This window comes from Carassius auratus, linkage group LG30F, assembly GCF_003368295.1.
Source record: "Carassius auratus strain Wakin linkage group LG30F, ASM336829v1, whole genome shotgun sequence".
Lineage (NCBI taxonomy): Eukaryota > Metazoa > Chordata > Actinopteri > Cypriniformes > Cyprinidae > Carassius > Carassius auratus.
The window spans coordinates 2,414,790-2,470,218 of NC_039294.1; the positions used below are offsets into that span (position 1 = coordinate 2,414,790).

Sequence of the window (55,429 nt, forward strand, 5' to 3'; positions counted from 1 at the left end):
TCCAGTCTGTCATGAAGAAACTGAACAAACTGAGACAGACTCAGTCCAGAAGAACTGTGGCACTGCCTCCAAGACACTTCAAGAAACCTTGTGCATAGTTTTTAGAATTTAGTCTATCTCAGTTTCATTCGTTTTTTCCTGTTTCTTCAAGTAATTCCAGACAGACTAAATGATGGTGAAATCGGTTGTCACAATTCTTCAGAATTTAGTCTGTCTCAGTTTCGTTCGTTTTTTCCTGTTTCTTCAAGTAATTCCAGACAGATTGGATGATGGTGAAATCAGATCTCTGTGTGGGACTCTGGCTGCTGTTAGACTCCTTGTGCAAACAAAAAATCTGACTGGATTAATACAATTAACAACAAAGCAAAATATTGAAATTACTGGCTTATAAACATTTTTGTTGGTGAAAATACTAATAGCACAGTACTGTGTGTGTGTATATATATATATATATATATATATATATATATATATATATATATATATATATATATATAATTTTAAACAGCTATTCAGATTTGTGGATTTGCTATGGTGTTCAGCAACAGCACCAAATACTTAAATATTTAGACTTAATAGGCAATTTTTTTTGTAATCTGGACTACTACATTCCCTAGATATTATTTAAAAGTATTTAATTCTTTATTGTTCATTCACACTTTGTATTAGGGCTTCATTAAGTTAACATTAGTTAATTCATTAGTTAACATAAACTGCCAATGAAAAATTCTTCTGAACATTCATTCATCTTAATTATTCCAATATTTAATAACGCATTGCTAAAAGTGTTGGAACTGTGTTATTTAGTGAGGTAACATGAACTAAGACTTGTATTTTTTGACAAAGATGAATAACTTCGTAATCAAATGTAGCTTTTGTTCATTGTGAATGTTAATGCATATTAACATTAATATAAATCTTATAGTTATTTTGCACTATAAATACTGTATTATGAACACTAAATATCAATACCCTGATAATATTGTGATCAAAGCATTAGCAATTAATCACAACAGGACAAATTTATAAAATTTATAAAACTAGTCCGATTACATTTTTTCCATCGAAATTGTGTCCCAGGGGAAAATCGCTTTCACATGCGGACTAAAAACCAAACCAAGGAAACAGTGTAAAATTAACCCAGAGACTTCTTAGCACAATAGTGAACAAAATTTTTATTTGTTAATACAAGGAAACCAACCAGCATTTTAACCTCTTACTAGAACCAAACTGACCAACGTTCAAACATCTTTTGAAAAAAAATAATAATAATAATTGCCCTACAATTTGGTCTTATGTGAAGCATTATACACATAATGTTATTTTCTTCAAAGCTGCTTGGAAACAATGAATAAATGAATGAATCAATGAGGAATTTATATAGTGCTTTATTACTTATTTATTACACATCATTACTTTTGCCTAACATTCAGGTTAAGTGATTTAAACAAACATCTAACGACGGTTCACTGCCACATTTGTGCAATCACCTCCCACAGTTCTTCAGGTCATGTGATCTTAACTTTAAAAGTGCAGGACTGTTGTTCTGGGAGTCAGACTGACTGATTATCTCTCCTCTTCTCTTCTCTGATCATCAGCACACTGCAGTAATGTCAATCCCTGGAGGCTGGAGCCACATTAAACTGTTCGATCCAGAGGTGAAAAAGATTTGTTTAGAGGTATGAGACAAGTTCACTCCTAAATTAAAAACACTGTCCGTTACTAGTGAGCTGATTTGTAGGTTTTGGTGCTGTAATATTGTTTGCACAAAACTGATTATTTGTTTGTTTGGGGTTTGTTTTGTTTTAGTTCAGTTTACATTTTTTATGTCCTTGTAGCACGATATGATGATATATGCAAGTGCCTATTTATGCAATAAATTCAGATTTAGTAACATACAGATCAATAATTGCTCTTGATTATTCCTTTATTAAAAACTCTTAACTAATCAAAAGTGATGTACAATATTCAAAATACTGCATTTATTAATAGTTCATGCTTACGAAATGTAGTTAACTACTAATTGTTAAAAAATGATTCTTATTGTGAGCATAATAATAATGTTTCTCTCTTTCTTCAGCTGAGGCCAGAGATGGAGAAGAAGATTGGAACTGATTTTAAGATTTTCATTCCTGTGGTCTATTCTTATCAGGTTGTGGCAGGAACAAATTACATGTTCAAGGTAAATTAAGGTTTTATTTCATTTGTAGTTTTATATGGAACTTGCATGCCACCTAATATCAACTGGTCAACTGTGTGTCCTAAGCAGGTGTGATGATGTTGCAAATAATGAATCCGTCCTCACTGAAAGTTAAAATGCATCAAGTCAAGCTTCATACATTTGCATGAGATAAAACTTTTCTTAACATTGTAGCATTTCTGGACATGTCCAAATGTAGTCAAACTTGTAAAGTGTTTGTCTACATTAAACCCTAGTTATTTTTCTCTCTCTGTCAGGTGCTGGTTAATGCAGATGGGGATGGAGTGTGTTTTCACGCGTTGATATTTCAGCCTCTTCCCTGTACTGGAAATAAACCGAATATGACTGAATTCCAGTACCCCAAATCCGTTGATGACCCGCTGATTCCTCTTGAACACTTACAGAAATAGTCTTGATTTAATAACAGACACATGCAATGAACTGCCATACTGTATAGAGGAACAACTGAAACCATTTCATTCCTCAATATTAAACTCCATAATCAAATCCTCCAGAGTCAATGTGTTTACTGAACAACATCAAACTCACTCAAATGTTGAATGCTGAAATAACTAAAAACAAATATAAAGTTATCAGGTTTTAAGATTTTTATTGACTTGAATACGTTTTTGTAATAACTCAAAACTGAAATATATCATACAAAAGCTAAATTTGTATTTATTTATTTATTTATTTATTAGGGATAATGCAGTATAATATTGCTACAATTTCAAGCAGCTGATGTTCCACATACAGGCTTCTAGCCAAAGACTAATTTGCAGTCCCAGTCCCTGGTTAGGCTTCTTTATACAAAACAATATTTAACAATTAAGCAATAATTATACCAAAAAACTTAACAACAATTAAAATATAACAATAATACAAGAAAGTTGAAACTGTGTACGATCATCAGTGTTGATAAACCTTTTTCTTTCTTTATTTACAGTTTGTAAAATTTGTTTAAAATATGTTCTGAAACTGAAAATGTAGATTTCGCAAATTTAGTTTTTTTACTTTGTTATGAATTTGTATATAATTTCTGGAGCAGGATTAAATAATTTATAGCTCATTTAAAAACCATTTTAATAAGAGACACATTTGTAAAATTTTCAAAACTAATCAAACTATATTTTTGATTATTGCAATGATACAATCTGATTGGTTTCTGGTTCAGAATGTTCAGTGTTTGTTAATATAAAGATTAAAGTTTTGATAGTCAGTTGAGAAACCTGATTCCAGACAATCACACAGTAAGACAGGTGTGAAAAGACCATTGCATGCTTGTGTTTATGTATATATATATATATATATATATATATATATATATATATATATATATGTATATATAAACAGTCTAATCATATAAAAACAATTCAAGTTTGTTCTGATTGTTCTACACAGTCTCTTGTACATGCACATCCAATTTTAAATGAGAATCTAAAATAACCTAAATATTGAAAATTATTCACTGTCTTGATTTTTGATTGATCTTAATCATAAAAACATTCCTTTCTTCTTACTGAAAACATGTTAGATGAGATGATTTTTGAAAAATTCAAGGACAAACAGTTATTTTGCAGCCACTGTGAAACATCAGTCATTTCATTTGTTCATTATTGTTCATTATTGTCTCCTGATTCGGAAATATGCAGTTTTCGCCTTTCTAAAAATGATTACTTTTCTTTAAAATATCCTTAACATAAATCATGACTCCCCCTCCTCTTCATGACGGTCTATCCTTTCTGGAACAACTATAACCAGAATATTGTTATAGTGACACACAATCAGGTTTCACTCAATGCTAAAAAAAAAAAAAAAAAAAAGCTAATTTGAATTCATTAGCAGATGCTCAATTTGACTCTTTTTCGATATAATACTTCAGATATGATATTGTTTAGTGTTTGTTTTTCTTCGAAATGGTTTCTTGTACATCAGCGTGACAATTTTTTATACCACGTTTACAAAAGGATAAAACACATATTTTCTGTTTAGCCCATCTCACAAGTACGGGAAATACTTCTTTTGAATTGTGAGATGATGAACATAATCTTTAAAATCCTGAACATTCACAAAACCTCTCAAAAACATACCCACATAAACGTGTGTAATATGTTAATATGTAATAATATTTTGATTAAACCCATTAGTCCCACTTTATATTGTGTCTTTTAACTACTATGTACTTATGACAAAAACAGTGATTTTCAGGTACAATGTACTTCTCATGTCCAAGTTGAATTGCAAAACAGTTTAGTTGCTGCTGAGGGAGAAATGACAGGTTTCGTGTGATGGGTACAGGTTTAAATTGATTTTACGTTTGCCAGTTCCCGCCTCCTTCTTCCCCAAACTATGAACTTTGTTGCACTGAACAAAAAAAGAACACGCAAATAATTCAGAAGGCAAGTTGAAGAAGATTATGTAATATAATGTATGTATTATGTTATATAATTATTGTTATTATTATTATTATTATTATTGTTTAGGCCTATGTGTAATTTCTTAAAATAACAGACTTTTTATTTTCAAGTTCTGTACAGTTTACAGCTTATTTGCACATGCCTTTAGCCAATATAAACATTTTGGGAAAAATAATTGTTCTTGGATAATAATAATTACTGTCCCATTAAAATCTTAAAATCATTAAAGAAATGTATTGCATATATACAGGTGCATCTCAATAAATTATAATATTGTGGAAAAGTTCATTTATTTCAACTCAAATTGTGAAACTCGTGTATTAAATAAATTCCATGCACACAGACTGAAGTAGTTGAAGTCTTTGGTTATTTTAATTGTGATGATTTTGGCTCACATTTAACAAAAACCCAGAAATCTCAACAAATTAGAATATGGTGACATGCCAATCAGCTAATCAACTCAAAACACCTGCAAAGGTTTCCTGAGCCTTCAAAATATCTCTCAGTTTGGTTCACTAGGCTACACAATCATGGGGAAGACTGCTGATCTGACAGTTGTCCAGAAGACGATCATTGACACCCTTCACAAGGAGAGTAAGCCACAAACATTCATTGCCAAAGAAGCTGGCTAAAAAGATTTTGAGTGATTTTTCACCCCCCAGCTCTTAATGCATCTTGTTTCCTTCTGGAGCATCAGTGAATGTTTGAATCTTTTTAAATAGTTGTGTTTGAGTCCCTCAAATGTCCTCAGTGTGATAAGATGTATCTCTAAATCATACAGTCACTGCTGGAAAGGGTTCAAATATGCAAAAATGCTGGAAAACTGACGAACCTTAAAGATTTTTCTGAAGAAAAGTTCTCAGTTTAACTGTTCAGAACAAACAAGGGACTCATAGACAACCATCAGAAAACAGAAAGACAGTCGAGGATCATCAAGTGACCACACACAGAACTAAGAACCAAGGGTTCCCAAACTTTTGAGGGGGTTATTTTAATAATTTCAGCTATTTTTAGGGCCCGAGCCAATGGGCGCAGGGCCCTATTGTTCCCCTAAGGATTATTCTTATTATTTTTATTTTTTTTTTAACCTTCCGGGGGTTTTTGGGGGCCTTAACATACTCAAAAACTCTTGAAAATTGGCATACACATTGGAACCTGCGGCCATCAGGTCGCCGCAGAGACTGGAACCCGGGCGTGGCACAAGGGCTCTACAGCGCCCCCTGGAACACCGTCAGAAAATCCTGAACCATAGCTTACACATACTTGCATGTATTTATATGAAACTCAGTACACTTATAGATCTCATTGAGCCGAACAACTTTCACCCTCTATGTCATAGGCTCCACCCAACAGGAAGTCAGCTATTCAGGGCTGTTTAAAAGAAGCATGCTCTGGAATTTGAAATACTCCTCTGAGGTTTTCCACCCGTTCGCCACAAAACTTGGTGAACATGATCTCAAGACATTGAGGATGAAAAATTGCGAGGGGATTTTTGATATCTCGAACGGTTCGCCCGTGGTGAGGCGTTGAAATTAGGGCACAAAATTTGAAACAGGAAGTGCCTAATAACATCCACATACATTTCCTGAGTTTCATCAAACTTCATCGGTTTGTTCATTGTAATATGTTGCTCGCATATATGTAACTATAAGGTGTCAAAGTTACAGCGCCACCAACTGGCAGCAGGAAGTGTGTCATTTTTTCAAATGCTTTGAATTCAGCATCTTATTTTTACTCTATTTGCTTCAAACTTCATCAGAATAATGACAAAACACGGCAGATGAAAATCTGTTGTGGGTATACTGATATCTAATATAGTGTTGCCATGGCAACGTGTCAAACTTGAATATTCTGTTATGGTGATTTTGAGGCAGACAGCAAGCTCAGATTTACATGAAACTCAGAACACATATCAGTATTAATGATATCTAGACAATGGCAAAAGCTTTTAAAAGGGCGTGAAGGAGGCACTCTATAGCGCCACCTTTTGTCAAAAATGGGGGGGTTAGTTTTAGCTACAGACACCAAACTTGGTACATAAATTGTTCTTATTAAGATGGACAATTTTCTAATTCACAGTCATCAGCTACGACAAACAGGAAGTCAGCTATTTTGATTTGTATTTTTATTTTTGGGCAAATTCGGGTGTGAATTAATGCATACTCCTCACAGGGGACGTGCACTATACACACCAAACTTTGTCTACATTTTGAAAAAACATTGAGGAACTTAAATTGCAGATGGATTTTGGATAGCTTGAACGGTTTTGCCGTGGGGATTTTTTGAAATAATATTAAAAAGGGAAACATTATTTGTCTTGTATTTTTAAATTGCAGCTTCCAAACATTTCAAAACCATTTTTTATTTAGAGAACATGCGATTCTGAAGAAATATGCATAGTTGCATGACTTTACAACACTGTATGATTAAAAGAAAATTATAAAACTGCCAGACATCTGATCTCACTCTGAGGCATTCTCTCTGTGTGAGGGAAGGGAGGGGGAGGGGGTGGGGTGCTTGAGGGCCTGCCTGACAGAGAGCGAGAGAGAGAGAGAGAGAGAGAGAGTTAACAACTCTTTAATCAACAGAAAAAAATCTGTAATTGTGTGTTGTTGATTTTTTTTCATCATTACAGCTTAAGAAATCTCTCTATCATTTTATATCATTTTTAGGGACGAAAAAACCTAGTACAATTTGTAGGGCTCAGACAAAATGATTTTATATAATTAGGTTAAGAATTATGTTAATTGCAAAATAAAAAAAAGATTTTAAAAATACATACAGGATGACTTGTATATATTTTTTTATTCTGATAATAATTTTAAACTTATTTGATACTGACCTATGACAGATATTCTGTGACATGACATGACCAGAATTTACACAATCTTGCTGATTTAACAGTAAAACAGTTCAGCTCACAGATAAAGACTAAGCTGTAATGCAGGCAAACATATTTTACAAATGCTTATAGATCAATAAAATTGTTAAAAATGCTTTTTCACAAAGTGCATAATAATAAGGCACGTTGATATTCGGATGACATTTTTTTACAAGCACATTTACCAATTTCAAATCACATCAATCTTAATAAATACTATAGATCTGGTATTTCATGATTTATGAGGGATATATATAATTGTCCTCGAAGGCTGGAAGTGAAATACTCATATTCAGGAGTGCTGAATTTTTAGGCATGTCTTCTTGTCATGCATTGGTTATAGAGCTCATTGTAGCAATGCTTCAGGTGTTGAAATAGATTTGTTATACATAATACAGGTTCACTGTTTGCAGAGTGTATACAGTATGTGTATGTGGTGCAGACGCAGCAGCTAGAACATGTTATTGTAACGCAAAAACATTAAAATAATGCGCGAGCATGAATCTCTCCAGTTACATGCACATTTCCTTTACTTTGTCAAAAAACGCGTCCTCTGATACATACTGCTTTTGCTCGGAGAGCGTGCGCGCACTTAAAACCCGTTTCCTCTGCTCAAACTGTGTCCTGTGCACTCACAACTCTCTCTATGCTCATGCGCTAGATATTCATTCTTTTCACACCTTTCTACTTCTAACCTTTTCTGTTCACATCTTTTACCATGTGCAGTGTGAATGCTCTGATCCATTAACATGGGCTCTGAAAAAAATATGCATTACAGATAGAGCTTGTGAACCTGGCCTTGCATAGGTATATGCACAGTCTGTCCTGTTCTCCTGCTCCATTTAGGAACGCTTCATTCGGACTGGTTCAGATAGCAACACCAAACTTGCAGTGTGTAATACCTATCATGGCCACCACCAGATGGAGCTATAGGATTACTTTTAAATAATTGTTTTAGAAACGTCTATAAAGCATTTAAATCATTTATAAAAATCTTTCAAAGTAACATAATATGTATTTTAAGAAGCTAATGTATTTTACTGGTAATATAGTAATATAGTAAAAATGGTTATAGATCATGAAAATTGTTTTGCAACAATTTATAATAAGCTCTCTTTGGTTTACATTAGTTAATGCATTAACTAACATGAACTAACAACGAACAATCAATTTTTCAGATCATTTATTAATCTTTTTTTATGTTAATTATTCTTATCATTAAAAATATTATTATGTTATTTCACAGTACATAAACTAATCTTAAAATAAAAATGTAATTAAAAAAATTATTATTAATAATGTATTAAAATATTTTAACTAAGCTTTAATTAACATTTATATAAACACTTATATTGAAAGAGACTGAAATGGAAGTAATTTTTACTTTTAAAAACCGCTTGTAAGACACAGTTAACAAATGCAGTGAGCAGATGACAGGACAGAACAACAAAGATATATAGTGCCCCATATTGGCAACAGGAAGTGTCATATTTTACGCTGCAACAAACTACTCCTAGAAATTTTTTGACATTAATGTATTTTTTTGTGGTCAGTCTATGTTTTTTTAAGTTATTGTTAAAGGTCGTGTCCATGGCGCCATGACAAAATTGATGTCTCACCATAGGAAGAGAAGTTGTTGTAACTCAGGCATAAAATATTCGATCATCCCCAAACTTCAACTGTTCGATAAGAGTCTTGGCCTGAACACATTTGAAGGAAACTATTCCATTATAATGATAGTGCCACCTGCTGGCAAAAGGAAGATTGGCACATATAAATGACTTTGACATATTCCGCTTATAATTACGACTTTAAATGCATATTTCTTGCCATTCGCCTTTTTTACTAAAGCCGCTTGCTGGCGGTGAGCCCGGGGGTGAGGGCCCGATCATCGCTGCTTGCAGCTTTAATTTATTTTATTTTTTTTTTGTCTTATGGACTAAATGTTAATATATTTCATGTACAATATCTTACTCAGGACAGTACTAAATAAAATATAACATGCATTTAGTATGATCTCTTATTTTTTGAAAATTACTCGCATTTTCACAGATTCTGCAAAGGGTGCCCAAACTTTCGAGCCCCACTGTATTTGTCAAAATATGGGGTATATTAATATTTTTTATATGCATTCACATATGTCACATTTGAAGAAATATATATTTAAAATATTTTTTGCCAGAAAAAATGCAAAAGTCCTATTTTTGTATTGTTTTAAAAGAGCATTTTATGGTAAAATGGACTGCATTTATATAGCGCTTTCAACAGACCACATGGCCATCCAAAGCGCTTTACAATTTGCCATTTTATCATGCTCCTGTGTTTAGGTTCAGTCAGTCATTTCAGTTCAACGGCAATGAATATTTTATTAAAATGCCTTATTTTTCAGAAATGTTCAGTGTATATGGCCAAAACATTATTTGGTAAAAGATTTATGACAATATTTTAGAAAACCTTCACACTGATCAGAAAGTGCATCACTGTGGCTTTGAATGAACCGAATCTTTGACACAAACACTCCATCTAGTGATCCGCATATACAAAAACTAAACATCATAATATATTTCTTCATTCTTTGGTGTATCTAAAAAATAAAATCCTAAAAGATATCCCTGCATTACCATGAATGTGTTTGCCAGATACTTGCATTGCATTGCAGGTGAACATTAGATCGCTAGGAATTAAACACTGATTTTCTGTCGTTCTCTTCTTTGAGCTACAGGAATGTAGATATCACATATATTTAGAGAGCATTGCCCAGCTCTGTTTAGTTGAGTTTGCAACATTATTCATATGTTTTGTTTGGTTGTTTTTTATTCAGCTTGCCAGCTTGCCTCGGTATTGGATCACACTTTGTGGTTCCACTCTCATATTCTACAGATCCAAACCCTTACCAAAAAGTAGTATACTTTTTATTATAGTTTATAGTTTATTTTACTAAGTATACTTAAGTAAAGTTCAAGTATATTTTTAAAAATACTTTATGTAGAAAGTATAGAAATGTCATTGTTCTAGTTGTAAGTGTACTGTTTCAATCCTCCTTGTTACTAAATTGGCTTTAAGTATACTTAAATTATAACAGTAGCAAACTAGTTTGCCTCTATGTTTGTAGTTTGTACTGCAATTATACTAAAAGTGAACTTATATGTATACTGATAGTTTACTAATTAAATACTTTGTCTTTGTACACAAAAAAACCCTGGCTATGCATTCTGGACTAGACTAATCGAGACTTGTCATGGCACTTGTATAATGTTGTTGTTCTCTTGTTGGTCTGATTGCTTCTATTGTTCTCATTTGTAAGTTGCTTTGGATAAAAGCATCTGCTAAATGATTAAATGTAAAACTGTTTAAAAATGTTTTAAATAAATGAAAAATTAAGAAATAAAGTATCATTTGATATGAAAATATCATTTTATGGAATCTCAATCTGTGTAACACATAGTACAAGTCTTCGCCGTGTAAGAAAGTGTGTGTTGTGGGCTGGATGGTGGTGCTGCCAGATGATCCGGCTCAACCCAACATCTTTCAGCTCAACCATCCTGACAAAGGTGAGTCTGCTGTTGAATAGTGCTTTTATAATGACAGTCTTGACCAAATTACTCATGTAGTCATTGTTAATGATGAATTATGTTTTCTTGTATGTATAACTCAAGCAGAATGTCTGTGTTTCTCAGGGAATGTTTACAAGTTTCAGACAAGCGATCGGTTCACTGCGATCATGTGGCACAGACACCTGGAGGAGGCGAGTCGGAGAAGAAGACCTCAGGTATCAACAGGCACTGGTTCATTATTGCATATTACATATTATATACGTATTATTACATATGTTAATACAATTAAACTGTGCTTTAAATGTACTTGAAAATGAAGTCACAAGCTTTAAATTATTTTTTTAAGCTTTAAATATTTGCTGCCCCTCATGTTGTTTGAATTTTTACAAGTTTTATTTATTTTCAAAGGAATACAAAATGAAACACGAAAGTATCGACGTGTAACTTTTTCCATAAAAACAGTAGATAAACCCCCCAAAATCTATTCAAAATCAATTTAAAAACAATAAAAGTACTGTCATCCAAATCATGACTTCAGAATACAGTTTTGCATATACTTGTTCTAATATTTTTCATGATTAATTGCATGAAAACGTTTTTGTTTACATAATGTGTGTGTATATTTATTATGTATAGATGATGTGAAGTCAGGCTCTGAAGCAGGCAGTCAGCTCAGGACAGCGACGTAGGGATGCAATGAGCGAACCAAACCGGAAAGAAGAGTGAAGACCAGGAAGCACATGAACAGCCGGAACATCAGACACACTGAAACAATCTGACAACACGGCTGGGTGAGAAACAGGTTTAAATAGTCCCGGTGATAAGTGCAGCAGGTGGCTCCCAGGAGGACCTACCTGTTGATTGTAATCATCAATAAGGGAGTTGTCTAGTATGTCCCTAGCAGGAACCCAACATCTCTCCTCCAGACCATAACCCTTGCAGTCCACGAAGTACTGAAATCCACGTCCCCTTCGTCTCAAATCCAGAATACGTATGTAATTATCTATGAAGATTCGGGAGGAGCGCGTCAGATACTTAGCCTAATCATCACAGGTGGACCACAATCAAGTAATCAATCCCACAGTATAAATATCGCTGACTTACCTCTATCCATTGACGGTTTATCAGCATGCTGGTTCGCTTCGTCAGTCACCTTATCACAGACCCAATTTTCGTACCAACGAAGAGCGCTAAACAGGGGATTTATAAGACCTGTTGCTTTTGCCGGACCCAAGATCATTTCTACCCAGCCAAACACGGCCGTGAGCAGCATTAAGCGTCATCGCAACAGCTGCTATCCTCGCCAAGCCACACATCGTGGCCAATAGACCGTGCAACTCCGAGCTCGTCTTGCTCGATACACGATCGTGCCGCCCGAGACCGAGCTCTCGTAGAGCGCTGGATTGCAGCAGAAAGAATCCAACCACGGCTCAGTGTTTCACCACGGCGTTCCGGCCGAGTGGCAGTGTGAGGCCGCTTCCTCTAGCGGCGCAGACTAATACATTTCCAGGCGAAGACGCTAAAAAACAGGTTCTTCTTTTTCTTCATTGGATTTTTACGGCAGTTCGCATTCAAAGTGTTGCATCTAAAAGCAGTTTTGCGGCTAAAGTTTTGTTAAACTACGTCTTGTTGTAGTTCTGTCTTCTTCCAGTAGCGTTTTATGGCGGTTTTGGCAAACCAACGTAAAGGTGCATTACCGCCACCCGCTGATCCGGGGTGTGGATCCCGCATAGATTTGGACTACAGATCCACCGTTCCGTCGGATGATGATGCCACTTTTAACCACGAAGCCAAAGGCATTAGGTTAGATTATCGTAATGCCTTGTTCTCAGGCTTTCCAGCTAAATCGTTGAGCAAGCTTCAGTATTCTGCCGCACGCTTGTACTTCTCCTCGCGAACACATTACCGGTTCTTTCACAATTACACGGGCTTCCCGTAAACGTGAGAATTGATTTTAAAATTTCTATCTTAACATACTAGGCACTTCATGGGACTGCACCTGAGCATCTTTGTGAACTCATCAGTCCTTATATTCCATCACGCTCTCTTCGCTCTACTAACTCTTTCACTTCACCAGCCATAATGTGAGCTAAAGACCATGGGGCAAAGAGCCTTTTCACATGAAGCCCCTAAGCTATGGAATGTACTTCTTCTGCACGTCAGATATGCACCTATGTTGGGTCACAAGTCACATTTATTCAAGACTGTCTGTCTTTAATGAATTGTTGTATTGCTTTTGGCATTCTTATTATTATTTATTATTATTGTTACATTCGCCTTACCGCGCACGTTTAAACCTCGCCGAAATGATACAGACATAAGTTAAAAAAAAATAAAAAAAATAAAAAAAAAATAACTTAAGTCTCTGGATAAAAGCGCCTGCTAAATGCTTAATTTAATTTTAAAATTTTAATTTCCATGCAAGTCTCCTGGTAGGACCAAATCATTTAGGGACCTATTTTACCATTCACTGGCGTGATCACTCAAAATTAATCTAAAACGCATCTGCCCTCGTGTTTAGATGCAGGATAGCAAGTGTGAGTAAAATTACCATCGCCTTTTAAGGACCGTAATACGAAAAAACCGGAAAGTAAATCTCTTTAGAAACCACTTGGAAGCGAATAGCACATAACTGCTGTTAACCCATTTGCTGCAAGCATCGCCAACGCCCCCAGTCTACGTTTCATTTTTACAGCACGTTAAACATCACTCTCTTACTTGATCTGGATAAACCGCGCATCAATTGAAGTCCAAAGACTTTGGCTTTTATATTTGACCAATATTTCGATAAAACATAATTCCAGTGATTAATTTTCCATCATGTCAGGAAAACTATTCCTATTCCTGAACGGTAAACGTCAAAGTGTTAGCTCATGGACAAATGTTGATCATGGATCTAGTCAGAAAGAATCATGAACAGAAACATCTTTATTTTGGGTATATAATTTCTGCCTCCATGCCAAAAATGGGGGGTGTCTGGTAAGGGGTTAACGTTACTGCTATAATCATGTCTTTCGGTACAACGCCTTAAAAAGACTAAACATGCTCAATCGTTTCCAAAAGCCTCTGTTTCCACAGTCCATAATACAACGTGAAAACAGCGTTCCAAACGTATCCGCTCGGGAGTCCGTCTAAAGAGCCCGGAGGCCAAATGAGAGGAAAGATGCTTTTCCAACAGGAACATAATAAGGTGGACAAGGCCTGAGGAATTGTCAAATCAGGCAACAAATTGCTAAGCTGGTAACACAGTAGGCTACCCATCCATTTTTAGCTTGCCCCATCAAATATTACTAACACTTTTTACTCTTCCCACAGCCAACATCTACAGCAGCCGAAGCAAGTAGCCTTTTATGTACCTCCTCACTGCCGCAGCAGTGTCTGCTCCCGCAGAAGCCTTTCCTGTACCTCCCCACCGCCACTGCAGTGTCTGCTCCCGCAGGAGCCTTTCCTGCATCTCCCCACCGCCGCTGCAGTGTCTGCTCCCGCAGGAGCCTTTCCTGTATCTCCCCACCGCCGCTGCAGTGTCTGCTCCCGCAGGAGCCTTTCCTGTACCTCCCCACCGCCACTGCAGTGTCTGCTCCCGCAGGAGCCTTTCCTGTATCTCCCCACCACCGCTGCAGTGTCTGCTCCCGCAGGAGCCTTTCCCGTATCTCCCCACTGCCGCTGCAGTGTCTGCTCCCACAGGAGCCTTTCCCATATCTCCCCACTGCCGCAACAGTATCTGCTCCCGCAGGAGCCTTTCCCGTTCTCCCCACTGCCGCAGCAGTGTCTGCCCCCGCAGGAGCCTTTCCTATACCTCCTCACTGCCGCGCAGTGTCTGCCCCCGCAGGAGCCTTCCTACACCTCCTCACTGCCGCGCAGTATCTGCTCCCGCAGGAGCCTTTCCTATACCTCCTCACTGCCGCGCAGTGTCTGCTCCCGCAGGAGCCTTTCCTACACCTCCTCACTGCCACGCAGTGTCTGCTCCCGCAGGAGCCTTTCCTATACCTCCACACTGCCGTAGCAGCCCCACTGCTGTAGCAGCGTCTGCTCCCGCAGGAGCCTTCCCTACACCTAAATATATATATAAAAAAAAAATAAATAAATAAATAAATAAATAAAAATAAATAAATAAATACCACACATCACCTCTGCCTAAAGGCATGCAATGCATCCGAGCTTGCGGTGATAGCATCATGTATCGACAATAGCCAAGACGATATTAGGCCCATTTTCCAACCAACGTTTTTATAATAATCATTAGGCGGCCTACCTTAAATCCGCTATCAAACTGCTCCGTTATCCCATCTCAGCACTGCATTTCCCGCTCGCCCGTGCTCTCAAAGGATGATGTGAGCCCGTAGGTTTAAAAAAAAAAAAAAAAAAAAAAAAAAAAAAATTCACTGGACAAGCGAGATGACCGTAGTGCCGACTACATGACCTAGCAGTATTTAAATATAGTACTTATACTTAATACCAGTGTATCAGTACGTCCGAAAGTATATATTTTTTGATTATTGGTGATTCCATAGGCTCTTTTCGTGCACCTGCATGGTCAAAATGGTAAATAGTAAGCTCAGAAAGTATAAAGAATCTTTCTCTTACTCCACCCATGCACGATTACATCGTCGATATGTACCATCGATCTCACGTGCTGACAATGACCACATTGCCGATACATGGCACCTATTTGGGGTACACTGGCACAGGAAATCCAATTTTTTTTTTTTTTTTTTTTTTTGCACTCTTAATTTCGGATACTATGACTGCACCAAGATTTTTTCGGACTCATTATCGGAAGCAGCTAATTGGATTTGCTAAACAATTATTCAAGTAAGCCTCACAGCGTCTACCCTCGTAGACAAATAAATCTTTAGTATCAAACTCCCTGCCAGGCCCTGCAAGAGGGCTCCCGGTTGAACCAACCTTTGCCTTCTCCATTCAACTATCAGCAAAGCTTACTCGTTTGACATCGCAAGTATTACAATCCTGCCAGATGCTTTCCCACTTAATCAATCTTGGACTTTCCATCCGACCACCAGCGAAGCTTACCCGATTAAAATAGGCCGATTAACTAAAAAAAAAAAAAGAAAAAAAAAAAAAAAAAACGACATTTACCTATCGAACACCAATGAGTACATTGCAGCCCAAACAAATTTTCCCTTCGATGGCAAGATGTACCCATCCAATACCGCAAGTTACGCTTTCGCCGAACACTAACGAGCTCTTCGCAGATAAAACAATCTCAATTTTCCCTCCGATGGCTGGAGAGACTACCCATCTGGTGTCGCAATTTTAATAAATATAATAAATAAAAATAAAAATAAATATAGAAAATAAATAAATAAATGATAAATAAAAAGACACCGGATGCTGGCCATAGCCTCCCGACCAGATAACCTTACCTTTTTCAATCCTATGGCCGGCAAGGCTTCTCTCTTCGATGCCAAGAGCTTGAGCTCCCATCGGATGCTGACGAGAGCCTCCTGGCCAGACAACCTCACCTTTTCCATTCTGCGGCCAGCAAGGCTTACCCGTTCGTTGCCAGGAGCTCACACTCCCTTCGGACGTAGGTGAAAGCCCCCGGCTACCTGCTTTTCCATTTCTGTCTTTCGTACGGAGAAGTTTACCCGCCCAACGCATGGAGTCAAGGCTCCCATTGAACGTAGGCGAGAGCTTCCCGGCTAGACAACCTTACCTTTTCCGTCCTTTGGCCAGCGAGGCTTAACCGTTCTATCCGGGAGCTAAGCTCCTGTCGGACGAAGGTAAGAGCCTCCCGGCCGGACAACCTTTTCCGTCCTTCAGCCAGAGAGGTTTACCCGTTCGATTCCTGGAGCTAAGCTCCTATCGGACGTCGGTCCGAGCCTCCTGGCTAGACAACCTGACCTTTTCCACCCTTGGCCAGCGAGGCTTACCCGTCCGATGTGAGTGCTCCCATCGGACGCCGGCGACAGCCTCCTGGCCAGCCAACCACGACCCTACCGTGTGTTTCAGGTTACTAACCTACAAGCAAGCTGCTTAAATGCTGCAAGTACCTAACACACAATAAACTCTCCTTCCTTCCTATGGTCACCAAGGCTAAACCGTCTCTTGCCAGGAGTAGCAAACTCCCTTAAACGCCGACGACAGCCTAACGACCACGCAAACTTACCTTTTCCAACCTACGGCCTGCGAGGCTCACCCAGTTTGTCCCCGCCGGACGCTGGCAAGAGCCTCCTGGCCACCTATCGTTACCTTTTCTGTCCGCCATCCGGAGAGGCTTACCCGTTCGATGCGCGTGCTCCCTTCGGACGCCGGCGAGAGCCTCCCGGTTAGACAACCTTACCTTTTCCTTTTCTATGGTCAGCGAGGCTTACCCGTTCGATGTGTGTGCTCCCTTCGGACGCTGGCGAGAGCCTCCTGGTCAGACTTGCTTTACGTTTCCACCCTACGGTCGGCGAGGCTTACCCGTTCGATGTGTGTGCTCCCTTCGAACGTCGGCAACAGTCTCTCGGCCACACAACTTACCTTTCCATTTGACGGTAGGCGAGGCTTAACCGTCCGACGCCACGAGTCTCGTCCTCTCGCCAAATCCTGCAAAAAAAAAAAAAAAAAAAAGCTACCCTCAGCTACTCTCACATCTTTTAACCCCGTCTGGCGAGGCTTACCCGTTCGATGTTCTGAGTTTGAGGCCCCATCGGATGCTGCGAGAGTCCTCCCAGTCGGGTTTTCCTTTCCAACCCTCCCCGTCCGCCGAGGCTTACCCGTCTGTCGCGTGCGCTCCCTTCAGACGTCTGGCGAGAGTCTCCCGGACGGGCCTATGCTTGCCAGCCGCAAGTGAATCTCATCCAGCCGATGCCGTGAGTCGGGATCTCCCTTCGGATGTTGCCAGAGTCCTCCTTGTCGGCTGGCCCAAAAGCTTTTTATCTGCCTAACCGAGAGGACCCAGACGTCCGTCATCCTGAGTCTCAATCTCCTGTCGGAGGCTTCATGGGCCCTCTCGGTCAGCGTTAGGCCCTTCACCCACTGAATAGCAGGGGCTATCAGCCAGTAGGGCCCGTACGCCGACACCGTGACCTATTCCGGTCGAGGCAACTCGGGTCCTCCCGGTCGGGCACCACAACCACGCCGCTCCTCCTCATCGGCCGGCAGGGCTCACCGATCCAACGCCAAAAAACTCCAGTTGAGCATCGGCCCGAGCCCTACCGACCGGGCGCCAACAACCACGTAGTTCACTAGCTGCAGCTGGTAGGGCCTACTCTCTCAACGCCCAAGTCGCTCCCTCCGGAGTACGTAGGCCCTTCCAGCCTGCCAACGAGATAACTTCTCAGAAACCAAATCAGCCCCCGCCAGTACTCTGCTTTTTGGGGGGCATTCTTTAAACTGGCGGCTGTCCTCCTGTACATTTGCCTTTTTGGGGGGTACTCTAGCTTCGGGCAATTCCCGAGCTCGGAGCCCTTCCCCGGACAGCACGCCAAATACGCATACCATACCTCAGCTAATTATATGTAAACGTGAACTAGTGAAATGTAATTATCTATGAAGATTCGGGAGGAGCGCGTCAGATACTTAGCCTAATCATCACAGGTGGACCACAATCAAGTAATCAATCCCACAGTATAAATATCGCTGACTTACCTCTATCCATTGACGATTTATCAGCATCCCTCCTCCACCCCATCTCCTCACTCCAAGTTCACTTTACAATATACGGGGAAGGGGGGTACTTTAGCTTCGGGCAATTCCCGAGCTCGGAGCCCTTCCCCGGACAGAACGCCAAATACGCATACCATACCTCAGCTAATTATATGTAAGCATGAACTAGTGAATTGACTGTATAAGTAGGCTCCCCATCTACGAGACGCAGCAGGGGGGAATCAGGACAGGCGGGTTAATATGGGAGTGAAAAACAGGTTTCAATTTGGAGACATGGAATGCAGGGTGAACCCTCCTGTATGCGGGAGGTTTGAGGCGGACAGTCACTGGACTAATGATTTTGGTGACAGTGAACGGACCAATAAATTTGGGAGCCAGTTTATTACTCACAGAACGCAGAGGAATGTTCTTGGATGAAAGCCACACTTTTTGACCCACGACGGAGGGGACCATGACCTCAGACTACAGACTGGAAAAAGGAAGGGTTCTTAGAGACCAAACATCGCAACACTCTCTCAAGATGGCCCGCTCAGTTTGGCCATTGCTCTGGGGATGGAAACCCGAGGACAGATTAACCATAGCCCCCAGTAATTTACAAAATTCCCACCAAAATTTGGATACAAATTGGGGCCCCCTGTTGGAGACCACGTCCATCGGAAGGCCATGTAAACGAAAGACGTGATCTATGACAGCCACCGCTGTCTCATTGGCAGAAGGTAATTTGGGCAAGGGAATGAATTGAACCATTTTTTGAGAACCTGTCCTCCACGGTCAAAACGACTGTCTTGCCCTGGGAGGGCAGGAGGGCGGAAATAAAATCTAGAGCGATGTGTAACCAGGGTCTCAAAGGAACAGACAGCGGCTGGAGTAACCCATCTGGGGAGCGATTGGAAGTCTTACTCATGGCACAAACCGAACACGCCAAAACAAACTCATACCAGGCCAGAGAGAAGAAGAAAATATAAGTATGTCATCCAGGTAGACATAAATGAACTGATCTACCATGTCTCTCAACACGTCATTGACTAGTGCTTGGAAGACAGCAGGGGAGTTGGACAGCCCGAAAGACATGACCAAATATTCATAATAGCCCCGGGAGGTATTAAATGCTGTCTTCCATTCATCCCCCTTCCTTATGCAGACCAAATGATAAGCATTACGTAAGTCCAGCTTTTGTAAAAATTGATGCTCCCTGCAGCCTCTCGAAGGCTGAAGACATCAACGGCAAAGGATAGGTATTCTTCACCGTGATGCTGTTCAGCCCTTGTTAATCAATGCAAGGTCGCAGAGATCCTCCCTTCTTACCCACAAAAAAGAACCCCTTGGGAGAAAAGGCGGTGGGGTGGGCGCAGCGGGCAATCTTAGCTGCTGAATTTGGGTAGTGAGCTCGGACACCTGCGTCACTAGAGCTTGTACTGCCTGAGCGGTGGTGGAGACTAGGGGTGTCAACAATAATCGATTCGGCAATGCATCGCGATGCGGGGCATGAACGATTCAGCATCGATGCGGCAAAGTGCCATAATCGATTATGTCACTGTTTATTTTCTGGCGGACAAAAAAGTTGTGAAGTTTAAATACTTCCGGTTCCGGGAGAATAACAACAACAACAAGCAAGATGGCTGAGGCGGAGGGAGATGACCGTGATAGACGGATAATAAAAAACGTGCCCAAAGCTTGGAAAGCGGACAACTGGGCACATTTCGGATTTTATGAAGTGAATGGGAAACTAGACACGTCTTACGCGGTGTGTAAAATTTGCCACACTAAAATTAAGCACGTTGGCAATACAACTAACTTCACGAACCATGTTGATCATTGGTATCCTGATCAACATTGCCACACAACTTCCAGAGAACAAAGAGGATCACACGATCGGTGGCATGTTTTATAGCGAAGGATCTACGACCCTATTCTGTGGTAGAAAATGTGGGGTTTTGCCACATGCTTGAAACAATTGAGCCCCGGTATAAGCTACCGATTGTATGCAGCTGATGTGATGGTAGGATCAGGGGGCAGGCATATATAATTGTCATTGTCATATAGATGCTAAGCTGCTGTTTTGTTGAGAATAGTTTGCACTTTACTTAACTACTTGAAAAAAGTTTCACAGTAATAAGTGGTTACTGTGTGTTGTTGCACTGAATATTTTTATTCCTGGGTGGTTGTTGTTAAAATAGTGTTACTTATTATTTTAATATTTGCACAGGACTTCAGGAAGTGCCCTGTCTTAGAGCTGCTATTTTACTATGTGTAAAAAAAAAGAAAAAAATTGATTGTTTTCATTTTCAGGTATGAAAATGCCATATCCAATACCCTGTACCATTTAATTTGATTTAATTACATTTTATTTAATTACATTTTATTTTATTTTATTACATTTTATTTTATTTAACTTTTATGTCAAAGATACAGGAGACACATTGCAGCCAATAAAATCTGTTGTTTAATATCTGCTTGTATTGCCTCATGACTGATGAAAAATTTGCCTTGTGTGCAGTAGAATTTTGATGCATCGCAATGCATCGTAGTATCGAATTGAATCGAATCGTTACCTGATGAATCGTAATCGAATCGAATCGTGAGGGCAGTGCCAATGCACACCCCTAGTGGAGACCTGTTCCTCCATCAATGGTCAGATTGTTCAGTTACGTCTGGTTGCAGAAAGAAAGGCAGATAATCCAAAAGCCATAGCAATGAAGAGTGAACACCAGAAAGCACATGCACAGCCGGAACACCAGACACACTGAAACAATCTGACAACACGGCTGGGTGAGAAACAAGTTTAAATAGTCCCGGTGTTGAGTGCAGCAGGTGGCAGTGATCAGGGTGATAGGTAATCAGTAACCACACCTCCAACACAACCGCACAGATAGGTGAGAAAGTGAATTCATGAACCGTGACAATGTGTGTAGTTATACTAGGGATGCACCGAATCCAGGACTCGGATTTGGCCTGTTTTTCTGTTTTGGGCGAACCTTAGTTTTTTTTTTCACCGAACCCAAGGCTTGCACTACGCTGGTCGACGTCATGCGCCCGTTGATTACGTGAAGGTGTTTCTATGAGGAGGAACAAGGCCCGACAGTTTGCTCTAAACTAAACTGTTCGGGAATCTTGAGCGGCTGAGACGATTTGTACCGTAGCAATACAGAGCCAGCCAGTCACATCTGGTGCTGACGTGTGAGCCTTTGATTCCTCTTAGAGAGGATCCTCTTCACTGGTGGAAGACAAACCCGGAGCAATTTCCACTGCAGGCAAAAATGGCAAAAATCTACCTCTGTGCCCAGTGAAAGACTTTTCAGTACTGCTGGGGACAGGCTTACACCTGTTAATGCAGAGCGTCCTTTTTTGTTGTTGTTTTTTTTAATGAAACTCTCATTTCATGTGAAAGATTAGAGGTTTTACGTTAATTTAATTATGATGCAGGAGATGTGTGTGATCTTCCGTAATATTTTTCGTAATATTTGGCTACTGTTCTAATCGTAGCCTATCCTACTGTTAAAAAAACAAAAAAACTAAACAGCCTACTATCCATGTTTATTGAGTTAATGTTCAAAAACATTAATATCAGTTAAGTCACCAAACATATTCTGATTTTTAAAAAGAAAAGAAACACTTCTCTTTGCATTGCTGCACTTTTATTGAAAGGTTTTGGTTGTTTACTTGGGTCAGTGATGCGGGGGTCAGTGTATTAATAACCCGCACCCGACCGACGTTTTCAACTAACCTGGCCGCAACTCAGGCCGCAAAAAAATACAAATAAAATATTGTACCCTGACCCGCATTTTTAAAAAGCAGTAAATGCTCATCGTAGCGCCATTGGGCCATAGGACGTATGCAAAACTAACAAGGCAAAAAAAAAAAAAAAAAAAAAAAAAAAAAAACCGTAATTTATTATAATTTTGTCAAGTCTAGCTATGTCTATTTGTATGTCTCTGCAAGGTCAGCAGACATTGAGGCTCAGGTTTGTTCCGATCAGAGCTCATGAGCGGAAAGTGCATTTCTGAATATCCCAATCTGCTCGCTCATTCCGTGGGGTCCTGTTGGTTCGAAAATATGCAAGGAGTCATTTAATTGTTTAGTAATAAACTGGTGTTTTCTGTGTTGCTGCAAAGATGTAATTGATGATGGAGACTCGCCATGAACGCCAGAGAGAAATGCACATTTCATAGGTATGGATTAGATCATCAAAGAGTAGCCCTTTTATTTTGGTTTGAATATTTTTGTTTAAAAGAAGACATTTCAAGATTTCTGTAATATATAGCCTATATTTCTCAAATCTGTGAGGCACACGCTGAGTTTAGTTCACATGCAATACAAGTGATCGTGCCAGCATACATTGTCTGCTAGGCTATATATTTGCTTCTTATTTATTAAATACGGGCAACTGATTGATAAAATATTAATCAAAATTAAGATACAATTTATACAAAACGAAAATCTTTTAAAAAGAGTTTTCTATAAAACAAAACTTAAAGTCGTCAAAATCATGTTTTACCAAAAACAGCAACGTTGCTTGCTCCCCATGCAGTCTTCTTTGCCGCCTCCATCTCTACGTGCAGACTGAGCTCGTGCGTCATCTTCATACCAGTTATTCAGCCAATAAAGTGTAGGCTTATGCATTTCAAAAATGTGTCTAGTACTAGGACCCGACTGACCGCGACCCGAATATCATTAATATTTTTTAATGATTCGTAACCGCGGGCGACCGCAGGCACCTGCTCGTTTTGGATCAACCCGCGCATCACTGACTTGGGTATAAGCTTGGTAAAAGTTTTTCTCACTTGTCATCCTTGCATAATGTTGCCTATTCTTTTTCTTTTTTTCTTTTTTTTTACAATTAAAATAAAATGACATGAAAAATACATTGCTGTGGACATTGTTTACTTCTTTAATGTGTTTTACTGTGTTAATGGAATATGCGAGTAGGATTCGGTATTCGGTTTCGGATTCGCCGAATCTTAAACAGTGGATTCGGTATTCGCCCGAACCCCAAAAATCTGGATTCTGTGCATCCCTAATTTATACATACATAATAAATATACACAGTACACATATATGTAAACAATTTTTTTATTTTAGATGTAATGAATCCCAGTCTTACATAAAAATAAAAAGTAAATGTTTGAAACAACATGAAGGTGAGTAAATAATGATTTGCTCTGGACATGGAGCTCAGGTAAGTATCAGTTTTGTGTAACCGTTAAAGACCTGTTATTATTATTATTATTATTATGTTTTTCAAAAACCAGTTGTCAAAATTTTTAATGCTGGAGACATTTAAAGTTGCTCGCTTGCTTAAAGCTGAACATGTTTCAAGAATTTCTAAAAGGCTATTCATGATGTAAGAAATCATCACTTTTCAATGGGGTGACAAGTGTACATAATTTCATTTACTGAAGGAATATTTAACAAAATGTGATACTTCTACTATGATGCATTCACACTTGATGTTGCATGAAAAAAGTTTTTTTTTTAAATCATTTAGTGAACGAAAAAATTTACATTTAAGGTTTGCAGAAAACAATTCCCTGTACAAAATGCATCCAACATGTCACATGTGAAGTTTTGTTGAAAAACTCCGATTATAGACTTGTCCTTTTAAATAATACAACATACCTTGAATGCAGAACCTCTAGGGACCTCTAGTGGTACAGTTCCACATAACGCATAAATTCAATCAACACATGTAAGCAAATTATTGCATACCCTGGCCTGGACACAACATCTCCTGTTACCCAAAATAATTATTCTACTTTTAGAAACAATATCTTACTATAACATAGTTACCAAGAAAAACGTGTTTTGGAAGAACTTTTTTTTTTGTGTAATATAGTTTAATAAAAAATAAACATATTAAAACAACTCTAAAAACAAGTTTTTTTTCCTACTCCTCCCATCAGTCTTGTTACTAAAAAGGTTTTCATTAAATTCATTACTTTTTCTTTCTCACACAAATACTACACTCAATATTATCTCTTTTACAGCTTGTGTGTTAGAAAGTTCTAGATCTTTATTATTAATATTATTATCATTATTATTATACAGTCATCTATGTATATTATACTTGGACCTCTTTTTTTCATTTCTCATTTATGCTAGTATTACTGTTTCATTATTTGTTTATTTAATTATTTATCTATTTATTTAGAGCCTCTGCTCTCTTCTATTATTGTTTTCTCATTTCTCATAACTCATCTGTCTAGCTGTTTGTATCTTGTCTACTTCATGCTCTTGGTGACATTTTTATCCTTCTTTATGATCCTTCAGTCTTCTTTCTATGTTCTATAGCCTGTTTCGCAGAGGGTGGAACCATCAGAAAGTATCTTTGAGACTTGACTTAAGCAAAACAAATGATTACCATGCTAGTATTAATAGTGCTGAGGATTCCTTTTTCAATTGGTAGAACAGCAAAATGATTGAGTCTCTTCTGGCCCATTGTTCACCTAATTCATGTAAGTAGACGACACAATTCACTAAATGACCGCTCACAGCTGGAACTGCTGACAGGAATAGTAAGCGTTGTTTGAAAAATTATATATAACTATATTATGCTTAGTTTAAGATAGTCCTACTTTAATACATTAAAATAAACAAAACTTTACACACACACACACACACACACACTGTACCAATGTCCAATTCTAACTGATCCTGTTGGAGCTCATCTTTAATGCCATCTATGCCACTGCTGCCACTGCTATCTGGAAAGTGTGAAATAAAGTTAATAATCCCTGGAAAAGACACTGGACCTCACTTCTGACTCATCATTTGTTAGCCTACTTTTATCAGCTGTTAATTTCTAAAGTTATTATCTGTATAATAACATTTAATATTCAACTTTTTTAATTATTGAGAATAAAGGAACAAAACAGTGCTGGTTCTATATTTAAAGAACAGAACATAGCAGTTTGACATTAAAATATTAGTTGTACTATGGCATAATCTGATTTGTGCATCAGTCAAGGTAAGCAGAAAAAGATGCACCGGATCTTTGGTTTTCATCCAAAATATCTTAAATTGTGTTCTGAAGATGAACGGAGCTTTACAGGTTTACAACGACATGGGGGTAAGTGATTAATGACAAAGTTTTCATTTTGGGGTGGAGTATCCCTTTAATTACTACAGCAAATTTAAAGTCATTATTAGTCGAAGTATAATTTACAAAATATAATAATTAGTGGTGTTTAATTGAGAAATTAATAATTGTTTGTGAATAAATATAGGCCTAATTGAATACCACTGCTTCATTTGTTAACTATTCAGTTTGTAATTGTAAATTGTAAATGAATCAGTTGAGTCAAATATGTAATAACTTACTGATGCATAATATAGACGATTATTTATCACCACCTATGGACCTAGGTTAACAGAAATAGACATAGCTTTATTGACATGATTGCCAGTTATTATTTATAGTATTTACAAAACATTTATGGTACGTTATTTAAATTACTGGGCAAAGAGATGTATAAAGGAACAGTACAGATATAACAATAGTTTACAATATATATCAGTATACAAATATATTGCAATAGTTTTAATATAATAAACCATCAGAGAATGGATTTAAAAGATGGATTGGATGTAGGGGTGTACGATATTGACAAAATATCTCTATTTTCATAGATTTTATCAATAACGATAATTAGACAATATTTTGCTGAGTGTCTTATTGTGCTGATACCTCAAGGAACCTTGGTAACCTATCCTACAGAAAAGCATTAAAAACTTCTAGATCTGATTACAAACATAACCACAGGTATTTATTCAATACAATGGCTAAATTAATGAAAAATAAAGCATCAACAAGTGTTGACATTTCCCAAAATCACAGCAGTAATGGCTTTATGAACTACTTTTAGGGGGGAAGTTGTGGCCTAATGGTTAGAGGGTTGGACTCCCAATCGAAGGGTTGTGGGTTCTAGTCTCGGGCCGGACGGAATTGTAGATGGGGGTAGTGCATTAATAGCTCTCTCTCCACCTTCAATACCATGACTTAGGTGCCCTTGAGCAAGGCATCGAACCCCCAACTGCTCCCCGGGCTGCCTGTGTGTGTGTGTGTGTGTGTGTGTGTGTGTGTGTGTGTGTGTGTGTGTGTGTTCACTGCTCTGTGTGTGTGCATTTCGGATGGGTTAAATGCAGAGCACAAATTCTGAGTATGGGTCACCATACTTGGCTGAATGTCACTTCACTATTCACTACTTTACTTCTAAAATCGATACTATTAGAGATCAAATTGTAACCATGTAGCGTCAGCCACAGTATCGCATCAGACAGTGCACTATAGATCTCCTGAGAAACAGTTTCACTTATTCTTTATTATAGGAGAGTAAGAATTGTATAATTTTGTTAAATCACCTAAACCAACAACATGTATATTAGACCGTTCCATCTAAGATCCTAAAAGTGGTGCTTCCAGAACTCATAGATCCTCTTCTGACTATTATTAATTCCTCATTGTCATTAGGAAATGTCCCTAAAACCTTCAAACTGGCTGTTATTAAGCATTTCATCAAACAAAAACAAAAAACACACAACTTGACCCCCAAGAACTAGTTAATTATAGACCAATCTCAAATCTCCCTTTTCTGTCCAAGATAGTATCCTCACAATTATATTCCTTCTTAGAAAAAAAATGGTATATGTGAGGATTTCCAGTCAGGATTTAGACCGTATCATAGTACTGAGACTGCTCTCCTTAGAGTCACAAATGATCTACTCTTATCATCTGATCGTGGGTGTATCTCTCTGTTAGTTTTATTGGATCTTAGTGCTGTGTTCAACACTATTGACCACAACATTCTTTTGCATAGACTTGAACACTTTGTTGGCATTAATGGAAGTGCATTAGCATGGTTTAAATCGTACTTATATGACCGCCATCAGTTCATAGCAGTGTATGAAGATGTATCATATCGATCACAAGTGCAGTATGGAGTACCTCAAGTACTTAATTAACAAACTCCAGTTAGTCCAAAATGCAGCAAAATGCAGCTAGAGTTCTTACTAGAGCCAGGAAGTATGACCGGTTCTGTCAACACTGCTCTGGCTCCCTATCAAACATTGTATAGATTTTAAAATCTTGCTTATTACTTATAAAGCCCTGAATAGTTTAGCTCCTCAGTATTTGAATGAGCTAGTTACATTATAGTCCTCCACGTCTGCTGCATTCTCAAAACTCAGCCAATTTGATAATACCTAGAATATCAAAATCTACTGCGGGCAGCAGATCCTTTTCCTATTTGGCGCCTAAACTCTGGAATAACCTACCTAACATTGTTCAGGAAGCAGACACACTCTTGCAGTTTAAATCTAGATTAAAGACCCATCTCTTTAACCTGGTTTACACATAACATACTAATATGCTTCTAATATCCAAATCTGTTAAAGGATTTTTAGGCTGCATTAATTAGGTAAACCGGAACCGGGAACACTTTCCATAACACCCTATGTACTTGCTACATCATTAGATGAATGGCATCTACGCTAATATTAGTCTGTTCTCTCTTATTCTGAGGTCACTGTACCCTCCAGATACAGTCTGTATCCAGATCAGACGGTCACTGGTCACCCGGATCCAGTACGTATCTAGACCAGATGGTGGATCAGCACCTAGAAAGGACCTCTACATCCCTGAAAGACAGTGGAGACCAGGACAACTAGAGCCCCAGATACAGATCCCTTTGTAAAGACCTTGTCTCAGATGATGACTGGGACAAGACCACAAGAAACAGATGATTCTTCTGCACAATCTGACTTTGCTGCAGCCTGGAATTGAACTACTGGTTTCGTCTGGTCAGAGGAGAACTCTGGATTGTGTTTGTCAATTTTTTTTTCTTCTAAAGCGTTCCTTGTACATCAATAGGTCCGTTTTTATAACACAATCTCTCTATAAACACAAGAGGATAACACACTTCTGTTTAGTCCATGTCACAACCACGAGGATGGCTTCTTTTGAATTGTGAGATGATGTACATTATTTTTAATATCCCAACTCTCAACATATCCATGTCAAATCTTACGACAACATGAATAGAAATAAATGGTTTTATATTTATATAAAGGTTTTATATTTAGCAAAACACTTTTGCTGCTATTGAGGTTGAATAGAGTTAAGGTTAATGTCAGGTTCGGTGATATGGGTAGCTTTAAGCGGAAAGATTAGAGTCAACAGTGTAATTAATAAATTAATGTAAAATGTAAAAAAAAATTATATAAATTAATGTAAAATCACAATTAGCGCATTGTAACAAATTATATAGTTAAAGACAGAGAGAAGGTCCCCCATTTAAAATATATATATTTCTATATTTCTATGTTTTTTTTCTCATAACTATTAGCTGGATTTAACCCCCACATTCTCATGACTCTTATACAAATAAAATAAATAAATATATATTTATTGACTTTTACATCATTTTCATATTTATTGTAGGCTGTTAAATTATGCTTCTTGATTTTTTTATGCAAATTGAATCATTACACATTTTTATACTTTAATGCAATTAAACTATAATAATAATAATAATACAGTAATGCATTTTATTTATGGGTACCTTATACGTGACACTCAAGGACACCTTACATCCAAATAAAATGCATAAAACGATAAACAAATAACAAGATTCAAATGCCACATTCTTAGCTTTACCTACAGGAAATAGATAAATATCACCGGTATGCCTATTTAAAAAGATGTGTCTTCAAACTAGATTTGAAAATTGGAAGAAACTGTTTCGACATCAACCATATCCTGCACATAATGGATCAGACGATGACCATAAAACAAATATCTGATCAGTCCCATTTATGGTGACGTCAACACAATTCTTCTAATGAAACCCAACTGAAGTTAAACATAAATCAGCGTGTGCATGCACTGTAAGATTACTTGGAAGTGTAAAGCTGAAATTCCCGATAAGACTGAACAATCAGTAAAACAATTAACACACTGATCTTTGAAGATCTCAAAGAAAGAACAAAACCCCATTTTATCATGATTACAGAAGAATACAAATATAACATATTATTTGCCAAGTAGGAATATATGATGCCAACTACATTCTGGTCCTTAATCTTAGAAATGTACATCTTTGAACATCTTAAACAAACAATCACTTTTCACTGGAAATGAGTTTCAGATTAATATTGCATCATCCATGACATCCTGCAAGCACATATACTATTTTTGATACACCGCTTAATAGTTTATAAATAATTTGTATAACAGAAAAATAAAATAATATTAAAGTTTAAGTTGTTGATACTTTTTTGGGGCAAAATGTTTTTTTTTTTTTTTTTTTGCTAATTTCCATAATAGCCATTAGCCAATATGAGCATTTGGGAAAACAGCTTATCAAAATGATAATGACTGTACCATTATGTTAGGGGGAACCCCAGTTGTTTAATATTTTTAATAACTGTAAACTATTCATGACTCTAACATTTTTAATACATTTAATATAGAGAGGAAGTTAAACGTGTCTGGGCATATGGTACAATACCAAATTGGAAATTTAAGAATAATAATTAAACATTTAAGACTCCTAAACATTAGGAAAAGAAATGTCTAAATAAAATAGAATAAGTAATTCATTCTGTGCAGGACTGATGATTGTAATGCAGTTTGAGGATCTAGTGTTTCATACTGGACACACAATCCACATCCAACATCTCAGCCACACAAATCAGATTAAAAAATCTGACATTTTACAGAATTAGAGGAATAATTCACTGCAGAAAGAAATTTCTGTCATTATTTCCTTCCTCTCATGTCCGTGGGACACAATGGGAAAAATCTGAAAGAATTTCCATGGAACCTTTTTCAAACATATAGGTTTAGAATGGCATGAAAGTGAGTAAATATAGACAATATGTTCATTTAGGAATGAAATGCCCATTTGCAGTGAATTGTTGGGAGATGTTTGACTGTTGCCTATTTTTGCATGTTCTTTTAGCTCAATTTAAATGTATTTGATCTTATTCAATATTATTTTCTGTCTTTCATGCAGACTTTATTTATTCTCTTCCAGCTTTGTGATTTACTTTGGAAATGAAGTTCAGGTAAAAATCAGTCTTATGCAACCTGGTTAATGACAAGCAACTTCCCAGTCTTGTCCACTTTGCAGCTTATTTCAAACAAATGAAAATCTAGATCACTAAAAGACAATTCATGATGTAAGACAGCATCATTTTACATTTACATTTTTACATGTAGTCATTTAGCAGACACTTGTATCCAAAGCGGCTTACAAAAGAGGAATGAGCAATGGCATACAAGTGCTATAACATTACAAATAGCAAGGGCTTTTTAAATACTATAATAAAAAAAACAGATAGAATAGAAAAAGAATAAAGCATGTGTTAGAGGTATTTTTTGCTTTTGTTAATTGTATAACTAATAAAAAGAAAACAAATAGAGTACAAAAAGATTAGAAAAGCTAGTGTTAGTTTTTTATGAAAAGAATTAGAATAGAGAGTGCTAGAGGTAGAGGATCAAATAAAGATGGAAGAGATCTGTTTTTATGTGTTTTTAGTCAATTCTTGAAGATATGGCTAAGAACTCAGCTGCTCAGATTGAGTCGGGCAGGTCATTTGTTTGTAGTTTGTACTGCAATTATACTAAAAGTGAATTTATAGGTAAACTGACAGTTTATTTATTAAATACTTTGTACACTTTGAAGTATAGTCTCAGTAAACGACTAGTTTAGTAGTTTTATACTGCAAGTATACTCATACGTTTTTCGTTACGTGAACTTTACATAATACTTTAAGTATACTACTACTGTCCCAATTTAGGTTTTAATTTGTATATATTTTGTTACATGAATATCTGAACATAGAAAACATCAAAAGAAATAACAGGGTATCTGCTTCTAAACAAAAATATTTTATTCTAGCTTCATAAATAATTTTTTATAAACACTTTAATGTAGGTAAGTTAAAATAAATAAAGAAAGAAATAACATTTTGAAAAAAAAGTTGAAAAAAGACTATGAATTGGATTCAGAATGATAATCAAATGTAGATGGAGTCGATCAACACCCCAAAGCTTGACTGTAATTATTACCTCTTCAGCGGTTGACAATTTATTCCATAACATTACAGTTTTGATGCTGTTTCATGACAAATAATCGTGTTACATGTGTTAGTGTCTGTTGTTTCTTTTTTCTTCTTCACTTGTGTTTATTTTTTTTATTTATTTTTTTGGGAAATTCTGTGCATAAGATGTGTACTAGAAAACACGGATTCTAGGAGCACAAGTATAGTTCAAATATAATTACACTTTTTGTAAGTATAAGCATACGTAAATGTCATTTTAAGAATATTTCTGAGAAGTACATAAAAAGTCAACTAAAAGCATAATTTCCTATTTTTAGTTTAAAAGAAGTATACTAATAGCACACTTGAATAAACGTCTTTTTCCTAGGGTAGAAGAGTACCATCCTCAGGAAAGGTTAAGGTTGAGGTTTTCATCCAAAAAGTTACCTAGTGGTCCTGTGGGCCAATATATAACTACAAATTGGATTTTAAGAGGGTAGGTAATAGTAACTGGGTATCAACAGCTCCTTCAGGTCTCATTCAAAGATGGTAAAGGATTACATTTCCAATCATTAGAGATAAGCAGACCAGTACCTCCAACTCTTCCAGTCAAATGGGTGGAGTGGGAAAATGAGAAATGATTGGAGAGTGCTGCAGGTAGCAGTATCCTCTGGTTTGATCCAAAACTGTTTTGATGTTGTCTGTTTTGACTTTACAGATCACTTTAAGTCATGCACAGAATGAATTACATGAAACAAAATACAATTGTCCTAATATATTCATGGAACATGATACTGTATGACCCCGAATAGTCGACGAACTGAAGCTTTGATTTGAGGAGCCTGATTCGACTACCAATCTACCAGTCGAATATTCGCAGGGTGTTATTGATTATACCATTTTGACTATATGGGGGAAATACCGGTTTTCCCCCAATAAGTTAATATACAATTATGATAAAGTTGTAAGAAACTGAAAGAAAGAAGCTTCAAATTAATATTTTAAAGTGCGTGAATAAATCCAACATCCCTATAGATTTATGTTTCACTTTCCATAATCTGAGACTGAAAGAGGAGCATCTTGGCGGCAGGGATTTAAAACTTTACTAAGACTCAAATTTTTTTAAATAAAATAGTTAATTGTTATGGTTTCACCAACGTTAAGTGTTAGCTATCTGTTCATCAAAACATAAAACATTATTTACCCTATCTATGAAAATCCTTCGTCGGGGACACTCCTAGCATGAACACGTCATCACACAAAAAGCTTTTCTCTTGTAGTTCGCTTGAAGAATAGTTTGTATGAGAGAAAACATTTAGATAAGTTTCATGGAATGTCAATAAATGATCTGAAACAATTGTAATACTGTTAGCATCTGGCACATGTACTGGTAACATTGACAGCCTTTTATTGCATTATGATACTCAAATAAATCAAGTATCATTATTTATGGTATTATTATTTAGATATAGAGATCATAAACAAACATCTCAGCACTGGCAACCACACTTGTGCCAGGACCTTTTTTTACAAAACATTGCAAATTAGACTTTTAACACAGTGGTTCACGTAATATTTTAAATGTTAGAAGGCCATATATATATATATATATATATATATATATATATATATATATATATATATATATATACATAAATTAATTATAGAAATAAATAATGAAATAAAAATTACTTTAAGATAAATACTACTGATATTGCAAAACTTTGAGCTGTGACTAAAAACACCTATTTGAAATCAGCTTACATAGTACATCATCCTATGACATGTATGTGAGTCCAGATACACCATCAGAATTCAGCTTTGGTCTCCTGTAGGTAAATTAAGGATACTAATACAGTATGGTATATCTGGTCACGACCAACTTTACTCCTAACCAGATTATAGCTCCATCCTGAGTTTTGTTGTTGTATTTCTTTATTTGTTTATGTATTTATATTATTTGCTTTATTCTAGGAATGCCATTTATAAAAATGCAAAAGACAGTGCAGCACTGACAGAATAATTACAGGTGTGTCTCAAATTCCTGTTAAGTTTGCAAACAGTGATGAACATTTGTTGGCCAAAACTGATACAACAGCAGAAAACTGTGTGCTGTGATTCATTACAGGATTGAGACACACAGAGGGGAGATCCTGAGCCCACCAGTGCCCTGTAGTGAATAAGAGTATTCTGATAATCCTGATTCTGATAAATATAATTTAGTTCCATAAAATCTCTTAAAAATAAAAAGTATTAAATTAAAAATGAGTATATATATATATATATATATATATATATATATATATAAATGTATGTATAAATTTATGTGCAAAAGTGTTACTATTTTCACCAACATAAAATGCTTTTAAGACCATTATTTCTATATCTTTTGCTGTAGTGTGACAGTAGGAAATATCCATTAACATTTTCAAGCATTTCTTTTGCCATTAAATGTAATAATCCAGTGAGATTTTTGTTTGCACAAGGAGTCTGACAACAGCTAGTGCTCCACACAGAGATCTGCTCTCATCATGATCCAGTCTGTCATGAAGAAACAGAACAAACTGAGACAGACTCAGTCCAGAAGAACTGTGGCACTGCCTCCAAGACACTTCAAGAAACCTTGTGCATAGTTTTTAGAATTTAGTCTGTCTCAGTTTCGTTCGTTTTTTCCTGTTTCTTCAAGTAATTCCAGACAGACTGGATGATGGTGAAATCAGATCTCTGTGTGGAACACTGGCTGCTGTTAGACTCCTTGTGCAAACAAAAAATCTCACCCTGATTAATACAATTAACAACAAAGCAATATATTGAAATAACTGGCTTATAAACATTTTTGTTGGTGAAAATACTATATATATATATATATATATATATATATATATATATATATATATATATATATATATATATATATATATATAATTTTAAACAGCTATTCAGATTTGTGGATTTGCTATGGTGTTCAGCAACAGCACCAAATACTTAAATATTTAGACTTAATAGCCGATTTTTTTTTTTTTTTTTTTTTTTGTAATCTGGACTACTATATTCCCTAGATATTGTTTAAAGGTATTTAATTCTATATTGTTCATTCACACTTTGTATTAGGGCTTCATTAAGTTAGCATTAGTTAATTCATTAGTTAACATAAACTGCCAATGAAAAATTCTTCTGAACATTCATTCATCTTAATTATTCCAATATTTAAGAACGCATTGCTAAAAGTGTTGGAACTGTGTTATTTAGTCCGATTACATTTTTTCCATCGAAATTGTGTCCCAGGGGAAAATCACTTTCACATGCGGACTAAAAACCAATCCAAGGAAACAGTGTAAAATTAACCCAGAGACTTCTTAGCACAATAGTGAACACAATTTTTATTTGTTAATACAAGGAAACCAACCAGCATTTTAACCTCTTACTAGAACCAAACTGACCAACGTTCAAACATCTTTTAAAAAAAAAATAATAATAATAATTGCCCTACAATTTGGTCTTATGTGAAGCATTATACACATAATGTTATTTTCTTCAAAGCTGCTTGGAAATAATGAATGAATGAATAAATGAATCAATCAATGAGGAATTTATATAGTGCTTTATTACTTATTTATTACACATCATTACTTTTGCCTAAGATTCAGGTTAAGTGATTTAAACAAACGTCTAACGACGGTTCACTGCCACATTTGTGCAATCACCTCCCACAGTTCTTCAGGTCATGTGATCTTAACTTTAAAAGTGCAGGACTGTTGCTCTGGGAGTCAGACTGACTGATTATCTCTCCTCTTCTCTTCTCTGATCATCAGCACACTGCAGTAATGTCAATCCCTGGAGGCTGGAGCCACATTGAACTGTTCAATCCAGAGGTGAAAAAGATTTGTTTAGAGGTATGAGACAAGTTCACTCCTAAATTAAACACACTGTCTGTTACTAGTGAGCTGATTTGTATGTTTTGGTGCTGTAATATTGTTTGCACAAAACTGATTATTTGTTTGTTTGGGGTTTGTTTTGTTTTAGTTCAGTTTACATTTTTTATGTCCTTGTAGCACGATATGAATGATATATGCAAGTGCCTATTTATGCAATAAATTCAGATTTAGTAACATACAGATCAATAATTGCTCTTGATTATTCCTTTATTAAAAACTCTTAACTAATCAAAAGTGATGTACAATATTCAAAATACTGCATTTATTAATAGTTCATGTTTAGGAAATGTAGTTAACTACTAATTGTTAAAAAATTATTCTTATTGTGAGCATAATAATAATGTTTCTCTCTTTCTTCAGGTGAGGCCAGAGATGGAGAAGGCGGCTAGAATTGTTTTTAAGATTTTCATTCCTGTGGTCTATTCTTCTCAGGTTGTGGCAGGAAAAAATTACATGTTCAAGGTAAATTAAGGTTTTATTTCATTTGTAGTTTTATATGGAACTTGCATGCCACCTAATATCAACTGGTCAACTGTGTGTCCTAAGCAGGTGTGATGATGTTGCAAATAATGAATCCGTCCTCACTGAAAGTTAAAATGCATCAAGTCAAGCTTCATACATTTGCATGAGATAAAACTTTTCTTAACATTGTAGCATTGCTGGACATGTCCAAATGTACTCCAACCTGTAAAGTGTTTGTCTACATTAAACCCTAGTTATTTTTCTCTCTCTGTCAGGTGCTGGTTGATGCAGATGGGGATGGAGAGTGTGTTCACGCGTTGATATTTCAGGCTCTTCCCTGTTATGGAGGGGAACTGATTGTGAAGGAAATCCAGTGCCACAAATCCGTTGATGACCCGTTGATTCCTCTTGAACACTTACAGAAATAGTCTTGGTTTAATAACAGACACATGCAATGAACTGCCATACTGTATAGAGGAACAACTGAAACCATTTCATTCCTCAATATTAAACTCCATAATCAAATCCTCCAGAGTCAATGTGTTTACTGAACAATGTCAAACTCACACAAATGTTGAATGCTGAAATAACTAAAAATAAATATAAAGCTATCAGGTTTTAAGATTTTTATTGACTTGAATACGTTTTTGTAATAACTCAAAACTGAAATATATCATACAAAAGCTAAATTTGTATTTATTCATTAATTTATTTATTAGGGATAATGCAGTATAATATTGCTACAATTTCAAGCAGCTGATGTTCCACATACAGGCTTCTAGCCAAAGACTAATTTGCAGTCCCAGTCCCTGGTTAGGCTTCTTTATACAAAACAATATTTAACAATAAAGCAATAATTATACCAAAAAACTTAACAAGAATTAAAATATAACAATAATACAAGAAAGTTGAAACTGTGTACGATCATCAGTGTTGATAAACCTTCTTTCTTTCTTTTTTTACAATTTGTAAAATTTATTTAAAATATGTTCTGAAACTGAAAATATAGATTTTGCAAATTTAGTTTTTTTACTTTGTTATGAATTTGTATATAATTTCTGGAGCAGGATTAACTAATTTACAGCTCATTTAAAAACCATTTTAATAAGAGACACATTTGTAAAATTTTCTAAACTAATCAAACTATATTTTTGATTATTGCAATGATACAATCTGATTGGTTTCTGGTTCAGAATGTTCAGTGTTTGTTAATATAAAGATTACAGTTTTGATAGTCAATTGAGAAACCTGATTCCAGACAATCACACAGTAAGACAGGTGTGAAAAGACCATTGCATGCTTGTGTATATGTATATATGTATATATAAACAGTCTAATCATATAAAAACAATTCAAGTTTGTTCTGATTGTTCTACACAGTCTCTTGTACATGCACATCCAATTTTAAATGAGAATCTAAAATAACCTAAATATTGAAAATTATTCACTGTCTTGATTTTTGATTGATCTTAATCATAAAAACATTCCTTTCTTATTAATTAATTAGTTATTTTGCAGCCACTTAATATAAGTCTTCTCTGTTATATGCACAATGCTCTATTTAAAAGCAATCCAAAATCTTTTGTAGATAAATTGGTTTTTAGTGGGAATTGTCACGCACATGTTACGCGTCAGGTGAGCTCAGGTGTGTTAGTGGTTCCAAACTTAGTCAAGGTCCAATTGTATGACAAGAACAGTTTTAGTTAGATCGTCATCTACTTGGAATAAATTGGACTTAAAAACAAGGCATATATCCAACATATGTAATTTTAAGAAGACTCTAAAACAGATTATTATTAATAGCATTACACCAGTTAATTTGTGACTGTTATATAGGTACTGACATTTTCAAATGTTGTATGTGTGTGAATGTGTATATGTGGATAAATGTATACATGTGGTTATGTTATATGTAAGTTATATGTATATTATATTTGTGTATTTTTAATTGTACATACGTTTCAGCACATTTATGGGCCCCAGGAAGACTAGCAACCACATTGTGGAAGCTAATGGGGACCCAAATAAATAAACAAAATAAAAAAATAAACTGTGAAACATCAGTCATTTCATTTGTTCATTATTGTTCATTATTGTCTCCTGATTCGGAAATATGCAGTTTTCCCCTTTCTAAAAATGCTTTTCTTTAAAATATCCTTAACATAAATCATGACTCCCCCTCCTCTTCATGACGGTCTATCCTTTCTGGAACAACTATAACCAGAATATTGTTATAGTGACACACAATCAGGTTTCACTCAATGCTAAAAAAAAAAAAAAAAAAAAGCTCATTTGAATTCATTAGCAGATGCTCAATTTGACTCTTTTTCGATATAATACTTCGGATATTATATTGTTTAGTGTTTGTTTTTCTTCGAAATGGTTCCTTGTACATCAGCGTGACAATTTTTTATACCACGTTTACAAAAGGATAAAACACATATTTTCTGTTTAGCCCATCTCACAAGTACGGGAAATACTTCTTTTGAATTGTGAGATGATGAACATAATCTTTAAAATCCTGAACATTCACAAAACCTCTCAAAAACATACCCACATAAACGTGTGTAATATGTTAATATGTAATAATATTTTGATTAAACCCATTGGTCCCACTTTATATTGTGTCTTTTAACTACTATGTACTTATGACAAAAACAGTGATTTTCAGGTACAATGTACTTCTCATGTCCAAGTTGAATTGCAAAACAGTTTAGTTGCTGCTGAGGGAGAAATGACAGGTTTCGTGTGATGGGTACAGGTTTAAATTCTTCCCCAAACTATGAACTTTGTTGCACTGAACAAAAAAAGAACACGCAAATAATTCAGAAGGCAAGTTGAAGAAGATTATGTAATATTATGTATGTATTATGTTATATAATTATTGTTATTATTATTATTATTATTGTGTAGGCCTATGTGTAATTTCTTAAAATAACAGACTTTTTATTTTCAAGTTCTGTACAGTTTACTGCTTATTTGCACATGCCTTTAGCCAGTATAAACATTTTGGGAAAAATAATTGTTCTTGGATAATAATAATTACTGTCCCATTAAAATCTTAAAATCATTAAAGAAATGTATTGCATATACAGTATACAGGTGCATCTCAATAAATTATAATATTGTGGAAAAGTTCATTTATTTCAACTCAAATTGTGAAACTCGTGTATTAAATAAATTCAATGCACTCAGACTGAAGTAGTTGAAGTCTTTGGTTATTTTAATTGTGATGATTTTGGCTCACATTTAACAAAAACCCAGAAATTCAAGATCTCAACAAATTAGAATATGGTGACATGCCAATCAGCTGATCAACTCAAAACACCTGCAAAGGTTTCCTGAGCCTTCAAAATATCTCTCAGTTTGGTTCACTAGGCTACACAATCATGGGGAAGACTGCTGATCTGACAGTTGTCCAGAAGACAATCATTGACACCCTTCACAAGGAGGGTAAGCCACAAACATTCATTGCCAAAGAAGCTGGCTAAAAAGATTTTGAGTGATTTTTCACCCCCCAGCTCTTAATGCATCTTGTTTCCTTCTGGAGCATCAGTGAATGTTTGAATCTTTTTAAATAGTTGTGTTTGAGTCCCTCAAATGTCCTCAGTGTGATAAGATGTATCTCAAAATCATACAGTCACTGCTGGAAAGGGTTCAAATATGCAAAGATGCTGGAAAACTGACGAACCTTAAAGATTTTTCTGAAGAAGAGTTCTCAGTTCAACTGTTCAGAACAAACAAGGGACTCATAGACAACCATCAGAAAACAGAAAGACAGTCGAGGATCATCAAGTGACCACACACAGAACTAAGAACCAAAGGTTCCCAAACTTTTGAGGGGGTTATTTTAATAATTTCAGCAATTTTTTTTTTTTTTTTTTTTCTTGTGGACTAAATGTTAATATATTTCATGTACAATATCTTACTCAGGACAGTACTAAATAAAATATAACATGCATTTAGTATGATCTCTTATTTTTTGAAAATTACTCACATTTTCACAGATTCTGCAAAGGGTGCCCAAACTTTCGAGCCCCACTGTATTTGTCAAAATATGGGGGATATTAATATTTTTTATATGCATTCACATATGTCACATTTGAAGAAATATATGTTTAAAATATTTTTTACATATTGTTTTAAAAGAGCATTTTATGGTAAAATGGAATGCATTTATAAAGCGCTTTCAACAGACCACATGGCCATCCAAAGCGCTTTACAATTTGCCATTTTATCAAGCTCCTGTGTTTAGGTTCAGTCAGTCATTTCAGTTCAACGGCAATGAATATTTTATTAAAATGCCTTGTTTTTCAGAAATGTTCAGTGTATATGGCCAAAACATTATTTGGTAAAAGATTTATGACAATATTTTAGAAAACCTTCACACTGATCAGAAAGTGCATCACTGTGGCTTTGAATGAACCGAATCTTTGACTCAAACACTCCATCTAGTGATCCGCATATACAAAAACTAAACATCATAATATATTTCTTCATTCTTTGGTGTATCTAAAAAATAAAATCCTAAAAGATATCCCTGCATTACCATGAATGTGTTTGCCAGATACTTGCATTGCATTGCAGGTGAACATTTGATCGCTAGGAATTAAACACTGATTTTCTGTCGTTCTCTTCTTTGAGCTACAGGAATGTAGATATCACATATATTTAGAGAGCATTGCCCAGCTCTGTTTAGTTGAGTTTGCAACATTATTCATATGTTTTGTTTGGTTGTTTTTTATTCAGCTTGCCAGCTTGACTCGGTATTGGATCACACTTCGTGGTTCCACTCTCATATTCTACAGATCCAAACCCTTACCAAAAAGTAGTATACTTTTTATTATAGTTTATAGTTTATTTTACTAAGTATACTTAAGTAAAGTTCAAGTATATTTTTAAATATACTTTATGTAGAAAGTATAGAAATATCATTGTTCTAGTTGTAAGTGTACTGTTTCAATCCTCCTTGTTACTAAATTGGCTTTAAGTATACTTTAATTATAACACTAGCAAACTACTGCAATTATACTAAAAGTGAACTTATATGTATACTGATAGTTTACTAATTAAATACTTTGTCTTTGTACACAAAAAAACCCTGGCTATGCATTCTGGACTAGACTAATCGAGACTTGTCATGGCACTTGTATAATGTTGTTGTTCTCTTGTTGGTCTGATTGCTTCTATTGTTCTCATTTGTAAGTTGCTTTGGATAAAAGCATCTGCTAAATGATTAAATGTAAAACTGTTTAAAAATGTTTTAAATAAATGAAAAATGAATAAATAAAGTATCATTTGATATGAAAATATCATTTTATGGAATCTCACTCTGTGTAACACATAGTACAAGTCTTCGCCGTGTAAGAAAGTGTGTGTTGTGGGCTGGATGGTGGTGCTGCCGGATGATCCAGCTCAACCCAACATCTTTCAGCTCAACCATCCTGACAAAGGTCAGTCTGCTATTGAATAGTGCTTTTATAATGACAGTCTTGACCAAATTACTCATGTAGTCATTGTTAATGATGAATTATGTTTTCTTGTATGTATAACTCAAGCAGAATGTCTGTGTTTCTAAGGGAATGTTTACAAGTTTCAGACAAGCGATCGGTTCACTGCGATCATGTGGCACAGACACCTGGAGGAGGCGAGTCGAAGAAGAAGACCTCAGGTATCAACAGGCACTGGTTCATTATTACATATTATATACATATTATTATATATTTTAATACAATTAAACTGTTCTTAAAATGTACTTGAAAATGAAGTCACAAGCTTTAAATTATTTTTTTAAGCTTTAAATATTTGCTGCCCCTCATGTTGTTAGAATTTTTACATGTTTGATTTATTTTCAAAGGAACACAAAATGAAACACTTGAAAGTATCGACGTGTAACTTTTTCCATAAAAACAGCAGTAGATAAACCCCCCAAAAATCTCAAAATCAATTTATAAACAATAAAAGTACTGTCATCCAAATCATGACTTCAGAATACAGTTTTGCATATACTTACATTGCATATATTTTTCGTGATTAATTGCATGAAAACGTTTTTGTTTACATAATGTGTGTGTATATTTATTATGTATAGATGATGTGAAGTCAGGCTCTGAAGCAGGCAGGCAGCTCAGGACAGCGACGTAGGGATGCAATGAGCGAACCAAACCGTAGCGAAGAGTGAAGACCAGGAAGCACATGAACAGCCGGAACATCAGACACACTGAAACAATCTGACAACACGGCTGGGTGAGAAACAGGTTTAAATAGTCCCGGTGATAAGTGCAGCAGATGGCTCCCAGGAGGACCTACCTGTTGATTGTAATCATCAATAAGGAAGTTGTCTAGTATGTCCCTAGCAGGAACCCAACATCTCTCCTCCAGACCATAACCCTCGCAGTCCACGAAGTACTGAAATCCACGTCCCCTTCGTCTCAAATCCAGAATACGTTTGACCGTATAAGTAGGCTCCCCATCTACGAGACGCAGCAGGGGGGGAATCAGGACAGGCAGGTTAATATGGGAGTGAAAAACAGGTTTCAATTTGGAGACATGGAATGCAGGGTGAACCCTCCTGTATGCGGGAGGTTTGAGGCGGACAGTCACTGGACTAATGATTTTGGTGACAGTGAACGGACCAATAAATTTGGGAGCCAGTTTATTACTCACAGAACGCAGAGGAATGTTCTTGGATGAAAGCCACACTTTTTGACCCACGACGGAGGGGACCATGACCTCGGACTATAGACTGGAAAAGGGAAGGGTTCTTAGAGACCAAACATCGCAACACTCTCTCAAGATGGCCCGCTCAATTTGGCCATTGCTCTGGGGATGGAAACCCGAGGACAGATTAACCATAGCTCCCAGTAATTTACAAAATTCCCACCAAAATTTGGATACAAATTGGGGCCCCCTGTTGGAGACCAAGTCCATCGGAAGGCCATGTAAACGAAAGACGTGATCTATGACAGCCACCGCTGTCTCATTGGCAGAAGGTAATTTGGGCATGGAAATGAATTGAACCATTTTTGAGAACCTGTCCACCACGGTCAAAACGACTGTCTTGCCCTGGGAGGGCAGGAGGGCGGAAATAAAATCTAGAGCGATGTGTGACCAAGGTCTCAAAGGAACAGACAGCGGCTGGAGTAAACCATCTGGGGAGCGATTGGAAGTCTTACTCATGGCACAAACCGAACACGCCAAAACAAACTCATACCAGGCCAGAGAGAAGAAGAAAATATAAGTATGTCATCCAGGTAGACATAAATGAACTGATCTACCATGTCTCTCAACACGTCATTGACTAGTGCTTGGAAGACAGCAGGGGAGTTGGACAGCCCGAAAGGCATGACCAAACATTCATAATGGCCCCGGGGGGTATTAAATGCTGTCTTCCATTCATCCCCCTTCCTTATGCGGACCAAATGATAAGCATTACGTAAGTCCAGCTTTTGTAAAAATTGATGCTCCCTGCAGCCTCTCGAAGGCTGAAGACATCAACAGCAAAGGATAGGTATTCTTCACCATGATGCTGTTCAGCCCTTGGTAATCAATGCAAGGTCGCAGAGATCCACCCCTCTTACCCACAAAAAAGAACCCCGCCCCGGCTGGAGAAGAGGAAGGGCGGATGAACTCTGAAGCCATCAATTCAGAATTATATTTCTCCATGGCCTCCCTTTCAGGAGTAGAAAGTGAATGTAACTTGCCCTTAGGCAGAGACATAACTGGCATTAGGTCTATAGCACAGTCATAGGGACGATGGGGAGGAAGAGAAGCAGCCCAAGACTTACTGAACACTTCCTTCAGGTCGAGGTACTCCTTGAGCACGTTAGACAAATCCACCATCTCCTCCTGAAACACAGAACTAGACACAGACGAATGAGCAGACCCAAGACAAAAGGCATGGCACTGATTACTCCAGGTGGAAACGGAGCCTTGGCCCCAGTCCACCCTGGGATTGTGTTTGATAAGCCAGAGGTGCCCAAGAACTATAGAGCTTAGGGGAGTGTCAGTGAGGAGGAATTCCAGTGTCTAAGTGTGGTTACCCGCTACCGTCAATGTGATGGTGGTTAATGTCTGACCGTTGACAGCGTGGACTGCAATGGATTTGTGGAATAAAGTGATGGGGATGCGGAGGTGATTGGCCAATGAAAAGTCCATACAATTACCATCCGCTCCGGAATCCACCAGTGCATGGCAATTGTAATAGCCAGTTGCCCATTGCAATCTTCATCAGCCCGTTCAAGTTCTTGGGAAGATCCAAGGTGTAAATTTTATGTTGGACACATTCAGCCAGCCCATGCAGGAATCTGTCACACTGCACCTCCTAATTCCAGTGGCACTCGGCCGCCAGAGTGCGAAACTGTATCATGTAGTCAGAAACTGAATGCTTGCCTTGGTGGCGATCAGAGAGTTTGCGGGCTTCCTCGTGGCCCGACACCGCGCGGTCAAACACCCGTCTCATCTCCTCTTGGTGTGACTGGAATGAAGAACAGCAAGGATTGTTATTCTCCCACACCACACCGCCGTCCCCCAAAGAGATGAATGTCCCGACAGCAGGTTTAACACCAATGCCACTCTGGATCTCTCATTGGAAAATGTTACAGGTTGCAGGGAGAAAAATAATGAGCATCTAGTCAGAAAAGCTCGACACAGCTCTGGCTTACCCGCATATGTCTCCGGCGTTGGTATCCTGGGCTCGTGTTATCTGGTGATGTTAGTGGGGTTGGGAGAAAAGGCGGTGGGGTGGGCACAGCGGGCAATCTTAGCTGCTGAATTTGGGTAGTGAGCTCGGACACCTGCGTCACTAGAGCTTGTACTGCCTGAGCGGTGGTGGAGACCTGTTCCTCCATCAATGGTCAGATTGTTCAGTTACGTCTGGTTGCAGAAAGAAAGGCAGAGAATCCAAAAGCCATAGCAATGAAGAGTGAACACCAGGAAGCACATGCACAGCCTGAACACCAGACACACTGAAACAATCTGACAACACGGCTGGGTGAAAAACAGGTTTAAATAGTCCCGGTGTTGAGTGCAGCAGGTGGCAGTGATCAGGGTGATAGGTAATCAGTAACCACACCTCCAACACAACCGCACGCACAGATAGGTGAGAAAGTGAATTCATGAACAGTGACAATGTGTGTAGTTATACTAGGGATGCACCGAATCCAGGACTCGGATTTGGCCTGTTTTTCTGTTTTGGGCGAACCTTAGGTTTTTTTTTCACCGAACCCAAGGCTTGCACTACGCTGGTCGACGTCATGCGCCCGTTGATTACGTGAAGGTGTTTCTATGAGGAGGAACAAGGCCCGACAGTTTGCTCTAAACTAAACTGTTCGGGAATCTTGAGCGGCTGAGACGATTTGTACCGTAGCAATACAGAGCCAGCCAGTCACATTGGGTGCTGACGTGTGAGCCTTTGATTCCTCTTAGAGAGGATCCTCTTCAGTGGTGGAAGACAAACCCGGAGCAATTTCCACTGCAGGAAAAAATGGCAAAAATCTACCTCTGTGCCCAGTGAAAGACTTTTCAGTACTGCTGGGGACAGGCTTACACCTGTTAATGCAGAGCGTCCTTTTTTGTTGTTGTTTTTTTTAATGAAACTCTCATTTCATGTGAAAGATTAGAGGTTTTACGTTAATTTAATTATGATGCAGGAGATGTGTGTGATCTTCCATAATATTTTTCGTAATATTTGGCTACTGTTCTAATCGTAGCCTATCCTACTGTTAAAAAAACTAAAAAACTAAACAGCCTACTATCCATGTTTATTGAGTTAATGTTCAAAAACATTAATATCAGTTAAGTCACCAAACATATTCTGATTTTTAAAAAGAAAAGAAACACTTCTCTTTGCATTGCTGCACTTTTATTGAAAGGTTTTGGTTGTTTACTTGGGTCAGTGATGCGGGGGTCAGTGTATTAATAACCCACACCCGACCGACGTTTTCAACTAACTCGGCCGCAACTCAGGCCGCAAAAAAATACAAATAAAATATTGTACCCTGACCCGCATTTTTAAAAAGCAGTAAATGCTCATCGTAGCGCCATTGGGCCATAGGGACGTATGCAAAACTAACAAGGCAAAAAAAAAAAAAAAAACGTAATTTATTATAATTTTGTCAAGTCTAGCTATGTCTATTTGTATGTTTCTGCAAGGTCAGCAGACATTGAGGCTCAGGTTTGTTCCGATCAGAGCTCGTGAGCGGAAAGTGCATTTCTGGATATCCCGATCCGCTCGCTCATTCCGTGGGGTCCTGCTGGTTCGAAAATATGCAAGGAGTCATTTAATTGTTTAGTAATAAACTGGTGTTTTCTGTGTTGCTGCAAAGATGTAGTTGACGATGGAGACTCGCCATGAACGCCAGAGAGAAATGCACATTTCATAGGTATGGATTAGATCATCAAAGAGTAGCCCTTTTATTTTGGTTTGAATATTTTTGTTTAAAAGAAGACATTTCAAGATTTCTGTAATATATAGCCTATATTTCTCAAATCTGTGAGGCACACGCTGAGTTTAGTTCACATGCAATACAAGTGATCGTGCCAGCATACATTGTCTGCTAGGCTATATATTTGCTTCTTATTTATTAAATACGGGCAACTGATTGATAAAATATTAATCAAAATTAAGATACAATTTATACAAAACGAAAATCTTTTAAAAAGAGTTTTCTATAAAACAAAACTTAAAGTCGTCAAAATCATGTTTTACCAAAAACAGCAACGTTGCTCCCCATGCAGTCTTCTTTGCCGCCTCCATCTCTACGTGCAGACTGAGCTCGTGCGTCATCTTCATACCAGTTATTCGGCCAATAAAGTGTAGGCTTATGCATTTCAAAAATGTGTCTAGTACTAGGACCCGACTGACCGAGACCCGAATATCATTAATATTTTTTAATGATTCGTAACCGCGGGAGACCGCAGGCACCTGCTCGTTTTGGATCAACCCGCGCATCACTGACTTGGGTATAAGCTTGGTAAAAGATTTTCTCACTTGTCATCCTTGCATAATGTTGCCTATTCTTTTTCTTTTTTTTTACAATTAAAATAAAATGACATGAAAAATACATTGCTGTGGACATTGTTTACTTCTTTAATGTGTTTTACTGTGTTAATGGAATATGCGAGTAGGATTCGGTATTCGGTTTCGGATTCGCCGAATCTTAAACAGTGGATTCGGTATTCGCCCGAACCCCAAAAATCTGGATTCTGTGCATCCCTAATTTATACATACATAATAAATATACACAGTACACATATATGTAAACAATTTTTTTTATTTTAGATGTAATGAATCCCAGTCTTACATAAAAATAAAAAGTAAATGTTTGAAACAACATGAAGGTGAGTAAATAATGATTTGCTCTGGACATGGAGCTCAGGTAAGTATCAGTTTTGTGTAACCGTTAAAGACCTGTTATTATTATTATTATTATTATGTTTTTCAAAAACCAGTTGTCAAAATTTTTAATGCTGGAGACATTTAAAGTTGCTCGCTTGCTTAAAGCTGAACATGTTTCAAGAATTTCTAAAAGGCTATTCATGATGTAAGAAATCATCACTTTTCAATGGGGTGACAAGTGTACATAATTTCATTTACTGAAGGAATATTTAACAAAATGTGATACTTCTACTATGATGCATTCACACTTGATGTTGCATGAAAAAAGTTTTTTTTTTAAATCATTTAGTGAACGAAAAAATTTACATTTAAGGTTTGCAGAAAACAATTCCCTGTACAAAATGCATCCAACATGTCACATGTGAAGTTTTGTTGAAAAACTCCGATTATAGACTTGTCCTTTTAAATAATACAACATACCTTGAATGCAGAACCTCTAGGGACCTCTAGTGGTACAGTTCCACATAACGCATAAATTCAATCAACACATGTAAGCAAATTATTGCATACCCTGGCCTGGACACAACATCTCCTGTTACCCAAAATAATTATTCTACTTTTAGAAACAATATCTTACTATAACATAGTTACCAAGAAAAACGTGTTTTGGAAGAACTTTTTTTTTGTGTAATATAGTTTAATAAAAATAAACATATTAAAACAACTCTAAAAACAAGTTTCTTTTCCTACTCCTCCCATCAGTCTTGTTACTAAAAAGGTTTTCATTAAATTCATTACTTTTTCTTTCTCACACAAATACTACACTCAATATTATCTCTTTTACAGCTTGTGTGTTAGAAAGTTCTAGATCTTTATTATTAATATTATTATCATTATTATTATACAATCATCTATGTATATTATACTTGGACCTCTTTTTTTCATTTCTCATTTATGCTAGTATTACTGTTTCATTATTTGTTTATTTAATTATTTATCTATTTATTTAGAGCCTCTGCTCTCTTCTATTATTGTTTTCTCATTTCTCATAACTCATCTGTCTAGCTGTTTGTATCTTGTCTACTTCATGCTCTTGGTGACATTTTTATCCTTCTTTATGATCCTTCAGTCTTCTTTCTATGTTCTATAGCCTGTTTCGCAGAGGGTGGAACCATCAGAAAGTATCTTTGAGACTTGACTTAAGCAAAACAAATGATTACCATGCTAGTATTAATAGTGCTGAGGATTCCTTTTTCAATTGGTAGAACACCGAAATGATTGAGTCTCTTCTGGCCCATTGTTCACCTAAGTCATGTAAGTAGACGACACAATTCACTAAATGACCGCTCACAGCTGGAACTGCTGACAGGAATAGTAAGCGTTGTTTGAAAAATTATATATAACTATATTATGCTTAGTTTAAGATAGTCCTACTTTAATACATTAAAATAAACAAAACTTTACACACACACACACACACACACTGTACCAATGTCCAATTCTAACTGATCCTGTTGGAGCTCATCTTTAATGCCATCTATGCCACTGCTGCAACTGCTATCTGGAAAGTGTGAAATAAAGTTAATAATCCCTGGAAAAGACACTGGACCTCACTTCTGACTCAACATTTGTTAGCCTACTTTTATCAGCTGTTAATTTCTAAAGTTATTATCTGTATAATAACATTTAATATTCAACTTTTTTTAATTATTGAGAATAAAGGAACAAAACAGTGCTGGTTCTATGTTTAAAGAACACAACATAGCAGTTTGACATTAAAATATTAGTTGTACTATGGCATAATCTGATTTGTGCATCAGTCAAGGTAAGCAGAAATAGATGCACCGGATCTTTGGTTTTCATCCAAAATATCTTAAATTGTGTTCTGAAGATGAACGGAGCTTTACAGGTTTACAACGACATGGGGGTAAGTGATTAATGACAAAGTTTTCATTTTGGGGTGGAGTATCCCTTTAATTACTACAGCAAATTTAAAGTCATTATTAGTCGAAGTATAATTTACAAAATATAATAATTAGTGGTGTTTCATTGAGAAATTAATAATTGTTTGTGAATAAATATAGGCCTAATTGAATACCACTGCTTCATTTGTTAACTATTCAGTTTGTAATTGTAAATTGTAAATGAATCAGTTGAGTCAAATATGTAATAACTTACTGATGCATAATATAGACGATTATTTATCACCACCTACGGACCTAGGTTAACAGAAATAGACATAGCTTTATTGACATGATTGCCAAGTATTATTTATAGTATTTACAAAACATTTATGGTACGTTATTTAAATTACTGGGCAAAGAGATGTATAAAGGAAGAGTATAGATATAACAATAGTTTACAATATATCAATATACAAATATATTGCAATAGTTTTAATATAATAAACCATCAGAGAATGGATTTAAAAGATGGATTGGATGTAGGGGTGTACGATATTGACAAAATATCTCTATTTTCATAGATTTGATCAATAACGATAATTAGACAATATTTCGCTGAGTGTCTTATTGTGCTGATACCTCAAGGAACCTTGGTAACCTATCCTACAGAAAAGCAATAAAAACTTCTAGATCTGATTACAAACATAACCACAGGTATTTATTCAATACAATGGCTAAATTAATGAAAAATAAAGCATCAACAAATGTTGAGATTTCCCAAAATCACAGCAGTAATGGCTTTATGAACTACTTTTAGGGGGGAAGTCGTGGCCTAATGGTTAGAGGGTTGGACTCCCAATCGAAGGGTTGTGAGTTCTAGTCTCGGGCCAGACGGAATTGTAGGTGGGGGTAGTGCATTAATAGCTCTCTCTCCACCTTCAATACCATGACTTAGGTGCCCTTGAGCAAGGCATCGAACCCCCAACTGCTCCCCGGGCGCCGCAGCATAAATGGCTGCCCACTGCTCCGGGTGTGTGCTCACAGTGTGTGTGTGTGTGTGTGTGTGTGTGTGTGTGTGTGTGTGTGTGTGTGTGTGTGTGTGTGTGTGTGTGTGTGTGTGTGTGTGTGTTTGTGTGTGTGTGTGTTCACTGCTCTGTGTGTGTGCATTTCGGATGGGTTAAATGCAGAGCACAAATTCTGAGTATGGGTCACCATACTTGGCTGAATGTCACTTCACTATTCACTACTTTACATCTAAAATCGATACTATTAGAGATCAAATTGTAACCATGTAGCGTCAGCCACAGTATCGCATCAGACAGTGCACTATAGATCTCCTGAGAAACAGTTTCACTTATTCTTTATTATAGGAGAGTAAGAATTGTATAATTTTGTTAAATCACCTAAACCAACAACATGTATATTAGACCGTTCCATCTAAGATCCTAAAAGTGGTGCTTCCAGAAGTCATAGATCCTCTTCTGACTATTATTAATTCCTCATTGTCATTAGGAAATGTCCCTAAAACCTTCAAACTGGCTGTTATTAAGCATTTCATCAAAAAAAAAAAAAAACACACAACTTGACCCCCAAGAACTAGTTAATTATAGACCAATCTCAAATCTCCCTTTTCTGTCCAAGATAGTATCCACACAATTATATTCCTTCTTAGAAAAAAAAATGGTATATGTGAGGATTTCCAGTCAGGATTTAGACCGTATCATAGTAATGAGACTGCTCTCCTTAGAGTTACAAATGATCTACTCTTATCATCTGATCGTGGGTGTATCTCTCTGTTAGTTTTATTGGATTTTAGTGCTGTGTTAAACACTGCTGACCACAACATTCTTTTGCATAGACTTGAACACTTTGTTGGCATTAATGGAAGTGCATTAGCATGGTTTAAATCGTACTTATATGACCGCCATCAGTTCATAGCAGTGTATGAAGATGTATCATATCGATCACAAGTGCAGTATGGAGTACTCCAAGTACTTAATTAACAAACTCCAGTTAGTCCAAAATGCAGCTAGAGTTCTTACTAGAGCCAGGAAGTATGACCGGTTCTGTCAACACTGCTCTGGCTCCCTATCAAACATTGTATAGATTTTAAAATCTTGCTTATTACTTATAAAGCCCTGAATGGTTTAGCTCCTCAGTATTTGAATGAGCTAGTTACATTATAGTCCTCCACGTCTGCTGCATTCTCAAAACTCAGCCAATTTGATAATACCTAGAATATCAAAATCTACTGCGGGCAGCAGATCCTTTTCCTATTTGGCACCTAAACTCTGGAATAACCTACCTAACATTGTTCGGGAGGCAGACACACTCTTGCAGTTTAAATCTAGATTAAAGACCCATCTCTTTAACCTGGCTTACACATAACATACTAATATGCTTCTAATATCCAAATCTGTTAAAGGATTTTTAGGCTGCATTAATTAGGTAAACCAGAACCGGGAATACTTCCTGTAATACCCTATGTACTTGCTACATCATTAGATGAATGGCATCTACGCTAATATTAGTCTGTTCTCTCTTATTCTGAGGTCACTGTACCCTCCAGATACAGTCTGTATCCAGATCAGAGGGTCACTGGTCACCCGGATCCAGTACGTATCTAGACCAGATGGTGGATCAGCACCTAGAAAGGACCTCTACATCCCTGAAAGACAGTGGAGACCAGGACAACTAGAGCCCCAGATACAGATCCCTCTGTAAAGACCTTGTCTCAGATGATGACTGGGACAAGACCACAAGAAACAGATGATTCTTCTGCACAATCTGACTTTGCTGCAGCCTGGAATTGAACTACTGGTTTCGTCTGATCAGAGGAGAACTCTGGATTGTGTTTGTCAGTTTTTTTTTCTTCTAAAGCGTTCCTTGTACATCAATAGGTCCATTTTTATAACACAATCTCTCTATAAACACAAGAGGATAACACACTTCTGTTTAGTCCATGTCACAACCAAGAGGATGGCTTCTTTTGAATTGTGAGATGATGTACATTATTTTTAATATCCCAACTCTCAACATATCCATGTCATATCTTACGACAACATGAATAGAAATAAATGGTTTTATATTTATATAAAGGTTTTATATTTAGCAAAACACTTTTGCTGCTATTGAGGTTGAATAGAGTTAAGGTTAATGTCAGGTTCGGTGATATGGGTAGCCTTAAGCAGAAAGATTAGAGTCAACAGTGTAATTAATAAATTAATGTAAAATGTAAAAAAAAATTATATAAATTAATGTAAAATCACAATTAGCGCATTGTAACAAATTATATAGTTAAAGACAGAGAGAAGGTCCCCCATTTAAAATATATATATTTCTATATTTCTATGTTTTTTTTTTCATGACTATTAGCTGGATTTAACCCCCACATTCTCATGACTCTTATACAAATAAAATAAATAAATATATATCTATTGACTTTTACATCATTTTCATATTTATTGTAGGCTGTTAAATTATGCTTCTTGATTTTTTTATGCAAATTGAATCATTACACATTTTTATACTTTAATGCAATTAAACTATAATAATAATAATAATACAGTAATGCATTTTATTTATGGGTACCTTATACGTGACACTCAAGGACACCTTACATCCAAATAAAATGCATAAAACGATAAACAAACAACAAGATTCAAATGCCACATTCTTAGCTTTACAAACAGGAAATAGATAAATATCACCGGTATGCCTATTTAAAACGATGTGTCTTCAAACTAGATTTGAAAATTGGAAGAAACTGTTTTTACATCAACCATAACCTGCACATAATGGATCAGACGATGACCATAAAACAAATATCTGATCAGTCCCATTTATGGTGACGTCAACACAATTCTTCTAATGAAACCCAACTGAAGTTAAACATAAATCAGCGTGTGCATGCACTGTAAGATTACATGGAAGTGTAAAGCTGAAATTCCCGATAAGACTGAACAATCATTAAAACAATAAACACACTGATCTTAGAAGATCTCAAAGAAAGAACAAAACCCCATTTTATCGTGATTACAGAAGAATACAAATATAACATATTATTTGCCAAGTAGGAATATATGATGCCAATTACATTCTGGTCCTTAATCTTAGAAATGTACATCTTTGAACATCTTAAACAAACAATCACTTTACTGGAAATGAGTTTCAGATTAATATTGCATCATCCATGACATCCTGCAAGCACATATACTATTTTTGATACACCGCTTAATAGTTTATAAATAATTTGTATAACAGAAAAATAAAATAATATTAAAGTTTAAGTTGTTGATACTTTTTTGGGGCAAAATGCTTTTTTTTTTTTTTTTTTGCTAATTTCCATAATAGCCATTAGCCAATATGAGCATTTGGGAAAACAGCTTATCAAAATGATAATGACTGTACCATTATGTTAGGGGGAACCCCAGTTGTTTAATATTTTTAATAACTGTAAACTATTCATGACTCTAACATTTTTAATACATTTAATATAGAGAGGAAGTTAAACGTGTCTGGGCATACGGTACAATACCAAATTGGAAATTTAAGAATAATAATTAAACATTTAAGACTCCTAAACATTAGGAAAAGAAATGTCTAAATAAAATAGAATAAGTAATTCATTCTGTGGAGGACTGATGATTGTAATGCAGTTTGAGGATCTAGTGTGTCATACTGGACACACAATCCACATCCAACATCTCAGCCACACAAATCAGATTAAAAAATCTGACACTTTACAGAATTAGAGGAATAATTCACTGCAGAAAGAAATTTCTGTCATTATTTCCTTCCTCTCATGTCCGTGGGACACAATGGGAAAAATCTGAAAGAATTTCCATGGAACCTTTTTCAAACATATAGGTTTAGAATGGCATGAAAGTGAGTAAATAAAGACAATCTGTTCATTTAGGAATGAAATGCCCATTTGCAGTGAATTGTCAGGAGATGTTTGACTGTTGCCTATTTTTGCATGTTCTTTTAGCTCAATTTAAATGTATTTGATCTTATTCAATCTTATTTTCTGTCTTTCATGCAGACTTTATTTATTCTCTTCCAGCTTTGTGATTTACTTTGGAAATGAAGTTCAGGTAAAAATCAGTCTTATGCAACCTGGTTAATGACAAGCAACTTCCCAGTCTTGTCCATTTTGCAGCTTATTTCAAACAAATGAAAATCTAGATCACTAAAAGACAATTCATGATGTAAGACAGCATCTTTTACATTTACATTTTTACATGTAGTCATTTAGCACTGCAGACACTTTTATCCAAAGCGACTTATAAATGAGGAACGAGCAATGACATACAAGTGCTATAACAGTGCAAATAGCAAGGCCTTTTTAAATACTATAATAAATAAAAACAACAGATAGAATAGAAAAGGAATAAAGCATGTGTTAGACGTCTTTTTTGCTTTTGTTAATTGTAAAACTAATAAAAAGAAAACAAATAGAGTACAATAAGATTAGAAAAGCTAGTGTTAGTTTTTTATGAAAAGAATTAGAATAGAGAGTAGAGAGAATAGGTAGAGGATCAAATAAATAAAGATGGAAGAGATCTGTTTTTATGTGTTTTTAGTCAATTCTTGAAGATATGGCTAAGAACTCAGCTGCTCAGATTGAGTCGGGCAGGTCATTTGTTTGTAGTTTGTACTGCAATTATACTAAAAGTGAATTTATAGGTAAACTGACAGTTTATTTATTAAATACTTTGTACACTTTGAAGTATAGTCTCAGTAAACGACTAGTTTAGCAGTTTTATACTGCAAGTATACTCATAAGTTTTTCGTTAAGTGAACTTTACATCATACTTTAAGTATACTACTACTGTCCCAATTTAGGTTTTAATTTGTATATATTTTGTTACATGAATATCTGAACATAGAAAACATCAAAAGAAATAACAGGGTATCTCTTTGTAAACAAAAATATTTTATTCTAGCTTCATAAATTCTTTTTTATAAACACTTTAATGTAGGTAAGTTAAAAATAAATAAAGAAAGAATTAACATTTTGAACAAAAAGCTGAAAAAAGACTATGAATTGGATTCAGAATGATAATCAAATGTAAATGGAG

The 55,429-nt window shown here is 36.5% G+C and overlaps 1 protein-coding gene across 2 annotated transcripts; it reads left to right on the forward strand.

The window, feature by feature from the left end:
- Nucleotides 1–1,418: 1,418 nt before the first annotated feature.
- Nucleotides 1,419–36,626, forward strand: LOC113067931 (cystatin-A-like). 2 transcript variants are annotated; one of them, XM_026240413.1, is made up of 3 exons: nt 1,419–1,679; nt 2,081–2,182; nt 2,458–2,707. In XM_026240413.1, the coding sequence occupies exons 1-3, from the start codon at nt 1,611–1,613 to the stop codon at nt 2,608–2,610; spliced, it is 324 nt and encodes a 107-aa protein (XP_026096198.1). In that variant the 5' UTR covers nt 1,419–1,610; the 3' UTR covers nt 2,611–2,707. The 2 variants fall into 2 exon arrangements, with proteins under 2 accessions (XP_026096198.1, XP_026096197.1); XM_026240412.1 differs by lacking the exon at nt 2,458–2,707 and adding an exon at nt 36,380–36,626 and having other exon boundaries at nt 1,420–1,679.
- Nucleotides 36,627–55,429: the final 18,803 nt, after the last annotated feature.

Bases quoted from the DNA above. Each gene is read 5' to 3' on its own strand.
- LOC113067931 (XM_026240413.1), top strand. From the start codon at position 1,611: ATGTCAATCCCTGGAGGCTGGAGCCACATTAAACTGTTCGATCCAGAG. The intron at 1,680-2,080 runs GTATGAGACAAG...CTCTTTCTTCAG, and splicing joins TGAAAAAGATTTGTTTAGAG to CTGAGGCCAGAGATGGAGAA. The intron at 2,183-2,457 runs GTAAATTAAGGT...TCTCTCTGTCAG, and splicing joins GAACAAATTACATGTTCAAG to GTGCTGGTTAATGCAGATGG.